Source organism: Coregonus clupeaformis, unplaced genomic scaffold (genome assembly GCF_020615455.1).
Source record: "Coregonus clupeaformis isolate EN_2021a unplaced genomic scaffold, ASM2061545v1 scaf0485, whole genome shotgun sequence".
In the NCBI taxonomy this organism is placed as follows: domain Eukaryota; kingdom Metazoa; phylum Chordata; class Actinopteri; order Salmoniformes; family Salmonidae; genus Coregonus; species Coregonus clupeaformis.
Genome location: NW_025533940.1, coordinates 135,151 through 206,940, shown reverse-complemented (window position 1 = coordinate 206,940; position 71,790 = coordinate 135,151). Strand labels below are relative to the sequence as shown.

The window sequence follows — 71,790 nt, the reverse complement described above, 5'->3', positions numbered from 1 at the left end:
ACCTGACGGAGCTTAAGAGGATCTGCAAAGAATGGGAGAAACTCCCCAAATACAGGTGTGCCAAGCTTGTAGCGTCATACCCAAGAAGACTCAAGGCTGTAATCGCTGCCAAAGGTGCTTCAACAAAGTACTGAGTAAAGGGTCTGAATATTTATGTAAATCTGATATTTCAGTTTTTAAAAATGTATATTTAATTTGCTAACATTTCTACAAACGCTTTGTCATTATGGGTAATTGTGTGTAAATTGGTCGGGGGGGGAAACAATTTAAACCATTTTAGAATAAGGCTGTAAAGTGACAAAGTGGAAAAAGTCAAGGGGTCTGAATACTTTCTGAATGCACTGTATTTGAATTGGAGCGAAAATAATACATTTCAGTGCGATTTATGAACCGTCAACAACAAATCCTTAAAAATGAAAAACATTAAAGAAGGATCTGTTTTGATTTTGCTAAATACAACACTGGATGGCATGAGAGATGAGTTGGTCATGCAACACTACAACACAATACCACGAAACATAAATAACTAGAGAGAGACATCTAAAATAGTACAGTACTATTTGTGCAAAAGCAAATAAAGTCACATGGTAGTATGGTGTGTTGTCCGCGACCTGGTGTTGTTGAAGGCTCGGCTGGCAATGGGGAAAGAAGGATTTAATTCATATTGATATGAATTAATTTGACACTCTCTGACAAACTAACACAGAAATCACTAACACAAACACAAACTATTAGGTCATTACCTCTTACCTTAGCTGAGTGGCCCATGGTGACGACCACCTTGGATCCAGCTCTGGAAACCAGATCCACAAGCCTGCCCATTCCCTTCACCATCTAACCCTCAGGGGAAGAAACGCATGTTTCAGCACTTTATCGGTCTTATTTATTTGGGTCTACAAATAAAGTCAGTTGTCATGGAGACCTAAATGTTTTTCAAACACACACACACACACACACAAAGAAGGGTTTGTTCTTCCTATCTGTCTCTCCCTCAATGAATTAACATTCACTTGCTCATTTAGTTTTGTGGCATACGGGGATGAAGAATAGCTGTATGGTTAATGTTAGCTATAGCAGCTTGTCTTTTTAAACTTCTCTTCAATAGTACTGTCATTCCAGTAACATTGGCTATAGCCTACCTTGAACAATACAAAGTACAGGCAGGTAGTGAAGGCTTGAATTTTTAGTTGATCAAGTTTAACTAATGCATTGTGTGACGGGCTTAACAAGAACAACTTCCAAAGGGCTAATTTGAGGTAGAAATGAGTTTGAGCGCTCAACAACAACAAAAAAGCAGAGCTAGGATGCCTCTTTTTTAGTTAACGTACAATGTCCCCTCCTCTTGGTGAAACGTGGACATCTTCTATGGTTGCAAAGCGCAGGGAGAAAGGTGAGCCATGGTTGGCATCTACAGTGGTGCGCAATAGGATAGTCCGTGTTTTCATGATGTTCTGCGACGCGACGTTTCCATGCTTGTTTAGTTTGACCAGGAGAAGCAGCCCCACGGATGTATATGACGTGGTGTACTTCACTAGCTAGCTGACTTGCGTAACGAACCTTGCTTGTTCCTCGTTGAAGATGCTCTCATCTCTCCATCCATGATGAGGTGACAGACGATCGTAAACTAGTCCTTGATTAGCGGTAATCCAGAGCATACTGTTAACTTTTCACATTGGGCATGCTAGCTAATGTAAAAAATCTTCTAAATGAACTATTTTCCTTAAGTAATCATACAAATATTTTCACATTGCAATAAAGTAAAGGTTTTAAAGTATCCAAAACAACCAAAATCGCAATTTCCACAAAAACTGATTTTCGTTACATTTTGGCAATTTTCCCAACAATTAGTCGGTGCGACATCCCGACGGGTTCCCGTAGGCCGCTTCACATATGGTGAGTGTTGGTGAAACCATACAGGAGAGGAAGTACAGAACCAACGACGCTAGACGGAGAGGAATATGTTTAAGCAAAAGGCAGTTTATTAAACAACAGAGATAGCTGGTACTGCTCAAGCTACATGCATGGACCCATTCAGTTGCCTCTTATCGAGACAGTTGAAAGGGATCAAAAACAGAGTTTTCAGCATTACTTTATACAATGCAACACAAAGGAAGGGGTCCTTCTTCTAGTCCCTTGATTGGTTCCCGAGGCGTAGGAGGCGGGTCTGCTCTGTCCAGAGTAGAAGCCCCATTCTGACCAGTAGAAGGAAGTGCAGTGTGTGTGTGTGTGCGTAACTCGTGAGGCATGAGGATGAGTGTGCGTATGCATGGAGATGTGTGTGTGAATGTGTGTATGTTCTCAAAGGAAAGTCTCGTGGGGAGCAACCAGATTGTGGCCTGTGGCGTGGGAGTTGTCCTTGAGAAGATATTGGCTCTGTCCATTGTTCTTGCATAGGAACAGCATTGATTGAAAACAAGCTCCTAACATTAAAATGGGTCATGCACAAGATTTTAGTCAGACCAAGCTATAACATTTTAATATTTACTACGACATGAGCAATATGTTTGGAACATCGAATCGCAATAAAATCGCAGTATCGAATTGCAATACATATAGAATCGTGATATCGTGAGGTCCCTGGCAATTCTCAGCCCTAATGTATAGGATGGTACAATTAATCATTTATTGAAATAGCACTAAAAGCATGAACAATATAAACGTTGAGTGACAAAAGTAATTTTTGACTACTGTGAATTCTTCTGACACAACGCAGTACATCTCTTTGACACACTTAGTAATGGCTTGTAATTGTAATAGCATTTATGGAGCACTTTTCACTTGGCCACATTGCGTTCATTTTGGGGCCGAATGTAAACCCCATTGGTTGTTAAATGTGAAATCCGGTGACCTGGGAGTGGTCTAGCAGTCCAAGCAGCCGCCTCTGGAGCACATGTAAGATGTACTGCTGCCAGCATGGGTTGGAATCCCACCCACTGCTCTTTCAGCACTCTCTCTCTCCTACCTTTCATCTTGGTCTCTCTCTAGTCAATGAACATACAACAACAAAAAGAGAAATCAGATTGTGTCTGGGTTTCAATCCACAAAGACGCTCCCTCCATTCTGCCGTCCTTCCCCTAAATCTGAGATGGCTGGATATGCGTAAACTCCCAACTAGTTTCTGCCTCCTGTCCAGCCTTCTCAGATGTCTGAAGGGGAGTGAACAATGGCAAAGGAAGGGAGCAAGTTATTGAAATGAAAATCTCTCCTCTGATCATGTCCTCTCTTCCCTCCAGCCCCCGGCGGCTCCGACCAGCCGCAACTACACAGAGATCCGTGAGAAGCTCCGGTCCCGTCTGACGCGTCGTAAGGAGGAGTGTCTTCCCCAGAGACGGGACTCTGACCCGGCCGTGTCCACCTCCATCGACCACCGAGACGTGGACGAGCTGCTGGACTTCATCAACTCCTCAGAGCACAAACCGGCCAACAGTGCTAAGGCTGCCAAGCGGGCGCGACATAAACAGAAGAAGAAGGTGATGTCAAATGACCTGGTGGGAATACTGCAATACAGACAGCTGGATGTACAGGACACCCCCTGGACAGGACACTAGTCTATCTCCTGTTTCTGTAGTGAGACAGCTTGATGTACAGGACACCCCCCTGGACAGGACACTAGTCTATCTCCTGTTTCTGTAGTGAGACAGCTTGATGTACAGGACACCCCCTGGACAGGACACTAGTCTATCTCCTGTTTCTGTAGTGAGACAGCTTGATGTACAGGACACCCCCTGGACAGGACACTAGTCTATCTCCTGTTTCTGTAGTGAGACAGCTTGATGTACAGTACACCCCCTGGACAGGACACTAGTCTATCTCCTGTTTCTGTAGTGAGACAGCTTGATGTACAGTACACCCCTTGGACAGGACACTAGTCTATCTCCTGTTTCTGTAGTGAGACAGCTTGATGTACAGTACACCCCCTGGACAGGACACTAGTCTATCTCCTGTTTCTGTAGTGAGACAGCTTGATGTACAGGACACCTCCTGGACAGGACACTAGTCTATCTCCTGTTTCTGTAGTGAGACAGCTTGATGTACAGGACACCCCCTGGACAGGACACTAGTCTATCTCCTGTTTCTGTAGTGAGGCAGCTTGATGTACAGGACACCTCCTGGACAGGACACTAGTCTATCTCCTGTTTCTGTAGTGAGGCAGCTTGATGTACAGGACACCCCTGGACAGGACACTAGTCTATCTCCTGTTTCTGTAGTGAGACAGCTTGATGTACAGGACACCCCCTGGACAGGACACTAGTCTATCTCCTGTTTCTGTAGTGAGACAGCTTGATGTACAGGACACCCCCTGGACAGGACACTAGTCTATCTCCTGTTTCTGTAGTGAGACAGCTTGATGTACAGGACACCCCCTGGACAGGACACTAGTCTATCTCCTGTTTCTGTAGTGAGACAGCTGGATGTACAGTACACCCCCTGGACAGGACACTAGTCTATCTCCTGTTTCTGTAGTGAGACAGCTTGATGTACAGTACACCCCCTGGACAGGACACTAGTCTATCTCCTGTTTCTGTAGTGAGACAGCTTGATGTACAGTACACCCCCTGGACAGGACACTAGTCTATCTCCTGTTTCTGTAGTGAGACAGCTTGATGTACAGGACACCCCCTGGACAGGACACTAGTCTATCTCCTGTTTCTGTAGTGAGACAGCTTGATGTACAGGACACCCCCTGGACAGGACACTAGTCTATCTCCTGTTTCTGTAGTGAGACAGCTTGATGTACAGGACACCCCCTGGACAGGACACTAGTCTATCTCCTGTTTCTGTAGTGAGACAGCTTGATGTACAGTACACCCCCTGGACAGGACACTAGTCTATCTCCTGTTTCTGTAGTGAGACAGCTTGATGTACAGGACACCCCCTGGACAGGACACTAGTCTATCTCCTGTTTCTGTAGTGAGACAGCTTGATGTACAGGACACCCCCTGGACAGGACACTAGTCTATCTCCTGTTTCTGTAGTGAGACAGCTTGATGTACAGGACACCCCCTGGACAGGACACTAGTCTATCTCCTGTTTCTGTAGTGAGACAGCTTGATGTACAGGACACCCCCTGGACAGGACACTAGTCTATCTCCTGTTTCTGTAGTGAGACAGCTTGATGTACAGTACACCCCCTGGACAGGACACTAGTCTATCTCCTGTTTCTGTAGTGAGACAGCTTGATGTACAGTACACCCCCTGGACAGGACACTAGTCTATCTCCTGTTTCTGTAGTGAGACAGCTTGATGTACAGTACACCCCCTGGACAGGACACTAGTCTATCTCCTGTTTCTGTAGTGAGACAGCTTGATGTACAGGACACCCCCTGGACAGGACACTAGTCTATCTCCTGTTTCTGTAGTGAGACAGCTTGATGTACAGGACACCCCCTGGACAGGACACTAGTCTATCTCCTGTTTCTGTAGTGAGACAGCTTGATGTACAGGACACCCCTGGACAGGACACTAGTCTATCTCCTGTTTCTGTAGTGAGACAGCTTGATGTACAGTACACCCCCTGGACAGGACACTAGTCTATCTCCTGTTTCTGTAGTGAGACAGCTTGATGTACAGTACACCCCCTGGACAGGACACTAGTCTATCTCCTGTTTCTGTAGTGAGACAGCTTGATGTACAGTACACCCCCTGGACAGGACACTAGTCTATCTCCTGTTTCTGTAGTGAGACAGCTTGATGTACAGGACACCCCCCTGGACAGGACACTAGTCTATCTCCTGTTTCTGTAGTGAGGCAGCTTGATGTACAGGACACCCCCTGGACAGGACACTAGTCTATCTCCTGTTTCTGTAGTGAGACAGCTTGATGTACAGTACACCCCCTGGACAGGACACTAGTCTATCTCCTGTTTCTGTAGTGAGACAGCTTGATGTACAGTACACCCCCTGGACAGGACACTAGTCTATCTCCCTGTTTCTGTAGTGAGACAGCTTGATGTACAGTACACCCCCTGGACAGGACACTAGTCTATCTCCTGTTTCTGTAGTGAGACAGCTTGATGTACCAGTACACCCCCTGGACAGGACACTAGTCTATCTCCTGTTTCTGTAGTGAGACAGCTTGATGTACCAGTACACCCCCTGGACAGGACACTAGTCTATCTCCTGTTTCTGTAGTGAGACAGCTTGATGTACAGTACACCCCCTGGACAGGACACTAGTCTATCTCCTGTTTCTGTAGTGAGACAGCTTGATGTACAGTACACCCCCTGGACAGGACACTAGTCTATCTCCTGTTTCTGTAGTGAGACAGCTTGATGTACCAGTACACCCCCTGGACAGGACACTAGTCTATCTCCTGTTTCTGTAGTGAGACAGCTTGATGTACCAGTACACCCCCTGGACAGGACACTAGTCTATCTCCTGTTTCTGTAGTGAGACAGCTTGATGTACAGTACACCCCCTGGACAGGACACTAGTCTATCTCCTGTTTCTGTAGTGAGACAGCTTGATGTACAGGACACCCCCTGGACAGGACACTAGTCTATCTCCTGTTTCTGTAGTGAGACAGCTTGATGTACCAGTACACCCCTGGACAGGACACTAGTCTATCTCCTGTTTCTGTAGTGAGACAGCTTGATGTACAGTACACCCCCTGGACAGGACACTAGTCTATCTCCTGTTTCTGTAGTGAGACAGCTTGATGTACAGGACACCCCCTGGACAGGACACTAGTCTATCTCCTGTTTCTGTAGTGAGACAGCTTGATGTACAGGACACCCCCTGGACAGGACACTAGTCTATCTCCTGTTTCTGTAGTGAGACAGCTTGATGTACAGGACACCCCCTGGACAGGACACTAGTCTATCTCCTGTTTCTGTAGTGAGACAGCTTGATGTACAGGACACCTCCTGGACAGGACACTAGTCTTTCTCCTGTTTCTGTAGTGAGACAGCTTGATGTACAGGACACCCCCTGGACAGGACACTAGTCTATCTCCTGTTTCTGTAGTGAGACAGCTTGATGTACAGGACACCCCCTGGACAGGACACTAGTCTATCTCCTGTTTCTGTAGTGAGGCAGCTTGATGTACAGGACACCCCCTGGACAGGACACTAGTCTATCTCCTGTTTCTGTAGTGAGACAGCTTGATGTACAGGACACCCCCTGGACAGGACACTAGTCTATCTCCTGTTTCTGTAGTGAGACAGCTTGATGTACAGTACACCCCCTGAACAGGACACTAGTCTATCTCCTGTTTCTGTAGTGAGACAGCTTGATGTACAGTACACCCCCTGGACAGGACACTAGTCTATCTCCTGTTTCTGTAGTGAGACAGCTTGATGTACAGTACACCCCCTGGACAGGACACTAGTCTATCTCCTGTTTCTGTAGTGAGGCAGCTTGATGTACAGGACACCCCCTGGACAGGACACTAGTCTATCTCCTGTTTCTGTAGTGAGACAGCTTGATGTACAGGACACCCCTGGACAGGACACTAGTCTATCTCCTGTTTCTGTAGTGAGACAGCTTGATGTACAGGACACCCCCTGGACAGGACACTAGTCTATCTCCTGTTTCTGTAGTGAGGCAGCTTGATGTACAGTACACCCCCTGGACAGGACACTAGTCTATCTCCTGTTTCTGTAGTGAGACAGCTTGATGTACAGGACACCCCCTGGACAGGACACTAGTCTATCTCCTGTTTCTGTAGTGAGACAGCTTGATGTACAGTACACCCCCTGGACAGGACACTAGTCTATCTCCTGTTTCTGTAGTGAGACAGCTTGATGTACAGGACACCCCTGGACAGGACACTAGTCTATCTCCTGTTTCTGTAGTGAGACAGCTTGATGTACAGGACACCCCTGGACAGGACACTAGTCTATCTCCTGTTTCTGTAGTGAGACAGCTTGATGTACAGGACACCCCCTGGACAGGACACTAGTCTATCTCCTGTTTCTGTAGTGAGACAGCTTGATGTACAGGAGACCCCCTGGACAGGACACTAGTCTATCTCCTGTTTCTGTAGTGAGACAGCTTGATGTACAGTACACCCCCTGGACAGGACACTAGTCTATCTCCTGTTTCTGTAGTGAGACAGCTTGATGTACAGGACACCCCCTGGACAGGACACTAGTCTATCTCCTGTTTCTGTAGTGAGACAGCTTGATGTACAGGACACCCCCTGGACAGGACACTAGTCTATCTCCTGTTTCTGTAGTGAGACAGCTTGATGTACAGGACACCCCCTGGACAGGACACTAGTCTATCTCCTGTTTCTGTAGTGAGACAGCTTGATGTACAGGACACCCCCTGGACAGGACACTAGTCTATCTCCTGTTTCTGTAGTGAGACAGCTTGATGTACAGTACACCCCCTGGACAGGACACTAGTCTTATCTCCTGTTTCTGTAGTGAGACAGCTTGATGTACAGGACACCCCCTGGACAGGACACTAGTCTATCTCCTGTTTCTGTAGTGAGACAGCTTGATGTACAGGACACCCCCTGGACAGGACACTAGTCTATCTCCTGTTTCTGTAGTGAGACAGCTTGATGTACAGTACACCCCCTGGACAGGACACTAGTCTATCTCCTGTTTCTGTAGTGAGACAGCTTGATGTACAGGACACCCCCTGGACAGGACACTAGTCTATCTCCTGTTTCTGTAGTGAGACAGCTTGATGTACAGTACACCCCCTGGACAGGACACTAGTCTATCTCCTGTTTCTGTAGTGAGACAGCTTGATGTACAGTACACCCCTGGACAGGACACTAGTCTATCTCCTGTTTCTGTAGTGAGACAGCTTGATGTACAGGACACCCCCTGGACAGGACACTAGTCTATCTCCTGTTTCTGTAGTGAGACAGCTTGCATTTACATTTACACCTGGTCATTTAGCAGACGCTCTATCCAGACTGTTTTGCAGGAGCAACTAGGTGTAAGTGCCTCCCCTGGACAGGGACACTATCGACTGATTTTCTCTAGTGAGACAGCTTGATGTACAGTACACCCCCTGGACAGGACACTAGTCTATCTCCTGTTTCTGTAGTGAGACAGCTTGATGTACAGGACACCCCCCTGGACAGGACACTAGTCTATCTCCTGTTTCTGTAGTGAGACAGCTTGATGTACAGGACACCCCCTGGACAGGACACTAGTCTATCTCCTGTTTCTGTAGTGAGACAGCTTGATGTACAGGACACCCTCCTGGACAGGATGCTCTGTGTTTTATATGCTAATAATGAATTAACCATGGAAAGTAACCACATTTCCATAGTTGTAATTAGAAGTATTATCTGTCGGTACTCGTCTGTCTGTCTAACCATCTGGCTGGCTGGCTGTCTAACCATCTGGCTGGCTGGCTGTCTAACCATCTGGCTGGCTGGCTGTCTAACCATCTGGCTGGCTGGCTGTCTAACCATCTGGCTGGCTGGCTGTCTAACCATCTGGCTGGCTGGCTGTCTAACCATCTGTCTGTCTGTCTAACCATCTGGCTGGCTGTCTGTCTAACCATCTGGCTGGCTGTCTGTCTAACCATCTGGCTGGCTGTCTGTCTAACCATCTGGCTGGCTGGTCTGTCAAACCATCTGGCTGGCTGGCTGTCTGTCAAACCATCTGGCTGGCTGGCTGTCTGTCAAACCATCTGGCTGGCTGGCTGTCTAACCATCTGGCTGGCTGTCTGTCTAACCATCTGGCTGGCTGGCTGTCTAACCATCTGGCTGGCTGGCTGTCTAACTGTCTGTCTTTCCAAACATCTGTCTGTCTTTCCAAACATCTGTCTGTCTGTCTAACCATCTGTCTGTCTGTCTAACCGTCTGTCTGTCTAACCATCTGTCTGTCTAACCATCTGGCTGGCTGGCTGTCTAACCATCTGTCTGTCTCTCCCCACCTCAGGAGAAGCAGACCCAGGCGGGTAGTGGTGATGGTGAGGAAGCTGGCAGCGACCCCCCCTCCACCTCTCCAGACCCAGACCACCCCAGCCAGGAGGAGGGGGATGTGGACGGGGAGGAGGGTGAGGACCCAGACCTCCCCAGCCAGGAGGAGGGGGATGTGGACGGGGAGGAGGGTGAGGACCCAGAGGCTAGTCGACTGCTGGAGTGGCCTCAGCTGGAACTAGAGAGGGTCAACTCCTTCCTGACCTCTCGGCTAGAGGAGATCAAAAACACCATCAAGGTAAGGATAGATGCGTCCCAAATGACACTATTCCCTATTATTAGCAAGTATTCATGAAGTGTATGCGTCCCCAATGATCACTGTCCATATATAGGGCACTATAAAATCCGCGATGCAGAGAAGTTGGACGGAATTCAACAATATACAATTGGGGATAGAATTTTGTAGGAAATCAACTATACTGGTCAAAAATATAAACCGCAACATGTGAAGTGTTGGTCCCATGTTTCATGAGCTGAAATAAAAGATCTCAGAAATTCCATACGCCCAAAAAGCTTATTTCTCTCAAACTTTGTGAACAAATGTGTTTACATCCCTGTTAGTGAGCATTTCTCCTTTGTCAAGATAATCCATCCACCTGACAGGTGTGACATATCAAGAAGCTGATTAAACATGATCATTACACAGGTGCACCTTGTGCTGGGGACAATAAAAAGCCACTCTAAAATGTGCAGTTTTGTCACACAACAGAATGCCACAGATGTCTCAAGTTTTGAGGGAGCGTGCAATTAGCATGCTGACTGCAGGAATGTCCACCGTAGCTGTTTCCAGAGAATTGAATGTTAATTTCTCTACTATAAGCCACCTCCAACATCGTTTTAGAGAATTTGGCAGTACGTCCAACCGGCCTCACAACCTCAGGCCATGTGTAACCACGCCAGCCCAGGACCTCCACATCCGGCTTCTTCACCTGTGGGATCGTCTGAGGGGGAGGGTGGGGTGCTGAGGAGTATTTCTGTCTGTAATAATGCCCTTTTGTGCAGAAAAACTCATTCTGATTGGCTGGGCCTGGCTCCCAAGTGGGTGGGCCTATGCCCTCCCAGGGCCAACCCATGGCTGCGCCCCTGCCCAGTCAAATGAAATCCATAGATTAGGGCCTAATGCATTCATTTCAACTGACTGATTTCATTATATGAACTGTAACTCAGTAAAATCTTTTTAAATTGTTGCACGTTGCGTTTTATATTTTTGTTCAGTATAAATGTATTGAACTTGTTAGAAAATGTATTAATAATAATAATATAAATAATATGCCATTTAGCAGACGCTTTTATCCAAAGCGACTTACAGTCATGCGTGCATACATTTTTTTGTGTATGGGTGGTCCCGGGGATCGAACCCACTACCTTGGCGTCCAAGATTATGATAAGACATGGACAAAATTCATCAGTGATGCGTATTGGCCTTCAGCTTTCCGAAGAGGCAACACAGGAATGTCCGTCTGTCTGTTTCTCTACCACTTTGTGTAGCCGTTAGCAATGATGCTAATTACAACCATCTTCTGGTAGATGGAAAGGCTTTCCCAAAAACCTTCTCAATCAAATGTTAACTACCCAGTAGTCTATGCCAACCTGGCAGGATGTTAACTACCCAGTAGTCTATGCCAACCTGGCAGAATGTTAACTACCCAGTAGTCTATGCCAACCAGGCAGAATGTTAACTACCCAGTAGTCTATGCCAACCAGGCAGAATGTTAACTACCCAGTAGTCTATGCCAACCTGGCAGAATGTTAACTACCCAGTAGTCTATGCCAACCAGGCAGAATGTTAACTACCCAGTAGTCTATGCCAACCAGGCAGAATGTTAACTACCCAGTAGTCTATGCCAACCAGGCAGAATGTTAACTACCCAGTAGTCTATGCCAACCTGGCAGAATGTTAACTACCCAGTAGTCTATGCCAACCTGGCAGAATGTTAACTACCCAGTAGTCTATGCCAACCTGGCAGAATGTTAACTACCCAGTAGTCTATGCCAACCTGGCAGAATGTTAACTACCCAGTAGTCTATGCCAACCTGGCAGAATGTTAACTACCCAGTAGTCTATGCCAACCTGGCAGGATGTTAACTACCCAGTAGTCTATGCCAACCAGGCAGAATGTTAACTACCCAGTAGTCTATGCCAACCTGGCAGAATGACATCATGATTATTTGAATCAATCCAGTGGTGATTTGTTTAGCTAACTCTGCAATCACCACAAAATACAAATGGAGTAGATTTCTCCCAGACCTCAAAAGTGGTCTTCTGATGTTGTTTACACATTGTTGTGGATTTAGAACATCCAATTTGGTTGTTTTTCTATAAAAAAATAAGTGTGATTTTGAGGGACTAAAACCTGAACAGGGAAAAATCTGAACCTGGAAAAACTAAACGGAGAAAAGGGAATTAGGCAAAAATTAAAACCGATTTTAATTGGCCCACTGATAACATGTAGTTATTGCCTAATGGTTGTCTCTTGTTGTGTTGTATTAAGTAAAGTAAGTAGCCTTGTCTGAGCCTGAAATGGTATCTCCTGTTTCTGTAGTGAGGCAGCTTGATGTACAGGACACTAGTCTATCTCCTGTTTCTGTAGTGAGACAGCTTGATGTACAGGACACTAGTCTATCTCCTGTTTCTGTAGTGAGACAGCTTGATGTACAGGACACTAGTCTATCTCCTGTTTCTGTAGTGAGACAGCTTGATGTACAGGACACTAGTCTATCTCCTGTTTCTGTAGTGAGACAGCTTGATGTACAGGACACTAGTCTATCTCCTGTTTCTGTAGTGAGACAGCTTGATGTACAGGACACTAGTCTATCTCCTGTTTCTGTAGTGAGACAGCTTGATGTACAGGACACTAGTCTATCTCCTGTTTCTGTAGTGAGGAGCTTGATGTACAGGACACTAGTCTATCTCCTGTTTCTGTAGTGAGGAGCTTGATGTACAGGACACTAGTCTATCTCCTGTTTCTGTAGTGAGGAGCTTGATGTACAGGACACTAGTCTATCTCCTGTTTCTGTAGTGAGGAGCTTGACACCCCCTGGACAGGACACTAGTCTATCTCCTGTTTCTGTAGTGAGACAGCTTGATGTACAGTACACCCCCTGGACAGGACACTAGTCTATCTCCTGTTTCTGTAGTGAGACAGCTTGATGTACCAGTACACCCCTTGGACAGGACACTAGTCTATCTCCTGTTTCTGTAGTGAGACAGCTTGATGTACAGGACACCCCCTGGACAGGACACTAGTCTATCTCCTGTTTCTGTAGTGAGACAGCTTGATGTACAGGACACCCCCTGGACAGGACACTAGTCTATCTCCTGTTTCTGTAGTGAGGCAGCTTGATGTACAGGACACCCCCTGGACAGGACACTAGTCTATCTCCTGTTTCTGTAGTGAGACAGCAGGACACCCCCTGTACAGGACACCAGTCTATGGCAGGGCCTATTGTATTGATGTTGTTTGTCTATCTATTTGTGTTTATTTTATTTTACATATTATTAGTTGCACATTGTCTAGTTAATATAATCTGGAGGTAGTCTTTTAGGGGTGGTTTCGCTGACACAAATTAAGCATAGTCCTGGGCAAAGAAATCTAGCTCAATGGAGCATCTCCATCGAACAAAATGTAGTCCAGGACTCGGCTTAATCTGTCCATGAAACCGGTCCTAAATCTGTTAATATCAGTGTTTCCTCTTTTTTCTAAAATAAAAACGTTGACCTTTGACCTTGCAGGACTCTATCCGGGCCTCGTTCTCCATGTACGACCTCAACCTGGATGTGAATGACTTCCCTAAGAAGGCTGCTACTCTGGAGGGCAACCATCTTCTCTCCCACCTCAACGGCTCCTCCTGCTCTGACCTGCAGCAGATAGACCTAGACCTGGCCCCTCTCTCCCTGGGTACCTTCAAGAGCCATCTGGACCTGGTCAACGGCTGGGAGGAGGCCCATCCCCGGGACTACTCCCCCATCGGACCCATCTCACCCCTGGCTAGTGCTACTGTACCTGGGGTAGGGGGACCAGGGGCTGCGGCTGGTACTGGGGCGAAGGATGTTCAGAGGCTCCACACCACCCCCAGCCTCTCCAAGCTGATCCGGGTGCGCACCCCAGAGAGGTGCCGCTCTGCTAGGCCTGAGAATAAACACCAGGCCCCTGCTAAGACCCAGACCCAGGCCTCCACCATGGCGGCTAAGCCTAAAGAGGAGGCCCCAGCGGAGCCCAACAACATTACTCCTGGGGCTAATGCTGGGGCTGGCAAGAACACTTCTACTCCTGGGGCTGGGGTTAATGCTGGGGCTGGCAAGAACATTAATACCCCTACTCCTGGGGCTAATGCTGGGGCTGGCAAGAACACTTCTACTCCTGGGGCTGGGGTTAATGCTGGGGCTGGCAAGAACACTTCTACTCCTGGGGCTGGGGTTAATGCTGGGGCTGGCAAGAACACTTCAACTCCTGGGGCTGGGGTTAATGCTGGGGCTGGCAAGCTGAAGAAAGGCAAGAAGCAGCAGCAGCAACGGCAGGACCAGCTACCTCCAGAACAGAACCAGACCAGACCCGGATCCAAAGCAGCTGCAGAGTCTCAGAAAACTGGTTCCAACAGTTCTGATGCTGTGGGCTCTAACGGTTCTAAGGCTGGTTCTGGTTCCAAACCACCACCTCACTCAGCTGAGAGCCAGAGAACCGGGCCAAGGAGGGCAGAGGAGACCAGGCCCACCCGGCAGCAGGCCACCAACGGGACAGTGAGTAGCGGGGGTGCTCCCAGCTCCCAAAGAGGGAAGGGGGAGGAGCAAGAGGCCAAAGGTCACTCTGTCACCTCAGCCAATCACAACCAAGCCCAGCAGCAGCAACCCAAGGGGAAGACTAAGAAGAACAAGAACAAGGGGGAGAAAACCAGCCGCAACATCGGTACGTTAGTTTAGATAACCCTCTAGTTGACTGTCTCTTGTGTTATACATGTTGTAGGATGGGAGACATGTCAGGTACGTTAGTTTAGATAACCCTCTAGTTGACTGTCTCTTGTGTTATACATGTTGTAGGATGGGAGACATGTCAGGTACGTTAGTTTAGATAACCCTCTAGTTGACTGTCTCTTGTGTTATACATGTTGTAGGAGGGGAGACATGTCAGGTACAGTTGAAGTCAGAAGTTCACATACACTTAGGTTGGAGTAATTTAAAACTCATTTTTCAACCACTCCACAAATGTCTTGTTAACAAACTATAGTTTTGGCAAGTCGGTTAGGACATCTACTTTGTGCATGACACAAGTAATCTTTCCAACTATTGTTTACAGACAGATTATTTCACTTATAATTCACTGTATCACAATTCAGTGGGTCAGAAGTTTACATACACTAAGTTGACTGTGCCTTTAAACAGCTTGGAAAATTCCAGAAAATGATGTCATGGCTTTAGAAGCTTCTGATAGGCTAATTGACATCATTTGAGTCAATTGGAGGTGTACCTGTGGATGTATTTCAAGGCCTACCTTCAAACTCAGTGCCTCTTTGCTTGACATCATGGGAAAATCAAAAGAAATCAGCCAAGACCTCAGAAAAACAATTGTAGACACCTCCACAAGTCTGGTTCATCCTTGGGAGCAATTTCCAAACGCCTGAAGGTACCACGTTCATCTCTACAAACAATAGTACTCAAGTATAAACACCATGGGACCACGCAGCCGTCATTCTGCTCAGGAAGGAGATGCGTTCTGTCTCCTAGAGATGAACGTACTTTGGTGCGAAAAGTGCAAATCAATCCCAGAACAACAGCAAAGGACCTTGTGAAGATGCTGGAGGAAACAGGTACAAAAGTATCTATATCCACAGTAAAACAAGTCTTATATCGACATAACCTGAAAGGCCGCTCAGCAAGGAAGAAGCCACTGCTCCAAAACCGCCATAAAAAAGCCAGACTACGGTTTGCAACGGCACATGGGGACAAAGATGGTACTTTTTGGAGAAATGTCCTCTGGTCTGATGAAACAAAAATAGAACTGTTTGGCCATAATGACCATCGTTATGTTTGGAGGAAAAATTGGGGCGCTTGCAAGACGAAGAACACCATCCCAACCGTGAAGCACGGGGGTGGCAGCATCATGCTGTGGGGGTGCTTTGCTGCAGGAGGGACTGGTGCACTTCTAGATGGCATCATGAGGAAGGAAAATTATGTGGATATATTGAAGCAAATCTCAAGACATCAATCAGGAAGTTAATGCTTGGTCGCAAATCGGTCTTCCAAATGGACAATGAGCCCAAGCATACTTCCAACGTTGTGGCAAAATGGCTTAAGGACAACAAAGTCAAGGTATTGGAGTGGCCATCACAAAGCCCTGACCTCAATCCTATAGAACATTTGTGGGCAGAACTGAAAAAGCATGTGTGAGCAAGGAGGCCTACAAACCTGACTCAGTTACACCAGCTCTGTCAGGAGGAATGGGCCAAAATTCACCCAACTTATTGTGAAAGGCTACCCAAAACGTTTGACCCACGTTAAACAATTTAAAGGCAATGCTACCAAATAATGATTGAGTATTCTGACCCACTGGGAATGTGATGAAAGAAATAAAAGCTGAAATAAATCATTCTCTCTACTATTATTCTGACATTTCACATTCTTAAAATAAAGTGGTGATCCTAACTGACCTAAAACAGGGAATTTTTACTAGGATTAAAAGTCAGGAATTGTGGAAAAACTGAGTTTGAATGTATTTGGCTAAGGTGTATGTAAACTTCCGACTTCAACTGTACGTTAGTTTAGATAACCCTCTAGTTGACTGTCTCTTGTGTTATACATGTTGTAGGAGGGGAGACATGTCAGGTACAGTTGAAGTCGGAAGTTTACATACACCTTAGCCAAATACATTTAAACTCAGTTTTTCACAATTCCTGACTTTTAATCCTAGTAAAAATTCCCTGTCTTAGGTCAGTTAGGATCACCACTTTATTTTAAGAATGTGAAATGTCAGAATAATAGTAGAGAGAATGATTTATTTCAGCTTTTATTTCTTTAATCACATTACCAGTGGGTCAGAAGTTTACATACTCTCAATTAGTATTTGGTAGCATTGCCTTTAAATTGTTTAACTTGGGTCAAACGTTTTGGGTAGCCTTTCACAAGCTTCCCACAATAAGTTGGGTGAATTTTGGCCCATTCCTCCTGACAGAGCTGGTGTAACTGAGTCAGGTTTGTAGGCCTCCTTGCTCGCACAGCCTTTTCAGTTCTGCCCACACATTTTCTATAGGATTGAGGTCAGGGCTTTGTGATGGCCACTCCAATACCTTGACTTTGTTGTCCTTAAGCCATTTTGCCACAACTTTGGAAGTATGCTTAGGGTCATTGTCCATTTGGAAGACCCATTTGCGACCCAGCTTTAACTTCCTGACTGATGTCTTGAGATGTTGCTTCAATATATCCACATATTTGTCCTTCCTCATGATGCCATCTATTTTGTGAAGTGCACCAGTCCCTCCTGCAGCAAAGCACCCCCACAGCATGATGCTGCCACCCCCGTGCTTCACGGTTGGGATGGTGTTCTTCGGCTTGCAAGCGTCCCCCTTTTTCCTCCAAACATTACGGTGGTCATTATGGCCAAACAGTTCTATTTTTGTTTCATCAGACCAGAGGACATTTCTCCAAAAAGTACGATCTTTGTCCCCATGTCAGTTGCAAACCGTATTCTGGCTTTTTTATGGCGGTTTTGGAGCAGTGGCTTCTTCCTTGCTGAGCGGCCTTTCAGGTTATGTCGATATAGGACTTGTTTTACTGTGGATATAGATACTTTTGTACCTGTTTCCTCCAGCATCTTCACAAGGTCATTTGCTGTTGTTCTGGGATTGATTTGCACTTTTCGCACCAAAGTATGTTCATCTCTAGGAGACAGAACGCATCTCCTTCCTGAGCAGAATGATGGCTGCGTGGTCCCATGGTGTTTATACTTGCTTGCTATTGTTTGTACAGATGAACGTGGTACCTTCAGGCGTTTGGAAATTGCTCCCAAGGATGAACCAGACTTCTGGAGGTCTACCATTTTTTTTCTGAGGTCTTGGCTGATTTTCTTTTGATTTTCCCATGATGTCAAGCATAGAGGCACTGAATTTGAAGGTAGGCCTTGAAATACATCCACAGGTACACCTCCAATTGACTCAAATGATGTCAATTAGCCTATCAGAAGCTTCTAAAGCCATGACATCATTTTCTGGAATTTTCCAAGCTGTTTAAAGGCACAGTCAACTTAGTGTATATAAACTTCTGACCCACTGGAATTGTGATACAGTGAATTATAAGTGAAATCATCTGTCTGTAAACAATTGTTGGAAAGATTACTTGTGTCATGCACAAAGTAGATGTCCTAACCGACTTGCCAAAACGATAGTTTGTTAACAAGACATTTGTGGAGTGGTTGAAAAACGAGTTTTAATGATTCCAACATAAGTGTATGTAAACTTCTGACTTCAACTGTACGTTAGTTTAGATAACCCTCGAGTTGACTGTCTCTTGTGTTATACATGTTGTAGGATGGGAGACATGTCAGGTACGTTAGTTTAGATAACCCTCTAGTTGACTGTCTCTTGTGTTATACATGTTGTAGGAGGGGAGACATGTTAGGTACGTTAGTTTAGATAACCCTCTAGTTGACTGTCTCTTGTGTTATACATGTTGTAGGAGGGGAGACATGTCAGGTACGTTAGTTTAGATAACCCTCTAGTTGACTGTCTCTTGTGTTATACATGTTGTAGGAGGGGAGACATGTCAGGTACGTTAGTTTAGATAACCCTCTAGTTGACTGTCTCTTGTGTTATACATGTTGTAGGATGGGAGACATGTTAGGTACGTTAGTTTAGATAACCCTCTAGTTGACTGTCTCTTGTGTTATACATGTTGTAGGATGGGAGACATGTTAGGTACGTTAGTTTAGATAACCCTCTAGTTGACTGTCTCTTGTGTTATACATGTTGTAGGATGGGAGACATGTTAGGGTACGTTAGTTTAGATAACCCTCGAGTTGACTGTCTCTTGTGTTATACATGTTGTAGGATGGGAGACATGTCAGGTACGTTAGTTTAGATAACCCTCTAGTTGACTGTCTCTTGTGTTATACATGTTGTAGGATGGGAGACATGTTAGGTACGTTAGTTTAGATAACCCTCGAGTTGACTGTCTCTTGTGTTATACATGTTGTAGGATGGGAGACATGTTAGGTACGTTAGTTTAGATAACCCTCTAGTTGACTGTCTCTTGTGTTATACATGTTGTAGGAGGGGAGACATGTCAGGTACGTTAGTTTAGATAACCCTCTAGTTGACTGTCTCTTGTGTTATACATGTTGTAGGATGGGAGACATGTTAGGTACGTTAGTTTAGATAACCCTCGAGTTGACTGTCTCTTGTGTTATACATGTTGTAGGATGGGAGACATGTCAGGTACGTTAGTTTAGATAACCCTCTAGTTGACTGTCTCTTGTGTTATACATGTTGTAGGAGGGGAGACGTCAGTGTGTCTGATAAAGCTACCAGTCAGCGTTACCGTTCTTTGGTTGTGATGTTTCTGTCACGTTTCTTTCTTCCCCAGACGATGTGTTTCTCCCTAAAGACGTAGACCCAAAAGAAATGGATGAGATTGATCGTGAGGTGGAGTACTTCAAAAGGTAACGCTCAGCCTCTGTGACAATCCAAAACATTTAGGGCCGCTTTACCAAACAGACAAAGATTCTCCATTTAAAAGTGATTCTTAATCTAAGACTAGACTTAGTCTTTGTCTGGGAAACTGGCCCTTGTTTTTTTTTTTTTGCCCCCACCAGCCTCCTATTCATAGAACCATATAGTGATATTTCTCTCTCCCTCCATCTCTCTCCTCTCTGTAGGTTTTGCCTTGACTCTGCTAAACAGACCCGCCAGAAGGTTGCAGTAAACTGGTCCAATTTTAGCCTCAAAAAGGTTCCTTCCAACGCAGCCCAGTAACTGACGGGTTGTAGAATGCAGAACCCCCCCCCCCCAACATAACTATGTCCAGACAACCCCAAAGGCCTGAGGTCTCCTATTTTTCCTCACCAAGCCAAGGGACCCTGGTGCAACACCATTTTCCATTCGTCAGGACTGCAATACTGCGACGCTATTGGCTCACAGCCAGGGATCATTCACACACGGGGCCGACTGAGACTCCTCTCTGCTGTCTCACAACGAGGGAGATGAGCGATCCAGGTTGAAACATGGAGAACCAACACCCTTCTGTCTATCAGATCTGATCTACTGTGTACTTCACAAAACAGTTACCTTATACAATAAAAAGTGTTTTTATTGCAATTGTGGCACATTTTAACATTGTTGAAAACCCTCTTGGATTGTTATTGGTTGGTGCTTCTGTTCTCCAAAGGTACTGACCGATGATCCCACGACTAACTTTTAGTGTCTTTAGTTTACGGTATCTGCCCCCAGCTCTCCCTCAACACACACAACCCTCCGTGGTCCTCTGTAGCTCAGCTGGTAGAGCACGGCGCTTGTAACGCCAAGGTAGTGGGTTCGATCCCCGGGACCACCCATACACAAAAAATGTATGCACGCATGACTAAGTCGCTTTGGATAAAAGCGTCTGCTAAATGGCATATTATTATATTATTATTATTATTATTATTATTGATAGGCACTGTTTTAGATGATGAATTGGCCCAGAATAGGTGTTTATTACATGTTTAGTCATTTAGCAGACACTCTTATCCAGAGCGACTTACAGGAGCAATTAGGGTTAAGTACGTTGCTCAAGGGCACATCGACAGATTTTTCACCTAGTCGGCTCGGGGATTAAAACCAGCGACCTTTCGGTTACTGGCACAACGCTCTTTACCACTAAGCTACCTTATGGTATGGAGGACACAGGCATAAAAAAACAACAACAAAAAACAGTTAAAACGCATTATACTGTCAAAGACCACCGTCATGTGGGGGCTGGTTATCTTTACTATGGAGGAATCAATGGCATAAAACCCCATGGATCAATAGATTCAATACCCCGTTGTACAATGCTATTATTTTGTATGAAATTGTGACAAGAAAAGGTTTTGTTTTTTTTAAACAAAATGAACGTTTGCAAAGTAATCAACGACACTAATATATAAACTAGATTTTTTTTTCTACAAAGAAACAAATATTTATCTGACTACTGTGTTTAACACTTCGAATCACATCTTTACAAGATGTGTTTTAAATGAAACCAGATTGATTTCTCCCCTGTGTAATCTATAAAAGTCATGGTGATCTTCAGTGGTCAGCTTCCCCATGTTTTTAGATATCTGATATCGGGCCATGCTCCATATTTCTCTTTATGCTTCAAAGTTACATTTCCCATCTATGTATCTGCTATCAGAGTTGATGTCTCCCATTGGTTGTTGGTGATGTAACTGCTATCAGAGCAGATACACTACATGACCAAAAGTATGTGGACACCTGCTCGTCGAGCATCTCATTCCAAAATCATGGGTATTAATATGGAGTTGGTCCCCCCCTTTTGCTGCTATAACAGCCTCCACTCTTCTGGGAAGGCTTTCCACTAGATGTTGGAACATTGCTGTGCTTCCATTCAGCCACAAGAGCATTAGTGAGGTCGGGCACTGATGTTGGGCGATTAGGCCTGGCTCGCAATGTCATGCTGAAACAGGAAAGTGCCGTCCCCAAACTGTTGCCACAAAGCACAGAATCGTCTAGAATGTAAGATTTCCCTTCACTGGAACTACTGAGCCTAGCCCGAACCATAATTTCTCCTCAACCAAACTTTACAGTTGGCCCTATGCATTGGGGCAGGTAGCGTTCTCCTGGCATCCGCCAAACCTAGATTCGTCCGTCGGACTGCCAGATGGTGAAGCGTGATTCATCACTCCAGAGAACACGTTTCCACTGCTCCAGAGTCCAATGGTGGAGAGCTTTACACCACTCCAGCCGACGCTTGACATTGCTCATGGTGACCTTAGGCTTGTATGTGGCTGCTCGGCCATGGAAACCCATTTCATGTAGCGCCCGACTAATAGTTATTGTGCTGACGTTGCTTCCAGAGGTAGTTTGGAACTCGGTAGTGAGAGTTGCAACTGAGGACAGACGATTTTTACGAGCTACGCGCTTCAGCACTCGGCGGTCCTGTTCTGTGAGCTTGTGTGGCCTACCACTTCGCGGCTGAGCCGTTGTTGCTCCTAGACGTTTCCACTTCACAATAACAGCACTTACAGTTGACCGGGGCAGCTTAAGCAGGGCAGAAATTTTACGAACTGACTTGTTGGAAAGGTGGCATCCTATGACGGTGCCACGTTGAAAGTCACTGAGCTCTAAAGTATGGGCCATTCTACTGCCAATGTTTGTATATGGAGCTAAATTATGTGCTCGATTGTATACACCTGCCAGCAACGGGTGTGCCTGAAATAACCGAATCCAGTTGGAGTGTCCAGATACCTTTGGCCATTTAGTGTATCTCCAATTGGTTGTTGATGTATCGGCTATCAGAGCTGATATCTCTCATTGGTTGTCGGTGGTGTACCTGCTATCAGAGCTGATATCTCTCATTGGTTGTCGGTGGTGTACCTGCTATCAGAGCTGATATCTCTCATTGGTTGTCGGTGGTGTACCTGCTATCAGAGCTGATATCTCATTGGTTGTCGGTGGTGTACCTGCTATCAGAGCTGATATCTCATTGGTTGTCGGTGGTGTACCTGCTATCAGAGCTGATATCTCTCATTGGTTGTCGGTGGTGTACCTGCTATCAGAGCTGATATCTCATTGGTTGTCGGTGGTGTACCTGCTATCAGAGCTGATATCTCATTGGTTGTCGGTGGTGTACCTGCTATCAGAGCTGATATCTCTCATTGGTTGTCGGTGGTGTACCTGCTATCAGAGCTGATATCTCTCATTGGTTGTCGGTGGTGTACCTGCTATCAGAGCTGATATCTCTCATTGGTTGTCGGTGGTGTACCTGCTATCAGAGCTGATATCTCTCATTGGTTGTCGGTGGTGTACCTGCTATCAGAGCTGATATCTCTCATTGGTTGTCGGTGGTGTACCTGCTATCAGAGCTGATATCTCATTGGTTGTCGGTGGTGTACCTGCTATCAGAGCTGATATCTCTCATTGGTTGTCGGTGGTGTACCTGCTATCAGAGCTGATATCTCATTGGTTGTCGGTGGTGTACCTGCTATCAGAGCTGATATCTCTCATTGGTTGTCGGTGGTGTACCTGCTATCAGAGCTGATATCTCATTGGTTGTCGGTGGTGTACCTGCTATCAGAGCTGATATCTCTCATTGGTTGTCGGTGGTGTACCTGCTATCAGAGCTGATATCTCTCATTGGTTGTCGGTGGTGTAGCTGCTATCAGAGCTGATATCTCTCATTGGTTGTCGGTGGTGTACCTGCTATCAGAGCTGATATCTCATTGGTTGTCGGTGGTGTACCTGCTATCAGAGCTGATATCTCATTGGTTGTCGGTGGTGTACCTGCTATCAGAGCTGTACTGTGGCCATGTTCTCAACATTGTTTGCGTCTCAAATGGCTCCTTATTCCCGATGTAGTGCACTACTTGGGGAATAGGGTGCCATTTGGGATGTTGCTCAAGGCTGCCTCATACTGTTGTTTTGACCTCTTAACTCCTGCTCATACAGGATTGTATTCATTAGGTATCAAACGGAAGAAAACAGACTAAAACAGGAAGAAACGCCTTGGACTTGTCCAATAAGAACCAACTGGTTTTGTTTTCAGTCGAAAAATGTCCTCAATCATCACCTGATCTCAATGTTGGTACATAAAATTAGTGATTTTAGGGCCTTTTAAAAACATCTGCAATGATGACCTGTCTCTCTGAGGATGGGTGAGGATTTCAACCATAATGATGGCCTGTCTGAGGATTTCAACTATAATGATGGCCTGTCTCTGAGGATGGGTGAGGATTTCAACCATAATGATGGCCTGTCTGAGGATTTCAACCATAATGATGACCCGTCTCTGAGGATGGGTGAGGATTTCAACCATAATGATGGCCTGTCTCTCTGAGGATGGGTGAGGATTTCAACCATAATGATGGCCTGTCTCTCTGAGGATGGGTGAGGATTTCAACCATAATGATGACCTGTCTCTCTGAGGATGGGTGAGGATTTCAACCATGGTACAAAACTCACAATACTCTGACCTTCTGGAGTCATACACCTTAAAAATAACCTCTGCTGTCACTCCATATCTGATTCTGCAGTCCTGAACTTAGATGAGTTCCCTTTCTGATCACAAAACAATCGATAGTTTAAGTGATGTAATGAAAGGAGTGGTGCTTCGATGTTTAAAGGGTTTCCGTGAGATGTTCTTTATTTTTATTTTTTTATCTGTTCTGAAATGTTGTATCCAGGTTATATTCAACTAGAAGACATTATCTTAATGTGTGGAATGTAGATGTATACTATACCATTCATGTAGACCTAAGCCAAGTTGGCTTCTTTTCTGTTTTGGTTTTTTATTATTAACTTTTGATACTGTGAAAATATTTCATTCAGAAAGATTAAAACATTGCAGTTTTGACAGAATAAAGTGTGGCGTTTTATTTCTGAGTGGTTTCTGCTCCAAAGCTAATGTCTCATGACATGATGCAAATCAGTTTCAGAGTCGTCTAATATCGATAAAGGTTATTTTCAACCACTTCAAGTCTTCTTTCAAGGTCATCTTGTTAAAAGTCCAGACTAGCAGAGGATGGCAGACATAGGAGGGCCAGACTTAGTCTGGCTGACACCAGCTCTTGAAGTCTTCCCGACAGCTCGCTGTGTGGACGTGCATCAGCTAGGCTTGGTCAGACGTAGCCTGGCTACCCACTGGGGTATATTAACAATGGGCTACCCAAACTTCTAGCTCCAGCCATATAGAATGATAGAGGCCTCTTGTGGCCAAAAGGCTGTTTTTTGAGGGCTTCCACCATTTTTAATGTAGTCAACTGAGTGGGACTTCCAACGTTATTGGTTGATCCCTCCTGATGAACCCCGTTGGACATGACTCCAACCGGGTCATCAGGAGGGATCAGCCAATCGTGAAGAAGAAAATGTCCTACTTCAAAATGGAGATTGCCTCAATAGAGCTCGCCAGCTTGTAGTCCTAAAACACGGAAATAAGTTACCTCTGGTTCGTTCAGCCAACCCTATGGGGAAAAACTAATGGGGAAAGAATAGGGTTTGGAATAAACGCTGAAAATAAGGTCTGAGGTTAACACAGGCTTAGGAGATCTTGTACTTTCGTTCTATGAGATAATATCAATCAGTTAACATGACCTTTATGAATAATGAAGCCTTTGTGTTTTTTTATTATTACAAAAATTCTTATTTTCAGCGTTTATCCAAAAACCCTACAAAAACGCCATTCATTTTCCTCATGGCCTTTGTCAAACGAAACATGGCGGAGTTGGTACCTACTCACAGACGCCATAATAGGAACTACTGTATATAGGGATGCCACAGATAGAACAATGAGACAGATGTTTTTCCGGATGTATAAATCTGAAGCATCCGGTTGGCTTCTCCCCCAAAATATGGTGACGAGAGGAAGCCCAGTGGCCGGCAGTGAGAGAAGATGGAGAATACTGGACTTGGACTGATATTCTGCTCATTGATGAAACATTTGATCTCAATACAGTTTTCTGTTCCCAAAAACTAGAATATGTTACGAACACGGTGGACTACGTTTGGTAGACTTTACCCTTTGCCAAAGTTTCAACAAAATGTGCGTTGTTTAGAAGGAGTGCAAGGGAGAATTTAGTTGTTGCACACACGGAAATATGCAAACACACGCTATAACCTCCTTGCTTGTTCTGCCCACTATGATTCATTTGCTGCCATTAGAAACGACAGGCTGTGGTGGATCTTAGGTTAGTTATAACAAATCTTCGGTGATGCTTTCTCTGTCATTCTTCGGCCGTTCGCTACGCCACGCCTATGGACATTGGCGAACATAGAGCAGCGGAAGAATTTAGTTTCAGTTGTCAGGCAAGGCCAGACCAAAGACAGTACAGTATGAATATAGGTTAAAACTTGTTCTCCAATAGAAATCCCCGATCACACTTGTAGGCGATGTCATGACGACCTTCATCAGGGGTCCAACGTTTATGGATATACTGACGAGATACATGTCTCTCCGCCCTAACAATGGGAGTCGTTGTCCACAAAGGGGCAGTCTATTGGTGGATACGTCTCATTATTGTAAACTTATTTTAAATATTCGATGAGGGTTGTGACGTCAACCGCCTGTATTCAATGTATAGAGATGCTACGCTACAAGTCTCAGAACATGAATATGCATAGCCATCTCGAGATATTTAAGTGTTTTTTTTTTCTCGCAAAGTTGCCGGAATGATACGTGTCCTATTTTTATTAGTACACTCGTAACAACTTAAGCATTACGAAACTTATATTCGATCAAATAAACCTCACGTAGCAAATAAGCCATTACATTTTTGTTTTATATTTCGAGAAACAAAAATAATTAATTTTTCATTTCTCTCATTGCCTTCTCAAGCGTTCCCGGAAGTCTGGCGTTGTTGCGCCTCGGTGGCCAGACTGCTCAAAGGGAAGATTTTCGACAACGCCTTTTCACGCTGGTTCGATTTGTCATTCTCTGCTCGCCGTACAGAAACAAACCGACTGCATTTTCAGTGTTTTCGCACAGCGCAAACGCGGGGGGGTCTTTTTTTCATGGATTTGGGGCAATAAAGTTGTCCAAAACAGCATTTAACAGGCTTACAGTAGCAACCCATAACATAACACAATAAAATGGAGACAGAACACCGGCTTAAAAAGGTAAGTGGTGTTCAATTTGATGGAAAGTAACGCTAGCTAGCATGGGTAGCACACTATCTAGCTTGCTAGCTAGCATAGCTCCCGTTGTAACTAACACATTAATAGACGCTAGGTTCCTTCAGTCCATTATTGGGCTAGTTGTAACGTTAGAGTAGCTATGTTATGTAGTCAAATATATTTATAACTAACTTACCCTATTGATTACATTTTACATTTTAGTCATTTAGTAGACGCTCTTATCCAGAGCGACTTACAGTTAGTGAGTGCATACATTTTTCATACTGTGATGTAGCTATGTATTTTGTTTGCTAACTAGCAAATCGTTTAGTTAGGCAGCTGAATAAACCACTTCACTGTCCCTATTGTAATTGTTGTGTACTTTTCTAACCAATTTGTTTCCACAGAGATCCTATGGGAAGGAGGAGAAGTCTGGATCAGATCATCCCTCAGAGGAGGATGACTATGTTCCATACGTACCTGTCAAAATCAGGAAGCATGAAATGGTAAACACACAGTCTCACTCTCTGTTTCTTATTCATCCCCTGTAAGTGTCAGACTGTGTGTCTGTCTGTCTGTCTGTCTGAGCCTGCTGCTGACAGACATGGTTTACCTTTGACAGCTTCAGAATGAGTTGTACTGTAGATCCACAAACACAATGACCCATAACTCTCCTCTCTCTCTCTCTCTCTCTCTCTCTCTCTCTCTCTCTCTCTCTCTCTCTCTCTCTCTCTCTCTCTCTGTCTCTCTCTCTCTCTCTCTCTCTATCTCTCTCTCCCCCTCTCTCTGTGCCCCCAGCAACTGAAGATGCTGCGTCTGCGAGGGAAGGTGGTAGAGGAGGAGCAGAAGGATAGTGGAGGAGAGCAGAGAGATGAGGACGAGGGGCTGGGACCACGCTCTAACGTCTCCCTGCTGGACCAACACCAGGTCCTCAAGGAAAAGGCTGAAGGTAAGTGGTACAGTGGCAGTTTGAAATGGAAAGATTTGACAGTTAGAATTGGAATGATTTGACAGTTAGAATTGGAATGATTTGACAGTTAGAATTGGAATGATTTGACAGTTAGAATTGGAATGATCATTGTTCAGTGTGGTGAATTATGGGGGATTGTCCATGGGTAGTAGAGAAAACAGAAGGACAAACCAATTATGGATTCCAAAATGTATAATGATCTTGAGTTGTCTTTTGTTAAATGCTAAAATCAGTATTTTTCTGTCCACAGCTCGTAAAGAGTCAGCCAAGGAGAAGCAGCTGAAAGAAGAGCAGAAGATTCTGCAGAGTGTGGCAGAGGGAAGAGGTAAGATATGTTACTGTACATACTGACCCTAACCCTGTAGATATGTTGCTGTACATACTGGCCCTAACCCTGAAGAGGTAAGATATGTTGCTGTACATACTGGCCCTAACCCTGTAGATATGTTACTGTACATACTGACCCTAACCCTGTAGATATGTTGCTGTACATACTGGCCCTAACCCTGAAGAGGTAAGATATGTTGCTGTACATACTGGCCCTAACCCTGTAGATATGTTACTGTACATACTGGCCCTAACCCTGTAGATATGTTGCTGTACATACTGGCCCTAACCCTGTAGATATGTTACTGTACATACTGACCCTAACCCTGTAGATATGTTACTGTACATACTGGCCCTAACCCTGTAGATTATAACCCTTTGATATGTTGCTGTACATACTGGCCCTAACCCTGTAGAATATGTTGCTGTACATACTGGCCCCTAACCCTGAAGAGGTAAGATATGTTGCTGTACATACTGGCCTAACCCTGTAGATATGTTACTGTACATACTGACCCTAACCCTGTAGATATGTTGCTGTACATACTGGCCCTAACCCTGAAGAGGTAAGATATGTTGTTGTACATACTGGCCCTAACCCTGTAGATATGTTGCTGTACATACTGGCCCTAACCCTGAAGAGGTAAGAGATGTTGCTGTACATACTGGCCCTAACCCTGTAGATATGTTGCTGTACATACTGGCCCTAACCCTGAAGAGGTAAGATATGTTGCTGTACATACTGGCCCTAACCCTGTAGATATGTTACTGTACATACTGACCCTAACCCTGTAGATATGTTGCTGTACATACTGGCCCTAACCCTGAAGAGGTAAGATATGTTGCTGTACATACTGGCCCTAACCCTGTAGATATGTTACTGTACATACTGACCCCTAACCCTGTAGATATGTTGCTGTACATACTGGCCCCTAACCCTGAAGAGGTAAGATATGTTGCTGTACATACTGGCCCTAACCCTGTAGATATGTTGCTGTACATACTGGCCCTAACCCTGTAGATATGTTGCTGTACATACTGGCCCTAACCCTGTAGATATGTTGCTGTACATACTGGCCCTAACCCTGTAGATATGTTGCTGTACATACTGGCCCTAACCCTGAAGAGGTAAGATATGTTGCTGTACATACTGGCCCTAACCCTGTAGATATGTTACTGTACATACTGGCCCTAACCCTGTAGATATGTTGCTGTACATACTGGCCCTAACCCTGTAGATATGTTACTGTACATACTGACCCTAACCCTGTAGATATGTTGCTGTACATACTGGCCCTAACCCTGAAGAGGTAAGAGATGTTGCTGTACATACTGGCCCCTAACCCTGTAGATATGTTACTGTACATACTGGCCCTAACCCTGTAGATATGTTGCTGTACATACTGGCCCCTAACCCCTGTAGATATGTTACTGTACATACTGACCCTAACCCTGTAGATATGTTGCTGTACATACTGGCCCCTAACCCTGAAGAGGTAAGAGATATGTTGCTGCACATACTGGCCCCTAACCCTGTAGATATGTTACTGTACATACTGACCCTAACCCTGTAGATATGTTGCTGTACATACTGGCCCCTAACCCTGAAGAGGTAAGATATGTTGTTGTACCATACTGGCCCTAACCCTGTAGATATGTTGCTGTACATACTGGCCCTAACCCTGAAGAGGTAAGAGATGTTGCTGTACATACTGGCCCCTAACCCTGTAGATATGTTGCTGTACATACTGGCCCCTAACCCTGAAGAGGTAAGATATGTTGCTGTACATACTGGCCCTAACCCTGTAGATATGTTACTGTACATACTGACCCTAACCCTGTAGATATGTTGCTGTACATACTGGCCCTAACCCTGAAGAGGTAAGATATGTTGCTGTACATACTGGCCCTAACCCTGTAGATATGTTGCTGTACATACTGGCCCTAACCCTGTAGATATGTCGCTGTACATACTGGCCCTAACCCTGTAGAGGTAAGATATGTCGCTGTACATACTGGCCTTAACCCTGTAGAGGTAAGATATGTTGCTGTACATACTGGCCTTAACCCTGTAGAGGTAAGATATGTTGTTGTACATACTGGCCCTAACCCTGCAGAGGTAAGATATGTCGCTGTACATACTGGCCCTATCACTGTCAATGGGCTGCTGTTGTTCTGGTCCAGATTCACTTCAGGGGTGGACAACACGGGCTGAGTGCAGGCTTTTATTCCAGCCCAACTCTAATAGTTTGTTTCTCTTTCAGCTCTCATGTCGGTGAAGGAAATGGCCAAAGGCATCATCTATGACGACCCCATCAAAACAAGGTGAGGGTCCAGATTCTAGAGGGTTCCATGGTGGTAAAACACACCGCTTTTCACTGTTCCTACCACACAACAGAATATCAATCAAATGTATTTATAAAAGCCCTTTTTACATCAGCAGATGTCACAAAGTGCTATACAGAAACCCAGCCTAAAACCCCAAATAATAAGCTAAATACATTTATACTGAACAAAAATATAAACGCAACATGCAATAATTTCAAAAATGTTACTGAGTTACAGTTCATATAAGAAAATCAGTCAGTTGAAATGAATGCATTAGGCCCTAATCTATGGATTTCATTTGACTGGGCAGGGGCACAGCCATGGGTTGGCCCTGGGAGGGCATAGGCCCACCCACATGGGAGCCAGGCCCAGCCAATCAGAATGAGTTTTTCTGCACAAAAGGGCATTATTACAGACAGAAATACTCCTCAGCACCCCACCCTCCCCCTCAGACGATCCCACAGGTGAAGAAGCCGGATGTGGAGGTCCTGGGATGTTGGAGGTGGCTTATAGTAGAGAAATTAACATTCAATTCTCTGGAAACAGCTACGGTGGACATTCCTGCAGTCAGCATGCTAATTGCATCTGTGACATTTTAGAGTGGCCTTTTATTGTCCCCAGCACAAGGTGCACCTGTGTAATGATCATGATGTTTAATCAGCTTCTTGATATGTCACACTTGTCAGGTGGATGGATTATCTTGGCAAAGGACAAATGCTCACTAACAGGGATGTAATCCATTTGTGCATAACATTTTGAGAGAATAAGCTTTTTGTGTGTACTGAAAATGTCAGGGATCTTTTAATATGCCATTTAGCAGACGCTTTTATCCAAATGTGTGCATACATTTTTACGTATGGGTGGTCCCGGGGATCGAACCCACTACCCTGGCGTTACAAGCGCCATGCTCTACCAATTGAGCTACAGAGGACCTTTTTATTTCAGCTCATGAAACATGGGACCAACACTACACGTTGCCTTTATATTGTTGTTCAGTATAAAATGTACCGTTGTTATTGTTTTAGTTGGTTGGCTCCGCGCTACATCCTGAACATGCCCCCTGCGAGACACGACCGCGTCAGGAAGAAGTACCACATCCTGGTCGACGGTGACGGTATCCCTCCGCCCATCAAGAGCTTCAGGGAGATGAAGTTCCCACAGGGTGAGAGACACACCACCACACACACACACACACACACCACACACACACCACACACACCACACACACACACACACCACACACCACCATACACACACACACACACACACACACCACACACACACACACACACACACACACACCACAGACACACAGGGTGAGACCCTGAGGTTCACTAAAGATATGATTAGTTCAAAAGATCACTGAAACCCAAGTTTCTACACGGTGAAACACCAGACAGACAGACAGACAGACATAACTTTTATTGAAAACCTTACCTTCCATTTTGTTTTACACCTTTTTATTCATTTGAAAAGTGGTGATGATATGTTTTTGTAGTAGTCATTCATTCCCCAACCCTCTTTAACCATGTGTTTGCAGCAATCCTGAAAGGTCTGAAAAAGAAGGGAATCGTTCACCCCACACCCATTCAAATCCAGGGAATTCCCACCATGTAAGGACATTAGTATACCACTGATGATGTGACCCAAGTTCCTTATTAAATGAACATGATTCCTGGAGATATATAAAGCTATACAATGTTTAACTGGATTCTAATTGGTTGTCTTCGCTTCTCTCTCTGTTACTGTAAAGCTCTGAAACAATTATAGTAAAAAGGGCTATATCAATACAATATGATTGGTTGGCTATATCAATACAATATGATTGATTGGCTATATCAATACAATATGATTGATTGGCTATATCAATACAATATGATTGGTTGGCTATATCAATACAATATGATTGCTTGGCTATATCAATACAATATGATTGCTTGGCTATATCAATACAACATGATTGCTTGGCTATATCAATACAATATGATTGCTTGGCTATATCAATACAATATGATTGCTTGGCTATATCAATACAATATGATTGCTTGGCTATATCAATACAACATGATTGCTTGGCTATATCAATACAATATGATTGCTTGGCTATATCAATACAATATGATTGGTTGGCTATATCAATACAATATGATTGCTTGGCTATATCAATACAACATGATTGCTTGGCTATATCAATACAATATGATTGCTTGGCTATATCAATACAACATGATTGCTTGGCTATATCAATACAATATGATTGGTTGGCTATATCAATACAATATGATTGGTTGGCTATATCAATACAATATGATTGGTTGGCTATATCAATACAACATGATTGCTTGGCTATATCAATACAATATGATTGCTTGGCTATATCAATACAACATGATTGCTTGGCTATATCAATACAATATGATTGCTTGGCTATATCAATACAATATGATTGCTTGGCTATATCAATACAATATGATTGCTTGGCTATATCAATACAATATGATTGGTTGGCTATATCAATACAACATGATTGGTTGGCTATATCAATACAATATGATTGGTTGGCTATATCAATACAATATGATTGGTTGGCTATATCAATACAACATGATTGGTTGGCTATATCAATACAACATGATTGGTTGGCTATATCAATACAACATGATTGGTTGGCTATATCAATACAACATGATTGGTTGGCTATATCAATACAACATGATTGGTTGGCTATATCAATACAACATGATTGGTTGGCTATATCAATACAATCATGATTGGTTGCTATATCAATACAACATGACTTGGTTGGCTATATCAATACAAGTATGATTGCCCCCATTGATTCGTTGGCTATATCAATACAATATGATTGATTGATTAGTTGGCTATAATCAACTACAACATGCATTGATTGGTTGGCTGTATCAACCCTACATATATGATTGGTTGGCTTTATCAATACAATATGTTTTGGTTGGCTATATCAATACAATATGATTGATTGATTGGTTGGCTATATCAATCACAATGTCTGACTGATTGATTGGCTATATCAATACAATTTGATTGATTTGATTGGTTGGCTATATCAATACAATTTGATTGATTGGTTGGCTATATCAATACAACATGATTGTTGGTTGGCTATATCAATACAATATGATTGATTGATTGGTTGGCTATATCAATACAACATGATTGATTGGTTGGCTGTATCAATACAATATGATTGGTTGGCTATATCAATACAATATGATTGATTGATTGGTTGGCTATATCAATACAATATGATTGATTGATTGGTTGGCTATATCAATACAATATGATTGATTGATTGGTTGGCTATATCAATACAATATGATTGATTGATTGGTTGGCTATATCAATACAATATGATTGATTGATTGGTTGGCTATATCAATACAATATGATTGATTGATTGGCTATATCAATACAATATGATTGATTGGTTTCCTCTGTATCTCTCTGTGTGCAGTCTCTCAGGCCGGGATATGATCGGTATCGCCTTCACAGGTTCAGGAAAGACTCTGGTGTTCACCCTCCCCATCATCATGTTCTCTCTGGAGCAGGAGAAGAAGCTGCCCTTCTGTAAGAGTGAAGGACCCTACGGTCTCATCATCTGTCCCTCAGTAAGTCCTTCACACTGTAATGTTATGATTGGGGTTAGAGGTTAGAGAAGAAGCTGCCCTTCTGTAAGAGTGAAGGACCCTACGGTCTCATCATCTGTCCCTCAGTAAGTCCTTCACACTGTACTCTGATTCGCTCTTGACCACTTTCTCTTCCATAGATGATAAAATTGACTGATGACAGATCATGTTTCTGATGTTCCTCTCCTCTCCCTGCAGAGAGAGTTGGCTAAACAGACCCACACCATCATAGAATACTACTGTAAGCTGCTGGAGGAAGAAGGGGCTCCACATATGAGATCAGTCCTCTGTATAGGAGGCATGTCTGTCAAGGACCAGATGGAGGTGGTCAAACAGTAAGTACTCTGAACCAGTCAGCCAGTCAACCAGTCAGTCAAACAGTAAGTACTCTGAACCAGTCAGCCAGTCAACCAGTCAGTCAAACAGTAAGTACTCTGAACCAGTCAGCCAGCCGGCCGGCCAGTCAGTCAGTCAAACAGTAAGTACTCTGAACCAGTCAGCCAGCCAGTCAACTAGTCAGCCAGTCAGCCAGCCAGCCAGCCAGCCAGTCAGTCAGTCAGTCAGCCAGTCAGCCAGTCAGTCAGACAGTCAGTACTCTGAGCCAGTCAGCCAGTCAACCAGTCAGCCAGCCAGTCAACCAACAAGTCAGTTAGCTAGTCAGCCAGCCACTCAACTAGTCAGCCGGCCAGTCAGTCAGCCAGCCGGCCAGTCAGTCAGTCCGTCAGTCAGCCAGTCAACCAGTCAGTCAGTCAGCCAGCCGTCCAGTCAGTCAGCCAGTCAGCCAGTCAACCAGTCAGCCAGTCAGTCAGTCAGTCAGCCAGTCAGTCAGTCAGCCAGTCAGTCAACCAGTCAGCCGGCCAGTCAGCCAGTCAGCCAGCCAGCCAGCCAGTCAGCCAGCCAGTCAGTCAGCCAGTCAGCCAGTCAGCCGGCCAGTCAGTCAGCCAGCCGGCCAGTCAGTCAGCCAGCCGGCCAGTCAGTCAGTCAGCCGGCCAGTCAGTCAGCCAGCCGGCCAGTCAGTCAGTCAACTAGTCAGCCAGTCCTTTGTATAGGAGGCATAGTCCAGTGGATAAGAACCAAATATACCCAAGATTGTGCATTTGATGATAAAATTATCAAATTTGTACACTAACACTATACACCTTAAAGACATGCTCCGGTACTTTGGCGACTTAGAAAGTATTTATTAAACCTCCTGCTTTGGACTGGATGTGTCAATGTGTTGTTCATACATGCATAATCTATGAGCAGAATTACTGTCTTACCTCAATTAGCCAGGAAATCCCTAGTTAACTGTTTTCTTGTAGCCACTCCCCCTAGCAATAGAGTTCTAACCCCTTTGAGTGACAGCTAGCAAGAGGCATGCCCAGAGTTATCCAATGAGGTTGCAGGGCGGGCCCAAAGGCTCAGTGGACACATTAGAAGGATCAATGACGTGGTACACGTATCTGCACATATGTGACATAGTACGCAATTTCCGGGACCACTTTTGGCTTGTGATTGCTACATTCAGAACTACTGGCTAAAAAGTATACAAAAGTACTGGAGAATCTCTTTAAGGAACATTTTAAATATAGCAGGCAGTCCGGGAAGCCTGTCAGGCAACCAGGGAGGCCGTTTTAGGAAAGTGATTACCTGTTAGATGAAAATATGGTAAAATCATTCCAAATAATATCAAAATGACTTTGTAATTTTTTTCTACCCACTAATTAAACCCCATCAATAATATAGACAATAATTCTGATCATAAAGTACTCTTAAGACCTTCATGGTCAAATTGTGGGCTTTTACACACAGCTAGGGCATGTCTAAAGATGCCATCACAGAAGTTGACCATTACCCCCCCCGCCCGCCCGCCACGATTCACATTCACATATCTCCATTAATAGTTGGTACATACAGCCAATGATGGCTTCAAATATATAGTGTGATATTCTGTTTTGTCTCAATTTGAAGAAATGTGACAGGAAACCTGCCTTGTACACATCACTTTAGGTGCAATTCCATATGAATGCATTATCTGTGCAGCAGAGACAAGTGACCCATTTTAACAAAATGCTTTTTGTGACGAGCCCGTTCAGCCTTCACACAAAGTACACGTCTAGATCAAGATGTCTAGCTGTAGTACCATTGCTGATGAAACGTGTTATACTGGAAAGGGACCGCCAACCTGCTCCGTAGGGCCATATCAGCCTTGATTCACAGCCAGCCGTGTGAGGACCAGTTTGACGTCTGACCTCTGAACCCTGTGTTTGTAGCGGTGTCCACATGATGGTGGCGACCCCCGGCCGTCTGATGGACCTGCTGCAGAAGAAAATGATCAGTCTGGATATCTGTCGTTATCTGGCTCTGGACGAGGCTGACAGGATGATAGACATGGGCTTCGAGGAAGACATCAGAACTATCTTCTCCTACTTTAAGGTACGGAGGGGTTTAAAACAGGGTCATTTTAACCCCAGAACGCTCCTGCACACTTTACAACATCATCGCTGTTTCTATTAGGTGACTACCAGTGGTATGTTTTCTAACCGTCAACCAAACAGTGCTTTTAACACCTACATCCTTCGTGCAGGGCCAGAGACAAACTCTGCTGTTCAGTGCCACCATGCCCAAGAAGATCCAGAACTTTGCCAAGAGTGCCCTGGTCAAACCCATCACCATCAACGTGGGCCGGGCCGGCGCTGCCAGCTTGGACGTCATTCAGGTACAACACACCAGCAGAAATAAATAATTTTCGCGTCCCAAATGGCACCCTCGTCCGTATATAGTGCACTACCTGGTCAAAAGTAGTGCCCTATATGGGGAATAGGGTACAATTTGGGACGCTCTCGCATAGGAATATCGTAAAATGAAATAGGATTGTGTACTTTTGCCACGGTGACTGCAAATTGACTTTTGATTATATGTGACTCAATTAATTTAAAATGTTTACATTGATTTGTTTTTACATTGCGTTTAATTCCAGGAAGTGGAGTATGTGAAAGAAGAGGCTAAGATGGTTTACCTGCTGGAATGTCTTCAGAAGACTCCTCCTCCGGTTAGTAACCTGCTGTTCTCTGGTTACCTCTCAGTATTTTTACATTTTAGTCATTTAGCAGACGCTTTTATCCAGAGCGACTTACAGTTCTGTAGGGTGTCCCACTCTGATTGGGTGAAAATGCGCTTTGGTGATGAAATTTCACTTCCTTTTGTTATAAAATACATTTTTACCAAGACAAATATGATTATTCATGTTCTGAATCGTTCAGTGGGGTCTTTCTCTCACATATCATTAACATTTATATACAAGAAGTCGGATTTCGTAACCCAATACATCCAATAATAAGCACCGAGCTCTGTTGACAGAGCTAATGCAGCTTTCTCACACAAACTTTTGAGGATTTTACATGTTGTGGCGGATGTCTTCAAAGTTGTTTCCGCGGATCGAAAAAAGCTAAATTATCATGACACGAGCTGAATTAAATGTAAAATGCTTTGAAAAGATAAAGCTTGCGGTACCCTGAGTGCTCTGTTGACATGTCACACAGATACGCTTGTTTCTGGAGAAATCTTCTAAAAAGAAAGTTGTATACTAAAATATGAAAATACTGCATGTCATGTCTCAAAAACTATATCTATCTTACCTCTATATTGTTTTATGTCTTGCGGATTCGAGAAGAAAGATGATGAGTTCAACGGGAAAGTCAGCCTGTCAGGTGGTCTTTATTCTCACAGCCTAGTTGAGGTGATGCTGTGTCTGTCAGGTGGTCTTTATTCTCACAGCCTAGTTGAGGTGATGCTGTGTCTGTCAGGTGGTCTTCATTCTCACAGCCTAGTTGAGGTGATGCTGTGTCTGTCAGGTGGTCTTTATTCTCACAGCCTAGTTGAGGTGATGCTGTGTCTGTCAGGTGGTCTTCATTCTCACAGCCTAGTTGAGGTGATGGTGTGTCTGTCAGGTGGTCTTCATTCTCACAGCCTAGTTGAGGTGATGCTGTGTCTGTCAGGTGGTCTTCATTCTCACAGCCTAGTTGAGGTGATGCTGTGTCTGTCAGGTGGTCTTTATTCTCACAGCCTAGTTGAGGTGATGCTGTGTCTGTCAGGTGGTCTTTATTCTCACAGCCTAGTTGAGGTGATGCTGTGCCTGTCAGGTGGTCTTTATTCTCACAGCCTAGTTGAGGTGATACTGTGCAATTTTCCTTTGTTGTTTTTTCCTCGGTCCTCCATTGATTTAGTCACCCTAACTTTTACCACCCTACAAGGGTAAAAACTACATTATAAACTGGGTGGTTCGAGCCATGAATGCTGATTGGCTGACAGCCGTGGTATATCAGACCGTATTCTACGGGTATGACAAAACATTTATTTTTACTGCTCTAATTACGTTGGTAACCAGTTTATAATAGCAATAAGGCACCTCAGGGTTTGTGGTATATGGCCAATAAACCAGGTGTGGCAGACAAGAGGGTTGCTCAAGATGTTTACACAGATCAGACACGGACAGAATTGTATTAGCTCGGTTTCAAGGGTGTTTATTTAAATAATAAACAACGAGAAAATAATAGGTCTCCTCCAGGAGACCTCCTCCGGGATACCGTCTTCTTGGCTCTGGGGTCTCCTCCAGGAGACCTCCTCCGGGATACTGTCTTCTGGGCTCTGGGGTCTCCTCCAGGAGACCTCCTCCGGGATACTGTCTTCTGGGCTCTGGGGTCTCCTCCAGGATACTGTCTTCTGGGCTCTGGGGTCTCCAGGAGACCTCCTCCGGGATACTGTCTTCTGGGTCTGGGGTCCAACCTCGCTCCGGGGATAGCTGTCTCTGTGGGGAGACCTCCTCCGGGGATACTGTCTTCTAGGCTCTGGGGTTTCCTCCCCTCCTCCCGACTGTCTTCTGGGGTCTCCTCCGGGATACTGTCTTCTGGGGTCTCCTCCGGGATCATCTTTCTGGGCTCTGGGGTCTCCAGGAGACCTCCTCCGGGATACTGTCTTCTGGGTCTCCTCGGGATACTGTCTTCGGGCTCTGGGGTCTCCAGGAGACCTCCTCCCGGATACTGTCTTCTGGGTCTGGGGTCTGGAGACCTCCTCCGATACTGTCTTCTTCTCCTCCGGGATACTGTCTTCTGGCTAGGTCTTGCTGTATCCTGTGGAACAAACCCAGCTCCCTCGTTTCTGGTACTGAGACGACTGTACGGGAATAACCTCTCGTCCCCAGCGGTCCCCGGTCCCCAGTCCCCAGTCCCCAGTCCCGTGTGCTGCCCTTCTGGGACTCATCCAGCTGGTAAGCAATCAGCCCCTTGATTACTCACCAACCACAATCAGCCCCTTGATTACTCACCAACCACAATCAGCCCCAATTAGTCCAGGCCCGGAGAGCCCGTCAAGACCTTGCCCGTCCATATACCACACCCCCTCGGGCCTTATTGCTTAAATAACTATTGAACGAGGTTTGGACCATTGGTTTTCTTAAAGGATTATATACACAATTAACATATATTATTTGTGTTGAACACAATTAACTGTGTTCTCTCTACCACACCACATGGCAGAGGAGGCTCCTGGGAGGAGCTATAGGAGGAAGGGCTCATTGTAATGGCTAGAATGGAATCAATGGAACAGAGTCAAACATGTGGTTTCCATATGTTTGATACTGTTCCATTGATTCCAGCCATTCCAATGAGCCAGTCGTTCCTATAGCTCCTCCCAGCATCCTCCTCTGGTGTACAGGTGTACTCAACCTGGTCTGTGTGTCTAGTTACAGAAGTGACTTACTTCTTTACTTCTGGTTAGAACTGTGTTTTCACTCTGCCACATGACATGGTTAGTACTGTGTTTTCACTCTGCCACATGACATGGTTAGTACTGTGTTTTCTCTACCACATGACATGGTTAGTACTGTGTTTTCACTCTGCCACATGACATGGTTAGTACTGTGTTTTCACTCTGCCACATGACATGGTTAGTACTGTGTTTTCACTCTGCCACATGACATGGTTAGTACTGTGTTTTCTCTGCCACATGACATGGTTAGTACTGTGTTTTCACTCTGCCACATGACATGGTTAGTACTGTGTTTTCACTCTGCCACATGACATGGTTAGTACTGTGTTTTCACTCTGCCACATGACATGGTTAGTACTGTGTTTTCACTCTGCCACATGACATGGTTAGTACTGTGTTTTCACTCTGCCACATGACATGGTTAGTACTGTGTTTTCACTCTGCCACATGACATGGTTAGTACTGTGTTTTCACTGCCACATGACATGGTAATGACTTATGCTAGTTAACCTTCTGTTTCCATTCTGGTTAGTCAGTAGAGAGGTCAAACAGTACTAACTATAGGTATAGAGGTCAAAGGTAGAGGTCAAACAGCACTAACTAAAGGTAAAGAGGTCAGAGGTAGAGGTGATGTTAATGCATGCTAAAAGTGTGTGATGTTTAATCAGAACAGAAGGTAAGATGTTAGTGGTGTTTTCTGTCTCCCAGGTGCTGATGTTTGCTGAGAAGAAAGCAGACGTGGACGCCATTCATGAATATCTCCTGCTAAAAGGAGTGGAGGCTGTGGCTATCCACGGAGGAAAAGGTAATATCACTAACCCCTAGTTTTCCTACCTCAACCACTAGTCCCCTACCCTAACAAGTGCGCCTAGTGCTGAAAGGAGTGGAGGAAAAGGTCAGATTTAAAACCCCTTCTCTTCCTGCAGTGACTACCTAAATAGTGAACAGGGGGCCATTTCAGACTCAATAACCCTGTTATGTGTGTTTCCAGACCAGGAGGAGCGTACTAAGGCCATCGAGGCCTTTAAGGAAGGGAAGAAGGATGTGTTAGTAGCTACTGATGTGGCGTCTAAAGGTCTGGACTTCCCCGCTATACAACACGTGGTCAACTATGACATGCCAGAGGAGATAGAGAACTATGGTGAGACATCACATCACATCTCGATTAATTTTAAATGAATCAAACATTTTTGACATGACATATTTTGGTCATTTAGCAGACAATCTTATCCAGAGCAACTTACAGTCAGAAATCAATCATCCAATCAATCAATCAAAATGATAAAGCCTTTATACATCAGCAGTTACCACAATGTTCTTCACAGTAACCCGGCCTAGAGAGAGTGTGTGTTACCACAATGTTCTTCACAGTAACCCGGCCTAGAGAGAGTGCGTGTTACCACAATGTTCTTCACAGTAACCCGGCCTAGAGAGAGAGAGCGTGTTACCACATTTCTTCTCTTGTTAATCTTCTCATATTTCTGCTCATATCTCCCCTAAAGTGCACGTTATTGTCACCCTGTAATCAGACTCTCTCTAATCAGACTCATCCACCGACTGACTAAAAAGTGTTGTTGTTGTTGTGTTCCAGTCCACAGGATTGGTAGAACGGGTCGGTCGGGGAAGACTGGCATCGCCACCACCTTCATCAACAAAGGCTGTGGTGAGAAACAAGCCACCACTTGATTCTCTCTCTAACGTCTAGCCATGGTTTGCTTTCCATTGCATCTTCTGGAGTTTGCATCCAAGACTGTTTTATCAGACGCCCTCTTAAAACAGATCTGTAGAGAGAACACCTGTCTGAAGCCCTGGGTTTTATTCCATTAGGGCACGGAACGTAAAATGTTTTAAAAATTGTTTTGCAACATAATATTTTTAAAAAACGAGGCTTTCTTATTGGATTAAGTTCAGGTAGTCTCTCCCTATTGCAGTCCTTTTTTTCTTCCTTTTTTGGTGCCTATTGAACACAACCCCGATGTCTTCCGTCCTGTAGATGAGTCGGTGCTGATGGACCTGAAGGCCCTGCTGATAGAAGCCAAGCAGAAGGTTCCTCCGGTTCTACAGGTCTTACAGACGGGAGACGAGACCATGCTGGATATCGGAGGTAACACACACCATCCTGATCTCTGTCTGCTGCTTTCTCTGCCTCTTTCCTCCCTCCTATCTGCAGTCTCGCTCTCGCTCTCTGTTATATATTTCTCTCTCTGGAAGTATTCAGACCCCTTGACTTTTCCACATTTTGTTACGTTACAGCCTTATTCTAAAATTGAACACAATACCCCATAATGACAAAGCAAAACGTTTTTTTTTTGTGTGTGCTAATTTATAAAAATAAAAATCACATTTACATAAGTATTCAGACCCTTTACTCAGTACTTTGCTGAAGCACCTTTGGCAGCGATTACAGCCTTGAGTCTTCTTGGGTATGACGCTACAAGCTTGGCACACCTGTATTTGGGGAGTTTCTCCCATTCTTCTCTGCAGATCCTCTCAAGCTCTGTCAGGTTGGATGGGGAGCATCGCTGCACAGCTATTTCCAGGTCTCTCTAGAGATGTTAGATCGGGTTCAAGTCCGGGCTCTGGATGGGCCACTGCAGGACATTCAGAGACTTGTCCAGAAGCCACTCCTGCGTTGTCTTGGCTGTGTGCTTAGGGTCGTTGTCCTGTTGGAAGGTGAACCTTCGCCCCAGTCTGAGGTCCTGAGCGCTCTGGAGCAGGTTTTCATCAAGGATCTCTCTGTACTTTGCTCCGTTCATCTTTCCCTGATCCTGACTAGTCTCTCAGTCCCTACAGCATGATGCTGCCACCACCATGCTTCACTGTAGGGATGGTGCCAGGTTTCCTCCAGATGTGACGCTTGGCATTCAGGCCAAAGAGTTCAATCTTGGTTTCATCAGACCAAAGAATCTACCGTAGTTTCTCATGATCTGAGAGTCCTTTAGGTGCCTTTTGGCAAACTCCAAGCGGGCTGTCATGTGCCTTTTACTGAAGAGTGGCTTCCGTCTGGCCACAATAAAGGCCTGATTGGTGGAGTGCTGCAGAGATAGTTGTCCTTCTGGAAGGTTCTCCCATCTCCACAGAGGAACTCTGGAGCTCTGTCAGAGTGACCATCGGGTTCTTGGTCACCTCCCTGACCAAGGCCCTTCTCCCCCGATTGCTCAGTTTGGCCAGGCGGCCAGCTCTAGGAAGAGTCTTGGTGATTCCAAACTCCTTCCATTTAAGAATGGTACCCTTCCCCAGATCTGTGCCTCGACACAATCCTGTTTCGGAGCTCTACGGACAATTCCTTAGACCTCATGGCTTGGTTTTTGTTCTGACATGCACTGTCAACTCTGGGACCTTATATAGACAGGTGTGTGCCTTTCCAAATCATGTCCAATCAATTGAATTGACCACAGGTGGACTCCAATCAAGTTGTAGAAACATCTCAAGGATGATGAATGGAAACAGGATGCACCTGAGCTCAATTTCGAGTCTCAAAGCAAATGGTCTGAATACTTATGTAAATAAGGTATTTCAGTGTTTATTTTTAATACATTTGCAAAATAATCTAAAAACCTGTTTTTGATTTTTCATTATGGGGTATTGTGTGCAGATTGATGAGGTAAAACAATATTTTTTAATACATTTTAGAATAAGGCTGTAACTTAACAAAATGTGGAGAAAGGGAGAACCTAATCCAATGTGGTCCTCTGTAGCTCAGCTGGTAGAGCATGGCGCTTGTAACGCCAGGGTAGTGGGTTCGATCCCCGGGACCACCCATATGTAAAAATGTATGCACACATGACTGTAAGTCGCTTTGGATAAAAGCGTCTGCTAAATGGCATATTATTTATTATTATTATTATTATTATTATTATACAGTTTTGCAGGTTTTCCTACTCACAAAGCATGTAGAGGGCTGTAATTTTTTATCATAGGTACACTTCAACTGTGCGAGACGGAATCTAAAACAAAAATCCAGAAAATCACATTGTATGATTTTTAAGTAATTCATTTTCATTTTATTGCATGACATAAGTATTTGATACATCAGAAAAGCAGAACTTAATATTTGGTACAGAAACCTTTGTTTGCAATTACAGAGATCATACGTTTCCTGTAGGTCTTGACCAGGTTTGCACACACTGCAGCAGGGATTTTGGCCCACTCCTCCATACAGACCTTCTCCAGATCCTTCAGGTTTCGGGGCTGTCGCTGGGCAATACGGACTTTCAGCTCCCTCCAAAGATGTTCTATTGGGTTCAGGTCTGGAGACTGGCAATGCCACTCCAGGACCTTGAGATGCTTCTTACGGAGCCACTCCTTAGTTGCCCTGGCTGTGTGTTTTGGGTCGTTGTCATGCTGGAAGACCCAGCCACGACCCATCTTCAATGCTCTTACTGAGGGAAGGAGGTTGTTGGCCAAGATCTCGCGATACATGGCCCCATCCATCCTCCCCTCAATACGGTGCAGTCGTCCTGTCCCCTTTGCAGAAAACCATCCCCAAAGAATGATGTTTCCACCTCCATGCTTCATGGTTGGGATGGTGTTCTTGGGGTTGTACTCATCCTTCTTCTTCCTCCAAACACGGCGAGTGGATTTAGACCAAAAAGCTCTATTTTTGTCTCATCAGACCACATGACCTTCTCCCATTCCTTCTCTGGATCATCCAGATGGTCATTGGCAAACTTCAGACGGGCCTGGACATGCGCTGGCTTGAGCAGGGGGACCTTGCGTGCACTGCAGGATTTTAATCCATGACGGTGTAGTGTGTTACTAATGGTTTTCTTTGAGACTGTGGTCCCAGCTCTCTTCAGGTCATTGACCAGGTCCTGCCATGTAGTTCTGGGCTGATCCCTCACCTTCCTCATGATCATTGATGATGATCTTGCATGGAGCCCCAGACCGAGGGTGATTGACCGTCATCTTGAACTTCTTCCATTTTCTAATAATTGTGCCAACAGTTGTTGCCTTCTCACCAAGCTGCTTGCCTATTGTCCTGTAGCCCATCCCAGCCTTGTGCAGGTCTACAATTTTATCCCTGATGTCCTTACACAGCTCTCTGGTCTTGGCCATTGTGGAGAGGTTGGAGTCTGTTTGATTGAGTGTGTGGACAGGTGTCTTTTATACAGGTAACAAGTTCAAACAGGTGCAGTTAATACAGGTAATGAGTGGAGAACAGGAGGGCTTCTTAAAGAAAAACTAACAGGTCTGTGAGAGCCGGAATTCTTACTGGTTGGTAGGTAATCAAATACATGCAATAAAATGCAAATTAATTACTTAAAAATCATACAATGTGATTTTCTGGATTTTTGTTTTAGATTCCGTCTCGCACAGTTGAAGTGTACCTATGATAAAAAATTACAGCCCTCTACATGCTTTGTAAGTAGGAAAACCTGCAAAATCGGCAGGGTATCAAATACTTGTTCTCTCCACTGTATCAACACAGAGAGAGAGTGAGAGAAATGTACACTACCAGTCAAATGTTTGGACACACCTACTCATTCAAGGTTTTTCATTATTTCTACATTGTAGAATAATAGTGAAGACATCAAAACTATGAAATAACACATATGGAATCATGTAGTAACCATAAAAGTGTTAAACAAATAAAAATATATTTTATATTTGAGATTCTTCAAATAGCCACCCTTTGCCTTGATGACAGCTTTGCACACTCTTGGCATTCTCTCAACCAGCTTCACCTGGAATGCTTTTCAACAGTCTTGAAGGAGTTCCCACATATACTGAGCACTTGTTGGCTGCTTTTCCTTCACTCTGCCGTCCGACTCATCCCAAACCATCTCAATTGGGTTGAGGTCGGGGGATTGTGGAGGCCAGGTCATCTGATGCAGCACTCCATCACTCTCCTTCTTGGTCAAATAGCCCTTACACAGCCTGGAGGTGTGTTGGGTCATTGTCCTGTTGAAAAACAAATGATAGTCCCACTAAGCCTAAACCAGATGGGATGGATTATCGCTGCAGAATGCTGTGGTAGCCATGCTGTTTAACTGTGCCTTGAATTCTAAATAAATCACAGACAGTGTCACCAGCAAAGCACCCCCACAACATAACACCACCTCCTCCATGCTTTACGGTGGGAACCACACACGCGGAGATCATCCGTTTACCCACACCGCATCTCACAAAGACACGGCGGTTTGAACCAAAAATCTAAAATTTGGACTCATCAGACCAAAGGACAAATTTCCACCGGTCTAATTGCTCGTGTTTCTTGGCCCAAGCAGGTCTCTTCTTATTGGTGTCCTTTTAGTAGTGGTTTCTTTGCAGCAATTTGACCATGAAGGCCTGATTCACACAGTCCCCTCTGAACAGTTGATGTTGAGATGTCTCTGTGACTCTGTGAAGCATTTATTTGGGCTGCAATTTCTGAGGCTGGTAACTCTCTAATGAACTTATCCTCTGCAGCAGAGGTAACTCTGGGTCTTCCTTTCATGTGACGGTCCTCATGAGAGCCAGTTTCATCATAGCGCATGATGGTTTTTGCGACTGCACTTGAAGAAACTTTCAAAGTTCTTGACATTTTCCGGATTGACTGACCTTCCGGAAATAGCCTTCATTTCTCAGAACAAGAATAGACTGACAAGTTTCAGAAGGAAGTTCTTTGTTTCTGGCCATTTTGAGCCTGTAATCGAACCCACATTTGCTGTTGCTCCAGATACTCAACTAGTCTCAAGAAGGCCAGTTTTATTGTTTCTTTAATCAGCACAACAGTTTTCAGCTGTGCTAACATAATTGCAAAAGGGTTTTCTAATGATCAATTAGCCTTTTTAAAATGATAAACTTGGATTAGCAAACACAACATGCCATTGGAACACAGGACTGATGGTTGCTGATAATGGGCCTCTGTACGCCTATGTAGATATTCCATTAAAAATCAGCTGTTTCCAGCTACAAAAGCCATTTACAACATTAACAATGTCTACACTGTATTTCTGATCAATTTGATGTTATTTTAATGGACAAAAAAATTGCTTTTCTTTCAGCTGCTTCTCTCTCCCTTTGTCTTATTCCCTCTATCTCCTTTTCTAGTCACAGAAGTTTTTTATTTATTTTTAATCGTTTATTGCTGTAACTATGACTAGCCCAGATGTCTGTCATGACTTGGCCTGGTTCCTCCCCATTCTAACCTACCTGTTGTGTCTCTGCTTGTGTTCCCCAGGAGAGAGAGGCTGTACGTTCTGTGGTGGTCTTGGTCATCGTATCACAGACTGTCCCAAACTGGAGGCCATGCAGACCAAACAGGTCACCAACATCGGACGCAAAGACTACCTGGCACACAGCTCCATGGACTTCTGAATTTACTTTACAGAATACCAGCACCTACTTGGAGTACTCGGAATACTGTCACCTACTTATGCTGTGCCTGGTGTGGTTTGCCAGGTACAATGGGACCAATTGGGATTGTCCCAAAAGGATTGTCACCTGAAATATGTGTTGACAGATGATTTTGACCCAGCAGCTCTGCTTGATATCCATGGCTCTGTGAGACTGACATGGTTATGATGTGAGACTGACATAGTTATGATGGCGCAGCTTCTCAGAGCAGTTTTGGAATAGAGGAAGTAACATGTATTTTTTATTGTTGCCCAACATTGTCCCCAGGGCTGGTAAGATGAAGACAGAAAGGCTCTGTGGGTATAAAAGGCTACAGCTTGGTTGAACTATTTTTGTGCAACTCTGAATTTCTCTTCCATCTGTTTTATTATTTGCTGTTTTGTATTAAAATAAATGTACATTTCTCTGCAACGCTATTGTAATGTTAATAAACCAATTTGACAAACCACATCAGACTTTCACTGTGTTCGTGTTTTACGGGCAGTGGAAAGATTTAGTAACATTTCTACTGTAGAAACGTGTGTTGAAATACCAAGGGAAGTGTGTATCTTCCGTAACCATTGTGAACACGATAAGCATTTTTAGATTGTAACTAAGAACGAGCTTAATCATCCGTGGTGTTGGAGAGGGGAAGGAAGGGGCGGTGAACGTCTTGCTACTGCTGAACTAACGGCAGGGTCACTATCGCATCAGAGTACACTGGAACACAGCTGCTGTGGACAGACTGGGGAAGGGACTGGACTGTCAGTTGGTAGTGGTGGATGTCACCGCATTAAAACACAGGCTGGGAAAGGGTTCAGTACTCTGAGGTGCTGGAGGTTAACTTAACGGAGATTAGAACGAAGACTACGTAGTTGCACTAGAGGATAACCTAACTAACAGACAGACTTAAGAGAGGACGTAGGCTACATTTTTAGGGTGGGGGTTAAGGACTGTTTTTTTGTTTGATTGCCTTATTTACACAGAGGGAGAGGCATGGAGGTTGTTTTCAAGGAGGGGATGATCTACCTTAAGGGAAACAAGTTTGGAAAGGTGAGTGTTTTACAAAGATGCTGTGTATTTGCAGGACTTTACTCAACTGAGCTAATAGATGAGTCTTCACTAATGTCGGAAGAAATGTTCAAGGCTATTCTCATCTGATTTTATAAATTCAAGTGATGTTTATGACAGTTATTTCAACAGTAAAAAAAAAAAAAAAAAAGGAATCGTGATTTGATTGCCCGCTGCATCCCTCCTTCACAGAAAACGTGGAGGAAGACGTGGATGGTTCTCTACCCCCCTAGCATCTTCGGCATCGGTCGAGTCGAACTCTTCGACCTCCTTGACGGAGGCCTTACCACCCCCACCGGCAACGCCTCCAAGCCCAAGTCCCCCCAGGGTAGGAGGGTTGTTCAGCTGTGTGACTGTCTCAGCGTCGTCCCTGCCCCAGAGGAGAGCTGCCCTCCAGCCCTACCTAACGACGGTAATAGTGTTGTATTTATCTCATTGTTATTTATTAGTGCCACAATTTGGTATGTTTACATGCACAAAATAATCTGATTTTATTGCGAATACTCAGGTTTTATTAGTGGCAGAATGTCTAGTTAATCTGGATCTTCTACGGTTTCCAGACCCGTACACAGATTAAACCTAGTTCTTGACTAAAAACCTATTTCAATGGAGACTTTCCTTTTGAGCTTTGTAGTCCAGAACTCGGCTTAATCTGTCCATGAAACCGGTCCTTTATCGGTTCATATCAGTGTATCTGCAATCTGAGAAACTGTTGAAACCCTGATTAAGGCAGTTTAGCTGTTTTGAAAATGTTGTTTTATTAAATGTATTGCCGCTTTTCTTCTCTTTTCTAAAATAAAAACGTTGGACTTTGAACTGCCTCCAGACTGTAGAGCATTCTATCTGAACACCACACAGAGAAGTTACATCCTGGCCTCAGAGACCTACCATGACTGGGTGGAGGCTCTCTGTCAACTAGCCTTCCAGGTAGGGGGGAGTTTTATCTTCCAGGTACACTGGGGGGAGGGGACTATATAAATAGTGTTTATGTCAGTATCTCCTACCTTCCTGGGAGGAGGGGACTATATAAATAGTGTTTATGTCAGTATCTCCTACCTTCCTGGGGGGAGGGACTATATAAATAGTGTTTATGTCAGTATCTCCTACCTTCCTGGGGGGAGGGGACTATATAAATAGTGTTTATGTCAGTATCTCCTACCTTCCTGGGAGGAGGGGACTATATAAATAGTGTTTATGTCAGTATCTCCTACCTTCCTGGGAGGAGGGACTATATAAATAGTGTTTATGTCAGTATCTCCTACCTTCCTGGGGGGAGGGGACTATATAAATAGTGTTTATGTCAGTATCTCCTACCTTCCAGGGGGTAGGGGACTATATAAATAGTGTTTATGTCAGTATCTCCTACCTTCCTGAGGGGAGGGACTATATAAATAGTGTTTATGTCAGTATCTCCTACCTTCCTGGGGGGAGGGGACTATATAAATAGTGTTTATGTCAGTATCTCCTACCTTCCTGGGAGGAGGGGACTATATAAATAGTGTTTATGTCAGTATCTCCTACCTTCCTGGGAGGAGGGGACTATATAAATAGTGTTTATGTCAGTATCTCCTACCTTCCAGGGGGGAGGGACTATATAAATAGTGTTTATGTCAGTATCTCCTACCTTCCTGGGGGGAGGGGACTATATAAATAGTGTTTATGTCAGTATCTCCTACCTTCCTGGGGGGAGGGACTATATAAATAGTGTTTATGTCAGTATCTCCTACCTTCCTGGGAGGAGGGGACTATATAAATAGTGTTTATGTCAGTATCTCCTACCTTCCTGGGGGGAGGGGACTATATAAATAGTGTTTATGTCAGTATCTCCTACCTTCCTGGGGGGAGGGGACTATATAAATAGTGTTTATGTCAGTATCTCCTACCTTCCTGGGAGGAGGGACTATATAAATAGTGTTTATGTCAGTATCTCCTACCTTCCTGGGGGGAGGGACTATATAAATAGTGTTTATGTCAGTATCTCCTACCTTCCTGGGAGGAGGGGACTATATAAATAGTGTTTATGTCAGTATCTCCTACCTTCCTGGGGGAGGGGACTATATAAATAGTGTTTATGTCAGTATCTCCTACCTTCCTGGGGGGAGGGGACTATATAAATAGTGTTTATGTCAGTATCTCCTACCTTCCTGGGAGGAGGGGACTATATAAATAGTGTTTATGTCAGTATCTCCTACCTTCCTGGGGGGAGGGACTATATAAATAGTGTTTATGTCAGTATCTCCTACCTTCCTGGGGGAGGGGACTATATAAATAGTGTTTATGTCAGTATCTCCTACCTTCCTGGGAGGAGGGACTATATAAATAGTGTTTATGTCAGTATCTCCTACCTTCCTGGGGGGAGGGGACTATATAAATAGTGTTTATGTCAGTATCTCCCTACCTTCCTGGGGGGAGGGACTATATAAATAGTGTTTATGTCAGTATCTCCCTACCTTCCTGGGGGGAGGGGACTATATAAATAGTGTTTATGTCAGTATCTCCTACCTTCCTGGGAGGAGGGACTATATAAATAGTGTTTATGTCAGTATCTCCTACCTTCCTGGGGGAGGGACTATATAAATAGTGTTTATGTCAGTATCTCCCTACCTTCCTGGGGGAGGGGACTATATAAATAGTGTTTATGTCAGTATCTCCTACCTTCCTGGGGAGGGGACTATATAAATAGTGTTTATGTCAGTATCTCCTACCTTCCTGGGGGGAGGGGACTATATAAATAGTGTTTATGTCAGTATCTCCTACCTTCCTGGGGGGAGGGACTATATAAATAGTGTTTATGTCAGTATCTCCTACCTTCCTGGGGGGAGGGACTATATAAATAGTGTTTATGTCAGTATCTCCTACCTTCCTGGGGGGAGGGGACTATATAAATAGTGTTTATGTCAGTATCTCCTACCTTCCTGGGGGGAGGGGACTATATAAATAGTGTTTATGTCAGTATCTCCTACCTTCCAGGGGGTAGGGACTATATAAATAGTGTTTATGTCAGTATCTCCTACCTTCCTGGGGGAGGGGACTATATAAATAGTGTTTATGTCAGTATCTCCTACCTTCCTGGGGGGAGGGACTATATAAATAGTGTTTATGTCAGTATCTCCTACCTTCCTGGGAGGAGGGGACTATATAAATAGTGTTTATGTCAGTATCTCCCTACCTTCCTGGGGGGAGGGGACTATATAAATAGTGTTTATGTCAGTATCTCCCTACCTTCCTGGGAGGAGGGGACTATATAAATAGTGTTTATGTCAGTATCTCCTACCTTCCTGGGGGAGGGACTATATAAATAGTGTTTATGTCAGTATCTCCTACCTTCCTGGGAGGAGGGACTATATAAATAGTGTTTATGTCAGTATCTCCTACCTTCCTGGGAGAGGGGACTATATAAATAGTGTTTATGTCAGTATCTCCCTACCTTCCTGGGGGGAGGGGCCTATATAAATAGTGTTTATGTCAGTATCTCCTACCTTCCTGGGGGAGGGACTATATAAATAGTGTTTATGTCAGTATCTCCTACCTTCCTGGGGGAGGGGACTATATAAATAGTGTTTATGTCAGTATCTCCCTACCTTCCTGGGAGGAGGGACTATATAAATAGTGTTTATGTCAGTATCTCCTACCTTCCTGGGGGGGAGGGACTATATAAATAGTGTTTATGTCAGTATCTCCTACCTTCCTGGGGGGAGGGGACTATATAAATAGTGTTTATGTCAGTATCTCCTACCTTCCTGGGAGGAGGGACTATATAAATAGTGTTTATGTCAGTATCTCCTACCTTCCTGGGGGGAGGGACTATATAAATAGTGTTTATGTCAGTATCTCCTACCTTCCTGGGGGGAGGGACTATATAAATAGTGTTTATGTCAGTATCTCCCTACCTTCCTGGGGGAGGGGACTATATAAATAGTGTTTATGTCAGTATCTCCTACCTTCCTGGGAGGAGGGACTATATAAATAGTGTTTATGTCAGTATCTCCTACCTTCCTGGGGGAGGGGACTATATAAATAGTGTTTATGTCAGTATCTCCTACCTTCCTGGGGGAGGGGACTATATAAATAGTGTTTATGTCAGTATCTCCTACCTTCCTGGGGGAGGGACTATATAAATAGTGTTTATGTCAGTATCTCCTACCTTCCTGGGGGGAGGGGACTATATAAATAGTGTTTATGTCAGTATCTCCTACCTTCCTGGGGGGAGGGGACTATATAAATAGTGTTTATGTCAGTATCTCCTACCTTCCTGGGAGGAGGGGACTATATAAATAGTGTTTATGTCAGTATCTCCCTACCTTCCTGGGGGGAGGGGACTATATAAATAGTGTTTATGTCAGTATCTCCCTACCTTCCAGGGGGGAGGGACTATATAAATAGTGTTTATGTCAGTATCTCCCTACCTTCCTGGGGGGAGGGGACTATATAAATAGTGTTTATGTCAGTATCTCCCTACCTTCCTGGGGGAGGGACTATATAAATAGTGTTTATGTCAGTATCTCCTACCTTCCTGGGGGAGGGACTATATAAATAGTGTTTATGTCAGTATCTCCTACCTTCCAGGGGGAAGGGACTATATAAATGAGTGTTTATGTCAGTATCTCCTACCTTCCTGGGGGAGGGGACTATATAAATAGTGTTTATGTCAGTATCTCCTACCTTCCTGGGAGGAGGGACTATATAAATAGTGTTTATGTCAGTATCTCCCTACCTTCCTGGGGGAGGGGACTATATAAATAGTGTTTATGTCAGTATCTCCTACCTTCCTGGGAGGAGGGGCCTATATAAATAGTGTTTATGTCAGTATCTCCTACCTTCCTGGGAGAGGGACTATATAAATAGTGTTTATGTCAGTATCTCCTACCTTCCTGGGGGAGGGACTATATAAATAGTGTTTATGTCAGTATCTCCTACCTTCCTGGGGGAGGGACTATATAAATAGTGTTTATGTCAGTATCTCCTACCTTCCTGGGGGGAGGGGACTATATAAATAGTGTTTATGTCAGTATCTCCTACCTTCCTGGGAGGAGGGGCCTATATAAATAGTGTTTATGTCAGTATCTCCTACCTTCCTGGGGGGAGGGACTATATAAATAGTGTTTATGTCAGTATCTCCTACCTTCCTGGGAGGAGGGACTATATAAATAGTGTTTATGTCAGTATCTCCTACCTTCCTGGGGGAGGGACTATATAAATAGTGTTTATGTCAGTATCTCCTACCTTCCTGGGAGGAGGGACTATATAAATAGTGTTTATGTCAGTATCTCCTACCTTCCAGGGGGGAGGGGACTATATAAATAGTGTTTATGTCAGTATCTCCTACCTTCCTGGGGGGAGGGGACTATATAAATAGTGTTTATGTCAGTATCTCCTACCTTCCTGGGGGAGGGACTATATAAATAGTGTTTATGTCAGTATCTCCTACCTTCCTGGGGGAGGGACTATATAAATAGTGTTTATGTCAGTATCTCCTACCTTCCTGGGGGAGGGACTATATAAATAGTGTTTATGTCAGTATCTCCTACCTTCCTGGGGGAGGGACTATATAAATAGTGTTTATGTCAGTATCTCCTACCTTCCTGGGGGAGGACTATATAAATAGTGTTTATGTCAGTATCTCCTACCTTCCTGGGAGGAGGGGACTATATAAATAGTGTTTATGTCAGTATCTCCTACCTTCCTGGGGGGAGGGACTATATAAATAGTGTTTATGTCAGTATCTCCTACCTTCCTGGGGAGGAGGGGACTATATAAATAGTGTTTATGTCAGTATCTCCTACCTTCCTGGGGGTAGGGACTATATAAATAGTGTTTATGTCAGTATCTCCTACCTTCCAGGGGGTAGGGACTATATAAATAGTGTTTATGTCAGTATCTCCTACCTTCCAGGGGGTAGGGACTATATAAATAGTGTTTATGTCAGTATCTCCTACCTTCCTGCGGGGAGGGGCCTATATAAATAGTGTTTATGTCAGTATCTCCTACCTTCCTGGGGGGAGGGACTATATAAATAGTGTTTATGTCAGTATCTCCTACCTTCCTGGGGGGAGGGACTATATAAATAGTGTTTATGTCAGTATCTCCTACCTTCCAGGGGGGAGGGGACTATATAAATAGTGTTTATGTCAGTATCTCCTACCTTCCTGGGGGGAGGGACTATATAAATAGTGTTTATGTCAGTATCTCCTACCTTCCTGGGGGGAGGGACTATATAAATAGTGTTTATGTCAGTATCTCCTACCTTCCTGGGGGAGGGGGGGACTATATAAATAGTGTTTATGTCAGTATCTCCCTACCTTCCTGGGGGAGGGACTATATAAATAGTGTTTATGTCAGTATCTCCTACCTTCCTGGGGGGAGGGGACTATATAAATAGTGTTTATGTCAGTATCTCCTACCTTCCTGGGAGGAGGGGACTATATAAATAGTGTTTGTGTCAGTATCTCCTACCTTCCTGGGGGAGGGGACTATATAAATAGTGTTTATGTCAGTATCTCCCTACCTTCCTGGGGGAGGGGACTATATAAATAGTGTTTATGTCAGTATCTCCTACCTTCCTGGGAGGAGGGGACTATATAAATAGTGTTTATGTCAGTATCTCCTACCTTCCTGGGGGGAGGGGACTATATAAATAGTGTTTATGTCAGTATCTCCCTACCTTCCTGGGGGGAGGGACTATATAAATAGTGTTTATGTCAGTATCTCCTACCTTCCTGGGAGGAGGGACTATATAAATAGTGTTTATGTCAGTATCTCCTACCTTCCTGGGAGGAGGGACTATATAAATAGTGTTTATGTCAGTATCTCCTACCTTCCTGGGGGGAGGGACTATATAAATAGTGTTTATGTCAGTATCTCCTACCTTCCTGGGAGGAGGGGACTATATAAATAGTGTTTATGTCAGTATCTCCTACCTTCCTGGGAGGAGGGGACTATATAAATAGTGTTTATGTCAGTATCTCCTACCTTCCTGGGGGGAGGGGACTATATAAATAGTGTTTATGTCAGTATCTCCTACCTTCCTGGGAGGAGGGACTATATAAATAGTGTTTATGTCAGTATCTCCTACCTTCCTGGGAGGAGGGACTATATAAATAGTGTTTATGTCAGTATCTCCTACCTTCCAGGGGGGAGGGACTATATAAATAGTGTTTATGTCAGTATCTCCTACCTTCCTGGGGGGAGGGGACTATATAAATAGTGTTTATGTCAGTATCTCCCCTACCTTCCTGGGGGAGGACTATATAAATAGTGTTTATGTCAGTATCTCCTACCTTCCTGGGGGGAGGGGACTATATAAATAGTGTTTATGTCAGTATCTCCTACCTTCCTGGGGGGAGGGACTATATAAATAGTGTTTATGTCAGTATCTCCTACCTTCCTGGGGGAGGGGCCTATATAAATAGTGTTTATGTCAGTATCTCCCCTACCTTCCTGGGGGGAGGGACTATATAAATAGTGTTTATGTCAGTATCTCCTACCTTCCTGGGGGGAGGGGACTATATAAATAGTGTTTATGTCAGTATCTCCTACCTTCCTGGGGGAGGGACTATATAAATAGTGTTTATGTCAGTATCTCCTACCTTCCTGGGGGGAGGGGACTATATAAATAGTGTTTATGTCAGTATCTCCTACCTTCCTGGGGGGAGGGGACTATATAAATAGTGTTTATGTCAGTATCTCCTACCTTCCTGGGGGGAGGGACTATATAAATAGTGTTTATGTCAGTATCTCCTACCTTCCAGGGGGGAGGGGACTATATAAATAGTGTTTATGTCAGTATCTCCTACCTTCCAGGGGGGAGGGACTATATAAATAGTGTTTATGTCAGTATCTCCTACCTTCCTGGGAGGAGGGGACTATATAAATAGTGTTTATGTCAGTATCTCCTACCTTCCTGGGGGGAGGGGACTATATAAATAGTGTTTATGTCAGTATCTCCTACCTTCCTGGGGGGAGGGGACTATATAAATAGTGTTTATGTCAGTATCTCCTACCTTCCTGGGGGAGGGGACTATATAAATAGTGTTTATGTCAGTATCTCCTACCTTCCTGGGGGGAGGGACTATATAAATAGTGTTTATGTCAGTATCTCCTACCTTCCTGGGAGGAGGGACTATATAAATAGTGTTTATGTCAGTATCTCCTACCTTCCTGGGGGAGGGGACTATATAAATAGTGTTTATGTCAGTATCTCCTACCTTCCTGGGAGGAGGGGACTATATAAATAGTGTTTATGTCAGTATCTCCTACCTTCCTGGGGGGAGGGACTATATAAATAGTGTTTATGTCAGTATCTCCTACCTTCCTGGGGGGAGGGACCTATATAAATAGTGTTTATGTCAGTATCTCCTACCTTCCAGGGGGGAGGGACTATATAAATAGTGTTTATGTCAGTATCTCCTACCTTCCTGGGGGAGGGACTATATAAATAGTGTTTATGTCAGTATCTCCTACCTTCCAGGGGGGAGGGGACTATATAAATAGTGTTTATGTCAGTATCTCCTACCTTCCTGGGGGAGGGACTATATAACTAGTGTTTATGTCAGTATCTCCTACCTTCCTGGGGGGAGGGACTATATAAATAGTGTTTATGTCAGTATCTCCTACCTTCCAGGGGGTAGGGACTATATAAATAGTGTTTATGTCAGTATCTCCTACCTTCCTGGGGGGAGGGACTATATAAATAGTGTTTATGTCAGGATCTCCTACCTTCCTGGGAGGAGGGACTATATAAATAGTGTTTATGTCAGTATCTCCTACCTTCCAGGGGGAGGGGACTATATAAATAGTGTTTATGTCAGTATCTCCTACCTTCCTGGGGGAGGGGACTATATAAATAGTGTTTATGTCAGTATCTCCCTACCTTCCTGGGGGAGGGACTATATAAATAGTGTTTATGTCAGTATCTCCTACCTTCCTGGGGGGAGGGGACTATATAAATAGTGTTTATGTCAGTATCTCCTACCTTCCTGGGAGGAGGGGACTATATAAATAGTGTTTATGTCAGTATCTCCTACCTTCCTGGGGGGAGGGACTATATAAATAGCCAGTTTGACATTTATTGCTATTATCACATTTTTATACAGAAGGTGAAAGAACATTAGAAGGGGCTAGTATTCATAAGAAAAGTGTATGAACTCACTAACTGTAAGTCGCTCTGGATAAGAGCGTCTGCTAAATCACTAAAATGTAAATGTAAATAAGACAACATTAGAAGGGGCTAGTATTCATAAGACAACATCAGATGGGGCTAGTATTCATGAGACAACATTAAAGGGTCTTGTAGTGTAGCTCAGCCCGTCCCAAATGCACCCTATTTCCTATAGGGCATCCTTATACTTCACTCATTTTTGACCAGCGCCCAGTAAGCTGCTATTTGCAAGCAAACCCACTGGCAACAATGAGGAAGTAGTCCTGAAAGCAACAGTTCGTCACCTCCTCACTTCTCCTTACTGCTGCTTACACAAACCCTGTCTCCCCTCCCCCTTAGTCACCTCTCAAACCATGTCTCCCCTCCCCCCTAGCCACCTCTCAAACCCTGTCTCCCCTCCCCGCTAGCCACCTCTCAAACCCTGTCTCCCCTCCCCCTAGTCACCTCTCAAACCCTGTCTCCCCTCCCCCCTAGTCACCTCTCAAACCCTGTCTCCCCCCCCCCCTAGCCACCTCTCAAACCCTGTCTCCCCTCCCCCCTAGTCACCTCTCAAACCCTGTCTCCCCTCCCCCTAGTCACCTCTCAAACCCTGTCTCCCCTCCCCCCTAGTCACCTCTCAAACCCTGTCTCCCCTCCCCCCTAGCCACCTCTCAAACCCTGTCTCTCCTCCCCCTAGTCACCTCTCAAACCCTGTCTCCCCTCCCCCTAGTCACCTCTCAAACCCTGTCTCCCCTCCCCCTAGTCACCTCTCAAACCCTGTCTCCCTCCCCCTAGTCACCTCTCAAACCCTGTCTCCCCTCCCCCTAGTCACCTCTCAAACCCTGTCTCCCCTCCCCCTAGTCACCTCTCAAACCCTGTCTCCCTCCCCCTAGTCACCTCTCAAAACCCTGTCTCCCCTCCCCCTAGTCACCTCTCAAACCCTGTCTCCCATCCCCCTAGTCACCTCTCAAACCCTGTCTCCCCTCCCCCTAGTCACCTCTCAAACCCTGTCTCCCCTCCCCTAGTCACCTCTCAAACCCTGTCTCCCCTCCCCCTTAGTCACCTCTCAAACCCTGTCTCCCCTCCCCCTAGTCACCTCTCAAACCCTGTCTCCCCTCCCCCTAGTCACCTCTCAAACCCTGTCTCCCCTCCCCCCTAGTCACCTCTCAAACCCTGTCTCCCCTCCCCCTAGTCACCTCTCAAACCCTGTCTCCCCTCCCCCCTAGTCACCTCTCAAACCCTGTCTCCCCTCCCCTAGTCACCTCTCAAACCCTGTCTCCCTCCCCCTAGCCACCTCTCAAACCCTGTCTCCCCTCCCCCTAGTCACCTCTCAAACCCTGTCTCCCATCCCCCTAGTCACCTCTCAAACCCTGTCTCCCTCCCCCCTAGTCACCTCTCAAACCCTGTCTCCCCTCCCCCTAGTCACCTCTCAAACCCCTGTCTCCCATCCCCCTAGTCACCTCCTCAAACCCTGTCTCCCCTCCCCCTAGTCACCTCTCAAACCCTGTCTCCCATCCCCTAGTCACCTCTCAAACCCTGTCTCCCCTCCCCCTAGTCACCTCTCAAACCCTGTCTCCCCTCCCCCTAGTCACCTCTCAAACCCTGTCTCCCCTCCCCCTAGTCACCTCTCAAACCCTGTCTCCCCTCCCCCCTAGTCACCTCTCAAACCCTGTCTCCCATCCCCCTAGTCACCTCTCAAACCCTGTCTCCCTCCCCCTAGTCACCTCTCAAACCCTGTCTCCCTCCCCCTAGTCACCTCTCAAAGCCCTGTCTCCCTCCCCCTAGTCACCTCTCAAACCCTGTCTCCCCTCCCCCCTAGCCACCTCTCAAACCCTGTCTCCCCTCCCCCTAGCCACCTCTCAAACCCCTGTCTCCCCTCCCCCTAGTCACCTCTCAAACCCTGTCTCCCTCCCCCCTAGTCACCTCTCAAACCCTGTCTCCCCTCCCCCTAGCCACCTCTCAAACCCTGTCTCCCCTCCCCCCTAGCCACCTCTCAAACCCTGTCTCCCCTCCCCCTAGTCACCTCTCAAACCCTGTCTCCCCTCCCCCTAGTCACCTCTCAAACCCTGTCTCCCCTCCCCCTAGCCACCTCTCAAACCCTGTCTCCCCTCCCCCTAGTCACCTCTCAAACCCTGTCTCCCCTCCCCCTAGTCACCTCTCAAACCCTGTCTCCCCTCCCCCTAGCCACCTCTCAAACCCTGTCTCCCCTCCCCCTAGCCACCTCTCAAACCCCTGTCTCCCCTCCCCCTAGTCACCTCTCAAACCCTGTCTCCCATCCCCCTAGTCACCTCTCAAACCCCTGTCTCCCCTCCCCCTAGTCACCTCTCAAACCCTGTCTCCCCTCCCCTAGCCACCTCTCAAACCCTGTCTCCCCTCCCCCTAGTCACCTCTCAAACCCTGTCTCCCCTCCCCCTAGTCACCTCTCAAACCCTGTCTCCCCTCCCCCTAGTCACCTCTCAAACCCCGTCTCCCCTCCCCCTAGCCACCTCTCAAACCCTGTCTCCCATCCCCCTAGTCACCTCTCAAACCCCGTCTCCCCTCCCCCTAGCCACCTCTCAAACCCTGTCTCCCCTCCCCTAGTCACCTCTCAAACCCTGTCTCCCCTCCCCCCTAGTCACCTCTCAAACCCTGTCTCCCCTCCCCCCTAGCCACCTCTCAAACCCTGTCTCCCCTCCCCCCTAGCCACCTCTCAAACAGTGTTACAGTCATAAAACCAACGGAGATAAGAGAGATCACCTCGTGGTTTAACCTTAACGTTTACAGCGCTCTGGGCTCGTATACATAAAACGTCTTAGAGTAGGCGTACTGATCTAGGACCAGCTTTCCATGTAATCATAGAGATTGAATGAATGAGAGGCCCGGACACACAGAGTATTCATTATGATTATAAAGCTAAACTGTAACCTAAAGTTTACAATGCTCTGCCACTTGACCAAGACTTCTGTGAAATCAGAACAATACTCTCTGTCTGGGCCTCATTCATTTATCTCAGCATGATGTTTTATCTCAGCACTGGTATTCTCAAGTTGAGGACGTGTAATATCACCCTCCTTTTCTTCTGCTGCAGAAAGACCCTGGAAACACAGAGAGCAGAGAGAAGGAGAGAGGAGATGGGATGGAGATAGCCATGGAGGAGAATGAGCTGTATGCTACCTGGAAGACAGGTACATAGAATGCACACACCCACACACCCACACATATACTATATACGGCATACACTATATATACAGCAGTATGTGGACACCCCTTCAAATTAGTGGATTCAGATATTTCAGCCACACTGTTGCTGACAGGTGTATAAAATCGAGCACACAGCCATGCAATCTCCATAGACAAACATTGGCAGTAGGATGGCCTTACTGAAGAGCTCAGTGACTTTCAACGTGGCACAAGTCAGTTTGTCAGATTTCAGCCCTGCTAGAGCTGCCCCGGTCAACTGTAAGTGCTGTTATTGTGAAGTGGAAACGTCTAGGAGCAACAACGGCTCAGCCGCGAAGTGGTAGGCCACACAAGCTCACAGAACGAGACCGCCGTAAAAATTGTCTGTCCTCGGTTGCAACACTCACTACCGAGTTCCAAACTGCCTCTGGAAGCAACGTCAGCACAAGAACTGTTCGTCAGGAGCTTCATGAAATGGGTTTCCATGGCCGAGCAGCCGCACACAAGCCTAAGATCACCATGCGCAATGCCAAGCGTTGGCTGGAGTGGTGTAAAGCTCGCCGCCATTGGACTCTGGAGCAGTGGAAATATATTATATGGAGTGATGAATCACGCTTCAACATCTGGCAGTCCGACAGACTAATCTGCGTTTGGCGGATGCCAGGAGAACGCTACCTGCCCCAATGCATAGTGCCAACTGTAAAGTTTGCTGGAGGAGGAATAATGGTCTGGGGCTGTTTTTCATGGTTCGGGCTAGGACCCTTAGTTCCAGTGAAGGGAAATCTTAACGCTACAGCATGGTTTGTCGAGATCAGTGTGAAGGAACTTGACTGGCCTGCACAGAGCCCTGACCTAAACCCCATCGAACACCTTTGGGATGAATTGGAGCGCCAACTGCGAGCCAGACCTAATCGCCCAACATCAGTGCCCGACCTCACTAATGCTCTTGTGGATGAATGGAAGCAAGTCCCCGCAGTAATGTTCCAACATCTAGTGGAAAGCCTTCCCAGAAGAGTGGAGGCTGTTATAGCAGCAAAGGGGGGGGACCAACTCCAGATTAATGCCCATGATTTTGGAATGAGATGTTGGACGAGCAGGAGTCCACATACTTTTGGTCATGCAGTGTATCTACAGTATGTCTTGGAAATGCGCGCCAGATCTGCCCCACTACTGTTACTATACACTGTGTTGCTATCACAGTGATCTGTCCTGTAAGCGCTGAGGGTTTTGAAACAGGACACAGGATGGCCCAACGGAACAGAGAAGGATGAGACTGCTCTTTTTAGAAGAACCCACGCAGAATGAAAAGGTCCTGTAATGAACCTAAATGGTCTATTTGCAAAGAAAGAATGGATGGTGAATAAATGAATGGGATGGATGTTTTCTAGGGCGCTTTTAATTATCACTGTAGTATGAAACAGTGGTCCTCTGTAGCTCAGCTGGTAGAGCACGGCGCTTGTAACGCCAAGGTAGTGGGTTCGATCCCCGGGACCACCCATACACAAAAATGTATGCACGCATGACTGTAAGTCGCTTTGGATAAAAGCGTCTGCTAAATGGCATATTATTTATTATTATTTAAACAGGATGACATCAGCAGAAAGAAACTGCACCCCAATTGCACCCTATTCCCTACATAGTGCACTACTTTAGATCCCCATAAAGGGAATAGGGTACCGTTTGGGACGCTGGCATCCTCTGAGAGATCTCAGAGGCTCAGACACACAGGAGAGAAAAGGTTCTGGCTAATCCAAATGTCTTTTCATTTCTGTTGACTTCACACCCCACTGACAAGCTGAAGACTGCAGAAAATAATATCTGTGGTGAAAATAATTGGAATATCCTTGTGCCTTTTGTGTTGAATCTATTTATATGCTTTTTATTCAAATAAAGAAGTATTTTTGACTAGTCAGCATGTTAGGGTTTTGTGTAGGGACTAATCCTTACTTGAGATATAGTAAGAGCTACCTAAATGTCCATGTATGAATGATGAATCTTAATGAATCTCAAGTTAACATCGTGATGTTTAAATATCTTTCCTCCTCCCCCTCCCCTCTTCCTTCTGCTCGTCCCAGCCCGATACCAGGTGTCAGTTCAGACCAATGAGGCGTCGAGGAGATGTCAGCTGACAGGAAGTTACCTCCTCTTGCCAGAACAAGACACCATCTTGCTCCAGGACCTCCAGACAGGTGTGACCGTCTACTGCTGGCCCTACCACCTGCTACGACGCTTTGGACAGGTCAAGGTAAGAGGTCAGAGGTCAGACCGTCTACTGCTGGCCCTACCACCTGCTACGACGCTTTGGACAGGTCAAGGTAAGAGGTCAGAGGTCAGACCGTCTACTGCTGGCCCTACCACCTGCACAGGTCAATTAATTTTGCTGGCCCCCTGCTACGACGCTTTGGACAGGTCAAGGTAAGAGGTCAGACCGTCTACTGCTGGCCCTACCACCTGCTACGACGCTTCGGACAGGTCAAGGTTAAAGGTTAGAGGTCAGACCGTCTACTGCTGGCCCTACCACCTGCTATGACGCTTCGGACAGGTCAAGGTTAAAGGTTAGAGGTCAGACCGTCTACTGCTGGCCCTACCACCTGCTATGACGCTTCGGACAGGTCAAGGTTAAAGGTTAGAGGTCAGACCGTCTACTGCTGGCTCTTCACCTGCTATGACGCTTCGGACAGGTCAAGGTTAGAGGTTAGAGGGGCAATCTGCAGTTGCTACATCCATTTTTTGACTTATAAATGAATGATATACACCCATTGGTTCTTGAAGAATATAACTTATAAATGCCTCATCAGCTTAGTTCAACTGTCGTACCTCATCAGAACCCAAAATATAAACTTGTTTTACTCCAATGTTTATAAACATTGCAAATGTAAACAAACACTGTATAGCCGAGACATCATGCTTCAAACTATAATGTTGATATATTGGCTGGTCAGTCATAGCTCTGTGTATAAGCCTGCTTTGTTATTTTTTCCAACGAAGGATTTCCCTTTTAAAGGTCAAAGTAAAGGGTTAAAGGTCGCAGGTTATATGTTAGAGGTCAAACCGTCAAATGCTGGCCCTACCAGCTGCTACAACGCTTCGACAGGTCAATGTAAAGGGTTAGAGGTCAGACCCTCTACTGCTGGTTCTACCAGCTCCTACGACGCTTTGGACAGGTCAATGTAAAGGGTCAGAGGTCAGACCCTCTACTGCTGGTTCTACCAGCTCCTACGACGCTTTGGACAGGTCAAGGTAAAAGGTCAGAGGTCAGACCCTCTACTGCTGGTTCTACCAGCTCCTCGCTTGGACGGGTCGTCCTGCTGGTTCTACCAGCTCCTACGGCCTTTGGACAGGTCAAGGTAAAGGTCAGAGGTCAGACCCTCTACTGCTGGTTCTACCAGCTCCTACGACGCTTTGGACAGGTCAAGGTAAGAGGTCAGAGGTCAGACCCTCTACTGCTGGTTCTACCAGCTCCTACGACGCTTTGGACAGGTCAAGGTAAAAGGTCAGAGGTCAGACCCTCTACTGCTGGTTCTACCAGCTCCTACGACGCTTTGGACAGGTCAAGGTAAGAGGTCAGAGGTCAGACCCTCTACTGCTGGTTCTACCAGCTCCTACGACGCTTTGGACAGGTCAAGGTAAAGGTCAGAGGTCAGACCCTCTACTGCTGGTTCTACCAGCTCCTACGACGCTTTGGACAGGTCAAGGTAAGAGGTCAGAGGTCAGACCCTCTACTGCTGGTTCTACCAGCTCCTACGACGCTTTGGACAGGTCAAGGTAAAAGGTCAGAGGTGAGATTAGTCCGATTATTCAGTGGTAATGTCCAGTAGATATCAGAGTTGTGTTGTGTCTATCATAATCATCAGAACTGAATAACCAGTCCCTCCAGGATTTTGTGGCGGAAATTCTAAAATTTTGCATGGCAATATGCAATGATTTAGTCCAATTTGTCACAAAAAATGTGCTGACGAAGAAAAAAGTTTGTTGCCTTGTGGCTTGACTGAACCATATTATGCGGTAGATGTGTGGTGATTGGTTGAAATTGTGAGCCCTCTTTTTGTAGTGCGGTGATCTGTCAATTTTCTGCAATAATATTGTGATGTTTTTACTGTTTTATGTGGTAATAGTGCAGTGATTGGTCAATCCTGGAGTAACCCATTCTTGTGTTGTGTGTGTGTGATTGACAGGGGGGCTTCAGCTTCGAGGCAGGTCGTCGCTGTACCTCAGGAGAGGGTCAATTCACCTTCCTGTCTAAGCATGCTCCTCAGATCTACAAGGCCATTGTAGATGCACTTACTCTGCACAGCGAAATGGACAATAAAGACACCAAGACCTCTACCCAGCCTCCTGGCAACTCTTCCTCTCCTCAACTTCCTCATTCTTCCTCCTCGCCTAAACTCCCTCACTCCTCCTCTCCTCCCTCTCCTCACACATCTTCCTCCTCTCCTAAACTCCATCACACCTCCTCCTCCTCTTCTCCTCACCCTCCTAACAAACAAAGAGTCCACACCCGCACCCTGACCGACCTATCAGACAGACCCACTGCCCCTCCTCTACCAATGAGAAACAACCTCTTACCCAACACTCCAATCATAACTCCTGTTACTGAACCGGTTCCGGGGCCTGAGCCAATGGCTGACTCTGATAGTGATCTGTACGCCACTATAGAGGACCACCGCCCACCCGCCCCACTCAGGGCACAGCACAGCCTGCCCCTCTACGAGGAGGAAGAAGAAGAGAGGTGCCACTCCCTGGATACTGTCGACCTGAACAAACTGGGGCTGGCAGAGGGGTCTCCTCATTACAACCTGAGAAGGGGTGTTATTGGGAGGGCAGGGGAGAGAGAGTGGGAGAAGGAGAGGATGGGGGGTAGTTCAGCGTGTGTCTATGCTTTAGTGAGCAATCCCTCCCAGACCCAGCCACTGTCTCTGGCTTGGCCCATGCCTCAACCCCAAACCCAGACCCGGTCTATGCCAAACCTGGCCCACCTGCAGTTACAGGCCCAGTTACAGGGGGAAGAGGAGACGGCCTCGGGTGGCTCCACCGGGGTCCCTGTCAGTTTTAAACAGAAGCTCTCTGACATCCTGGGTAAGGATCTGGCTAAGTTTCAGCAACCCCAACCCTCCCTAAATGCCCAGCCCCCATTACCCCCCCTGGCCACAGTGACACCAAGAGGCAGTGAATGCTAATGTCTACTGTTACTAAAAGACAGTGACTTATATACCAGCTCTATCAGAACTAAAAGACATGGGGAGGTGACTTTGGGTGCCTGAAGAACTGCCAGTATTGAAAGTGCACAGCTGAATCAAAAGTGTATTGTGTACATTTGTAAATTGCATTTATTTCAGCATTTAGTCTGCAAATCCCCCGAACCCCTCTACACCCCCGGCCCAGTGAAGACAAGAGACCGTGGCTGTAATTACCACTACTAGGACTCTATCCCTGTCTAATCTCAGCAACCCAGAACAATACCATTTATGCTATGTAGTCTGTTCACAAGAAATGCTACTAGAGAAACAACCAGCAGTACTCGGTGTAGGCCTACATCGTGTTGTGTGTGTGCATTTACATATTACGGATGTATCTCTTGCATTAAATTAAAATATATTGAAACAACATATTGAGTTGACTAAGAGTAGGTTATGCATATGATTCCCATGCCAATAAAGCCCTTTGAATATACAGTGTTGAAATTAAAATCAGGCAGAGAGTGAATTATCCTGGAGAAATTAGAAAAAACTTTCGAAAAATGTATCCACCAAATACAAAATTGTATTTATTGCATCAAAAACTATTCTTGCAAGAATACAAAATAACAATACATAAATATCAAAGTTATGTTTTTATTTTTTGATTGTTAGATATAAATGCAGTCAGACAGTGAAACCAAATGTTCCGGACTTATTTAGTCAATAAAGTGCAATAAACGAAGGAAAGGCCCTATGAGAAGTCATATTACAAGGCCTTGTTTAAATACATAATAAAGTCTACAATATCACACAGTAGGCTAGGTCTTTTTTATTTTGCAGTGTCGATATCTAATAAATAAATGTGGCATGATGAAACATCCCTCCTTATGAGTAAAAGATGTTGAAAATACTAATTTTCAACATCTTGTGCTCACTGGGATGTTCGTGTTCTTGTCTAAATGTAGTCTAGACTACCGTTTTAATCTAACCCAGAACAACATTCAACTTTTCAAGATGGGGGGACTACAAGCAGGGTTTGGGGAACATTCCCTTTAAACTCCAGTCAACTCAGAAAGTAAACCAAATTCTGATTCCAATGTTTCCCATTGGAGAGAATTAGAGTTGGAATTTCAGTGTACTTCCTGAATTGAAAACGGAATTGACCCCCAACCCTGGTGTCCATATCTAATAAATAAATATGGCATGATGAGACAAGCCGAGAGTAGGCCTAGACTACCGAGACTACCGTCTCGATCTAAACCAGAACATTATTCAACATTTCAAGGTGGGCTACGTGGCTCTATTTGGTGTCCATTATTATGTCTTCTAAAACACACAGTTTATATAAAATATTGAGCAATCCATATTAAAACGTCTCCTATAAGAGTTCCTGTTGTGACATTCAGACTCTAAAATGTCACTGTCTGCCGGCCTGTCCGTCCTCAAAGTCACTGTAATGCGACGACTCTCCATCACTCCCGTTAGGAGTGTCAGACATCCTCTTATTCCCCGATCCTAGATCAGTTTTAGGCGCAGACAGAATGATGAGGTGACCGACGGGGTCAGTGTTCTCCTGGTCTCCGACCAGTCTCTTGTTCTGAGGCTGCGGGGAGGGGGAGTCCTGCAGGGTGTAGCTGACCCCAGTCATCCCACCACCGCTCCCCCGGGGCTCTGGAGAGAAAGACCCCAGCAGGTTCCTCCTAGCCGGGATGGTGTGGTCTATGTCCGGTGAGGCACATCCACTCCGAGACCCGACCCGACCCTCTGGCTTCACCGCCCCGGTGAGCAGCTCCGAAAGCTCCTGGATGTAGATCTGAGCCATTTGAAGAGTATCATACTTGGACAATTTGTTATTGTCGGACGGGATCACGCTCCGCAACGTGTCAAACGCCTTGTTCAGCCCGTGCATCCTCCGCCTCTCTCTGGCGTTAGCTGCGACGCGCCGGTGTTTCTGCGGGCCCGGGTGGTGGCCCTGCTGCTTACCGTTACCTTCCTCTCCCTGGTCCCCTGCTACTGTATCCAGGTCCATCTCTATCGTGACACCACTGTTCGTTAGTTTACTCACCGACATGAGTTTCTCCAGTGAGAGATCCATGGAGCCGCTGTGTGCGTAATGGCCCGTATCTCTGGGTGAGTATGGAGACTGCCCTCCTGGAGATGTTACCCAGGTTCTGGATCCGAGATGTCCCAGTTTAGACTGTTCTAACAGGGGGAAGTCCTCGGCTGTGTAGTCTGGCCAGCCGGACAGTTTTGTTTTAGCTGTCATAACGGCTACAGACATCCACGATTCGGTTGGAGAGGTATGGTGAGTTATTTCGCTCTATCTTGGATAACCAATATTTGGAAAGCACTGGAACGTGTCTTAAATATTCAAGGACAGCGGTAAGACTTAGTTGGAGAGTTGTGAGGAGTTTCAGAGCAAAAAAAAAAAAGAAAAAATTCCACCAAAACCAGGCTTGGACAGCGCTGAAAATGTGTCTCTTAAATGCCCAAGAACGGCGCTAACAGTTGACTCACTTGTGACACAATCTCCTGGCTGTCACCTCTGGATCCTGGCCGATCCTTCAGTCCTACATCCCCCTCCACCTAACCCCGCCCTAGGAGGCACACAGGTTCGGATGGCACAGCCAATAGCGTGGGTTGCCTCTTCCCCACAAAATAAAACAATTGGGCCGATCGTAACTTTCTTTTGTGCAAATATTGTGCATTGTAACTCCTTCACTTGTCATCCGAGGTCATTATGTCTTGGAGAAAATAATAATAATTTTACTTTTTAAATAGTTTGTTTTCAACGAATAAACTCTCACGACTAGGGTGTATTTGTGTTTATTCGATTCCAGAAAATATTGGGGGACTTTTAGGTCTCGTGAAAAATAAACGAATGATTTATGTATATCGAATACACATTTTTCTAAGGGCTGCTTTTTGGGGTTTTGGCAGTGTCGCCTATAAACAGATGAATTATTTATTTGAATAATAAAAAAACAATAAAAGGACTCCTTGAGGGTGGAGTACTCGCCTTGACATCTCCCTATATTTAATCTGAATATTTATCTTCCTCTAGTTTGTGTTGCTGCCAACGTCAGTTAAAAACTTACCCACATCCTTATCCCTTGACAATATAATACAGCGCAGATAAGCAACGGAATTAGCTAGGGGAGAAGCAGACTCGTAGAGGAAGAACTGACATGCATAGCAGAGCAATATATGTTCTAGTTTGTTCTCAAATAAACAGTAAAAATGGACAATCTCTGTGGATTATTTGCGGTAATAAAAGTTGCCAGGTGGTGGCCAGGTGTTAGGCAGGGTGATGGACACACCTGTCTCCGCCACACCCCGATCACTGATAACAGATACAGTATGTCTGACTGCAGGGCAGGTAGGTATAGCCACAGCTATGAATCATTTAGTAGTATAGGAGACAATATTGGGCAGGTACAGTGGCTTGCGAAAGTATTCACCCCCCTTTGGCATTTTTCCTATTTTGTTGCCTTACAACATGGAATTATAATGTTTTTGTTTTTTTTTGGGGGGTTGTATCATTTGATTTACACAACATGCCTACCACTTTGAAGATGCAAAATATTTTTTATTGTGAAACAAACAAGAAATAACGCCCCGAGTGTTGCTTTAGCAGTATGCTTAGGGTCATTGTCCTGCTGGAAGGTGAACCTCCGTCCCAGTCTCAAATCTCTGGAAGACTGAAACAGGTTTCCCTCAAGAATTTCCCTGTATTTAGTGCCATCCATCATTCCTTCAATTCTGACCAGTTTCCCAGTCCATGCCGATGAAAGACATCCCCACAGCATGATGCTGCCACCACCATGCTTCACTGTGGGGATGGTGTTCTCGGGGTGATGAGAGGTGTTGGGTTTGCGCCAGACATAGCGTTTTCCTTGATGGCCAAAAAGCTCAATTTTAGTCTTATCTGACCAGACTACCTTCTTCCATATGTTTGGGGAGTCTCCCACATGCCTTTTGGCGAACAGCAAACGTGTTTGCTTATTGTTTTCTTTAAGCAATCGCTTTTTTCTGTCCACTCTTCCGTAAAGCTCAGCTCTGTGGAGTGTACGGCTTAAAGTGGTCCTATGGACAGATACTCCAATCTCCGCTGTGGAGCTTTGCAGCTCCTTCAGGGTTATCTTTGGTCTCTTTGTTGCCTCTGATTAATGCCCTCCTTGCCTGGTCCGTGAGTTTTGGTGGGCGGCCCTCTCTTGAAAGGTTTGTTGTGGTGACATATTCTTTCCATTTTTTAAATAATGGATTTAATCGTGCTCCGTGGGATGTTCAAAGTTTCGGATATTTTTTTATAACCCAACCCTGATCTGTACTTCTCCACAACTTTGTCCCTGACCTGTTTGGAGAGCTCCTTGGTCTTCATGGTGCCGCTTGCTTGGTGGTGTTGCCCCTTACTTAGTGGTGTTGCAGACTCTGGGGCCTTTCAGAACAGGTGTATGTATACTGAGATCATGTGACAGATCATGTGACACTTAAATAAAGTCCACCTGTGTGCAATCTAACTAATTATGTGACTTCTGAAGGTAATTGGTTGCACCAGATCTTATTTAGGGGCTTCATAGCAAAGGGGGTGAATACATATGTACGCACCACTTTTCCGTTATTTATTTTTTAGAATTTTCTGAAACAAGTTATTTGTTTCATTTCACTTCACCAATTTGGACTATTTTGTGTATGTCCATTACATGAAATCCAAATAAAAAATTCATTTAAATTACAGGTTGTAATGCAACAAAATAGGAAAAACACCAAGGGGGATGAATACTTTTGCAAGGCACTGTAGGTATAGCCACAGCTATGAATAATTTAGTAGTAGGACAATAAACATAAAGTGTACTGGTTTGGGCTACTGGGAAAAGTACGAACATGTAAACTCACTACTTACTGTAAGTCGCTCTGAATAAAAGTGTTAAATGACTGAAATGTGTGTGTACATACAGTGGGGAGAACAAGTATTTGATACACTGCCGATTTTGCAGGTTTTCCTACTTACAAAGCATGTAGAGGTCTGTAATTTTTATCATAGGTACACTTCAACTGTGAGAGACGGAATCTAAAACAAAAATCCAGAAAATCACATTGTATGATTTTTAAGTAATTCATTTTCATTTTATTGCATGACATAAGTATTTGATACATCAGAAAAGCAGAACTTAATATTTGGTACAGAAACCTTTGTTTGCAATTACAGAGATCATACGTTTCCTGTAGGTCTTGACCAGGTTTGCACACACTGCAGCAGGGATTTTGGCCCACTCCTCCATACAGACCTTCTCCAGATCCTTCAGGTTTCGGGGCTGTCGCTGGGCAATACGGACTTTCAGCTACCTCCAAAGATTTTCTATTGGGTTCAGGTCTGGAGACTGGCTAGGCCACTCCAGGACCTTGAGATGCTTCTTACGGAGCCACTCCTTAGTTGCCCTGGCTGTGTGTTTTGGGTCGTTGTCATGCTGGAAGACCCAGCCACGACCCATCGTCAATGCTCTTACTGAGGGAAGGAGGTTGTTGGCCAAGATCTCGCGATACATGGCCCCATCCATCCTCCCCTCAATACGGTGCAGTCGTCTTGTCCCCTTTGCAGAAAACCATCCCCAAAGAATGATGTTTCCACCTCCATGCTTCATGGTTGGGATGGTGTTCTTGGGGTTGTACTCATCCTTCTTCTTCCTCCAAACACGGCGAGTGGATTTAGACCAAAAAGCTCTATTTTTGTCTCATCAGACCACATGACCTTCTCCCATTCCTCCTCTGGATCATCCAGATGGTCATTGGCAAACTTCAGATGGGCCTGGACATGCGCTGGCTTGAGCAGGGGGACCTTGCATGCGCTGCAGGATTTTAATCCATGACGGTGTAGTGTGTTACTAATGGTTTTCTTTGAGACTGTGGTCCCAGCTCTCTTCAGGTCATTGACCAGGTCCTGCCGTGTAGTTCTGGGCTGATCCCTCACCTTCCTCATGATCATTGATGCCCCACGAGGTGAGATCTTGCATGGAGCCCCAGACCGAGGGTGATTGACCGTCATCTTGAACTTCTTCCATTTTCTAATAATTTGCGCCAACAGTTGTTGCCTTCTCACCAAGCTGCTTGCCTATTGTCCTGTAGCCCATCCCAGCCTTGTGCAGGTCTACAATGTTATCCCTGATGTCCTTACACAGCTCTCTGGTCTTGGCCATTGTGGAGAGGTTG

General features: G+C 45.1%; 4 protein-coding genes across 4 annotated transcripts in view; 3 read left to right on the top strand and 1 right to left on the bottom strand.

The window, feature by feature from the left end:
* Window positions 1-20,193, top strand: part of LOC121559927 (protein FAM193B) — a 32,582-nt gene extending 12,389 nt beyond the window's left edge. The window contains exons 7-11 of the mRNA XM_041872954.2: window positions 3,234-3,470; window positions 9,854-10,132; window positions 13,628-14,798; window positions 19,463-19,538; window positions 19,755-20,193. Of these exons, the coding sequence (XP_041728888.2) occupies window positions 3,234-3,470; window positions 9,854-10,132; window positions 13,628-14,798; window positions 19,463-19,538; window positions 19,755-19,851 (1,860 nt within the window). The 3' untranslated portion in view covers window positions 19,852-20,193. The remainder of the gene's footprint in view (window positions 1-3,233; window positions 3,471-9,853; window positions 10,133-13,627; window positions 14,799-19,462; window positions 19,539-19,754) is intronic.
* A 6,274-nt stretch (window positions 20,194-26,467) lies between these two features.
* Window positions 26,468-47,509, top strand: LOC121559928 (probable ATP-dependent RNA helicase DDX41). Its single transcript, XM_041872957.2, has 17 exons — window positions 26,468-26,685; window positions 27,090-27,188; window positions 27,481-27,631; window positions 27,903-27,977; window positions 30,244-30,304; window positions 31,333-31,469; window positions 31,848-31,920; window positions 33,801-33,954; window positions 34,171-34,307; window positions 36,228-36,390; window positions 36,542-36,673; window positions 36,935-37,006; window positions 40,429-40,525; window positions 40,712-40,861; window positions 41,312-41,383; window positions 41,714-41,824; window positions 46,886-47,509. The coding sequence occupies exons 1-17, from the start codon at window positions 26,659-26,661 to the stop codon at window positions 47,020-47,022; spliced, it is 1,848 nt and encodes a 615-aa protein (XP_041728891.1). The 5' UTR covers window positions 26,468-26,658; the 3' UTR covers window positions 47,023-47,509.
* A 201-nt stretch (window positions 47,510-47,710) lies between these two features.
* Window positions 47,711-65,780, top strand: dok3 (docking protein 3). The gene is made up of 6 exons (XM_041872959.2): window positions 47,711-48,093; window positions 48,304-48,523; window positions 48,938-49,038; window positions 60,315-60,411; window positions 62,482-62,651; window positions 64,582-65,780. Exons 1-6 carry the CDS (start codon window positions 48,037-48,039, stop codon window positions 65,581-65,583), a joined length of 1,647 nt encoding a protein of 548 aa, XP_041728893.2. The 5' UTR covers window positions 47,711-48,036; the 3' UTR covers window positions 65,584-65,780.
* A 5-nt stretch (window positions 65,781-65,785) lies between these two features.
* On the bottom strand, window positions 65,786-68,112 carry LOC121559931 (class E basic helix-loop-helix protein 23-like). The gene has a single exon (XM_041872960.2). It carries the CDS (start codon window positions 67,862-67,864, stop codon window positions 67,001-67,003), a length of 864 nt encoding a protein of 287 aa, XP_041728894.2. The 5' UTR covers window positions 67,865-68,112; the 3' UTR covers window positions 65,786-67,000.
* Between the last annotated feature and the right edge of the window lie 3,678 nt (window positions 68,113-71,790).

Coding starts and splice junctions, on each gene's coding strand:
- dok3 (XM_041872959.2), top strand. CDS start 48,037: ATGGAGGTTGTTTTCAAGGAGGGGATGATCTACCTTAAGGGAAACAAG. Junction 48,524..48,937: donor TCCAGCCCTACCTAACGACG/GTAATAGTGTTG, acceptor AACTGCCTCCAG/ACTGTAGAGCATTCTATCTG. Junction 60,412..62,481: donor GTATGCTACCTGGAAGACAG/GTACATAGAATG, acceptor TGCTCGTCCCAG/CCCGATACCAGGTGTCAGTT.
- LOC121559928 (XM_041872957.2), top strand. CDS start 26,659: ATGGAGACAGAACACCGGCTTAAAAAG. Junction 31,470..31,847: donor GGAGATGAAGTTCCCACAGG/GTGAGAGACACA, acceptor ATGTGTTTGCAG/CAATCCTGAAAGGTCTGAAA. Junction 37,007..40,428: donor TTCAGAAGACTCCTCCTCCG/GTTAGTAACCTG, acceptor TCTGTCTCCCAG/GTGCTGATGTTTGCTGAGAA.
- LOC121559931 (XM_041872960.2), bottom strand. CDS start 67,864: ATGTCTGTAGCCGTTATGACAGCTAAAACAAAACTGTCCGGCTGGCCA.